The 62,923-nt window shown below is 37.2% G+C and overlaps 1 long non-coding RNA gene and 1 pseudogene across 1 annotated transcript; one reads left to right on the top strand and one right to left on the bottom strand.

The window, feature by feature from the left end:
- Nucleotides 1–20,815: 20,815 nt before the first annotated feature.
- Nucleotides 20,816–36,796, bottom strand: LOC125093357 (uncharacterized). Its single transcript, XR_007125214.1, has 3 exons — nt 36,681–36,796; nt 22,742–22,771; nt 20,816–21,173 (listed from the first exon to the last, which is right to left on the bottom strand). It is a non-coding gene; the product is annotated as an uncharacterized LOC125093357 (long non-coding RNA).
- On the top strand, nt 21,785–21,909 carry LOC125094487 (uncharacterized; annotated as a pseudogene).
- Nucleotides 36,797–62,923: the final 26,127 nt, after the last annotated feature.

The raw sequence follows: 62,923 nt of genomic DNA, 5'->3' as shown, positions 1-62,923 counted from the left end.
TTTCTAGGATGTTAAATAGAAGTATGAAGGGATCGGAGCTTTAAAACCCAGAATATTCTTCCCTGGTCTGGTATATGTTCTCTGACCTCTCTCTCCAAAATGGACAGGTTTTATCTGCATTGAAAATCTGTTAAGATAAATAATCCCTTCCAGATGATCTCTGTAGGTGTCCCAAGAATGCTTAATGCTGCTGTAGGACTCGGTTGAGGTTGCCACTTACTTTGACATAAGTAGACTTGAATAAGCCTGGAACTCTATGTCAAAGAAAGCTGAGTATTCCAAGAGGAAAGGGATAAAATCTAAAAAACAAAACAAAAAAAAGTAACAGTAGTATCCAGAAATTGGGGGAAGAGTTACATGCAGTTAAGTAATTTGTATGCTAATGGCCCATGGATCTCAAAGAACTTCATTACTTGTACAATTAACCCCTTGTTTCCTAGTTCCTTCCAAAACCAGGAAAGGACATTACAGGAAATGGTTAATTCAGCTCTGGGAATCTACTGTCTCCAAGATATATAGTGTTAATTCCAAGAAGACCTCCTTAAGATAGTTGTCTCAAGTTCCCACCCAGCCATCTCCCAACACACACTTGTACACATGAAGAGATAGACACTATTCTTAGATGCAATCAATTTGCTCTTACTGGAACCATGAGTAGTCAAATTACCTACATTCTCAATTTACCCAGCTATAAGGATGAATATAAAAATAAATGTAAGATGGTGGGTACAAAACTCATTATTTTTAAAAACCACTAGGTTCCAGTGATAATTATTCAAAAACTACAAAGGAAAGAGGAATTTCCCTCACAATACCAAGATGAATTACTTTGAAATTAAGAGTTATTCCTATATACAAAGAGTGTCTCCTATATACAAAGATTTAATGAGAGCTTTAAAACAAACAAACAAAAAAACACTCTCAAATGTTCCTGGGTAGAAACATATAGTAAAAAAACCAATGTAAAATTCCTCTCACCATGTTTTAAAAATTTAAACCATACTAGTTTAAATTTTAGCACAATTTTAAAAACTATGCAACAGTATTATAAAATGCATTCAGAGAAATGAACATAGTAGCAAATACTTTTTTTTTTCATTGTAGGGGAAAATGTGAATGACTTTTGAATGGAAGAAAATGATTATTAAATATCTTCCATGGAAAATTAGGCATCATCTAAGTATCTGATTCTACAAGGTCTCTATGTGTTTAATCATCTTTGAGCAACTTTACAACTTTTATAAATTATAGACAACTGTCCTGGACTGAATTGTGTCCTACTCTCCCCCAAATTCCTATGTTGAAGCTCTAACCTCCATTATGACTATATTTGGAGATAGGGCCTTCCTAATCCAATATGACTGATGGGTTTATACAAAGAGGAAAGATGCCAGGAGTGTGCACATAGAGAAAACACCATGTGAGGACAGGAAAAAGGCTGCTGTTTGCAAGACAAGGAAAGAAGCCTCACCAGAAACCAAACCTGCAGAGCCTAAATTTTGGACTTCCAGCCTCCAGAACTATGAGAATATAAAATTTCCACTGTTTAAACCTCCCCAGTCTGTGGCATTATGTTGGGGCACCCTGAGCAGACTAATACAATAACCAATAACAGAGAAATTAAGTATATCTAATGAAGGACATTGAGTTCCCTTGTGTGATGGTTAATTTCACATGTCAACTTGGCTGGGCTAAGGTATGCCTACAGAGCTAGTAAAACATTGTTTTGGGGTATGTCTGTGAGGGTGTTTCCAGAAGAGATTAACATTTGAATCAGTAGACCAAGTAAAGAAGATCCACTCTCACTAATGCATCCATCCGTTGAGGGCTGAATAGAACAAAAAGCTGAAGGAATGGTGAAATATTTCTCTTTTCCTTGAGCTTGGACATCCATCTTCTCCTGCCCTCAAACATTGAAATTCCTGGTTCTCAGGCCTTCAGCCTCAGAAGAAGTTAAACCAGATTTTCTAGTCCTCCAGTTTGGAAATGGCAAACTGAAACTTCTCAGTGTTCATGACTATGTAAGCCAGGTCCTATAAAAATCTCTGATATATATCTGTCATCCCTATCTACATATCTATATATCTTAAATCTATATAGCTCTGGAGAACTCTAATGAATATACCTCTTCTACCTATGGAATAAGCTAGCTCTGCACCTATTTGTAAATTCACTTCAGCATTCCTTCTGCCTCAAGATGTGTGGCTCTGAATTCTCTTTCAAACCTGTTGTCACATCTTACTGGTTTCCTCATGAATTAATGAGAGAATATCAACTCTATATTTTATAAGATATAAATGTTAATATTCACTTTTTGTCTGCATGACAGTTATGATTTTATCTTTTAAAAATGTTATCCTTTAAAATAATAAGAATCATGAGGAGAATTTGCCCTTTACAGATTTCTTCCACTTTCCAAAAGTATTACAGTTTTCCTCCACTCTCCAAAAGTCGACCATTTCTGTGAAACCTTTCATTAAGTCGAAATGATGTAAAGTGAAGAAGCAATTACCATTAATGTATGTGGAAAATTTTTTGAGTATTCCCAGACCAAATAAATAACCCTGTAAAGCCTTTTCTGATACCCTAGGACACATCTTGCTAATACATGCAAAAAATAAATGGACATAAAGTGCAGATGCTCACAGCTCAAAGCTATGGGAGCTCGATGCTGACATACTGTGTACAGTTTCTGGGAAGGAGCTTGGCAGGGCCACTCCCATTGATAGGGGTGTGCACTGCTTCTGTAATGACTTGCTGCAAACCAGCGATGAGTGCAGTGTTCAACGTTCGTACTTTTTTTGTGAAAGTGAAAATCATCTTCAGATTTACTTCAGTAACTAAAACAAGTACTAATGTAGGCCTTTCACAAAAGTGAAGTAGCATGTGAAATTTCAAAAAGTGGGGAATACCAGCTCGCCTGGGTGGCTCAGATGGTTAAGTGACTGCCTTTGGCTCCAGTCATGTGATCCCAGGGTCCTGGCATTGAGTCCCATGTCAGGCTCCCTGCCCAGTGAGAAGCCTCCTTCTCCCCCTGCTCATGCTCGTTCTCGCTCTCTCTCTCTCTCTTTCTCTGACAAATAAGTAAATAAAATCTTGAAGAAAGGGGGGTGGTTATGTGTATAAACCTATTTTATATAAAACATTGAGAACTGATGCATGAAGTGATTGAAAGATCAATGCAAGGATTAAAATTTCAGATGTATCTAAAAGGATTATAAATGAAAACAATATATTTTAAAATGTTAATGTCAATAGTTGATGGGGATTAAGGAGTGTACTTGTGAGGGGTACTGGGTGATGTATGGAAGCGTTGAGTCACTATTACCTGAAACAAATAGAACACTGAATGTTAATTATACTGGAATTAAAATTAAAAAGAAAAACAAAAAAAAGTAACAACCAGAAACAACAGTAAAAATAAAATAAAATTTTAGTGTCATTAGCAACCAAAATTTGCACGTCATATAATAAAACCCCCCACAGAGAAAAGCCCAGGACCAAATGGCTTCATTGGTGAATCTTCCGAATGTTTAAGGAAAAATTAACACCACGCCTTCAGAAATTTTTCCAAAAACAAGAACAAAATAGAAGAGGAGGGAATAGTTTCTAACTCATTCAAGAGGCTACTATTTTACCCACACCAAAACCAGACAAAGACATCACAAAAATACAAAACTATAGACCAATATTCCTTATGATTTTAGATGCAAAAATTCTCAATAAATGATTATCAAACAGGGGCTCCTGGGTGGCTCAGTGGGTTAAAGCCTCTGCCTTCGGCTCAGGTCATGATCCCAGGGTCCTGGGATCGAGCCCCACATCGGGCTCTCTGCTCTGCAGGGAGCCTGCTTCCTCCTCTCTCTCTCTCTCTGCCTGCCTCTCTGCCTACTTGTGATCTCTGTCTGTCAAATAAATAAATAAAATCTTTAAAAAAATGATTATCAAACAGAATCTAGTAACACAGAAAAAAGACTATACATCATGTCCAAGTGGGTTTTATTCCAGAAATTCAAGTTGGTTAAACATAGTAAAATCAGTCAAAGTAAAACACCATTTTAATAGGTGTTTAAAGGTTTAAAATTTCAAAAAACACTATTGTCTCAATGGATACTTTAAAGGTCTTTGACAAAATCTAATACGGTTTCATGATAAAAACAAAACCACACACACAACAAACTAGGAATAGAAAAGAATTTCCTCAACTTGATAAGGTCATTTATGAAAAACTTACAGCTAACACAATATTTAAAATAATAAAAAGAAAAAATAATAAAATAATAAAAAGAAAAAAATGAAAACTTGCCTCCTACAATCAGGAACAAATGAAGGATGTTTTTTCTCACCACTTGTACTTAACATTATAGTAGAAATTCTAACAAGGGCAATTGGGCAAGAAATGGAAATAAAAGGCATCTAGACACAAAGGAAGAAGTAAAATCATATTTGCAGATGATAGAATCTGATAGAAAACCCTAAAGAATTCACCCACATATACACAATCAGAGCCAAAAAATGAGTTCAGCAAGGTTGCAGGTTAGAAAATCAATATATTAAAATCAGTTGTACTTTTTTATACTAGCAAAGAACAATCTAAAAATGAAATTAAGAAAACAATTTCATTTACCATGTCATCAAAAAAGAGTAAAATATTTAGGAATTAATTTAACCAAAGAAGTTCAAGACTTGTATACTGAAAACTAGAAAATGTTGTCTGAAAGAAATTAAAGAAAATGTAAATAAATGTAAAGACATCTGTATTCGTATATTGGAACACTTAATATTGTTAAGATGATTGATCTACAGACTAAAGGCATTCTTTGTCAAAATTTCCAACTTCTTTTTTTTGAGAAATTGGTAAGTTGATCCTAAAATTAATATGGACGTACGAAGGACCCAGAATAGCCCAAACAATCTTAAACAAGAGAGCAGAGTTGAAATACTTGATTTCAAAATTGTCTACAAAGCTACAATGTACAAAATGATATAATGCTAGAATAAAGATAGACATACAGATCAATGGAATAGAATTGACAGGAAATAAACTGATGTTTATGATCAACTGACTTTCAACAATGATGTCAAGACCAGTCAATGAAGAAAGAATAGTCCTTCCAACAGGTAGTGCTGGAACACTGATATTCATGTGAAAAAAAATGAATTTGGACCCCTTATACCATATAGAAAAATTAACAAATATCACAGACTTAAATGTAAGAGCTGAAACTATAAAACTCTTAGAAGAAAACATAGGTGTAAATCTGGGCAACCATGGATTAGGCAATGGTTTCTTAGATGTGACACTAAAGACACAAGCAGCAAAAAAAAAAAAAAAAAAAAAAAAGATAAATTGTACTTCATCCAAATTAAAAACTTTTGTGCATCACACTGTTGAGAAAATGAAAAAGAACCCAGAGAATAAGGGGAAATATTTGCAAATCATGTATATGATGAGAATCTAGTCTCCAAAATATATAAAGAACTCTTAGAACTCAACAATAAAAAGACAACCCACTTTAAAAGTAAAAGTAGGCAAAGTGTTTGAATAGACATTTCTCCAAAGAAGTATAAAAATAGCCAGGGGCGCCTGGGTGGTTCAGTCACTTAAGCATCTGCCTTCAGCTTGGGTCATGATCCCAGGGTCCAGGGATGGAGCCCCGCCTCAGGCTCCCTCAGTCAGGAGTCTGCTTCTCCTTCTCCCTCTGATCCTCCCACCTGCTCATGCTCTTGCTCACTCTTCCTCTCTCTCTCTCTCTTTCTCTCTAATGAATACGTAAGAAATCTTTGCAAAAATAGCCAAAAGTACATGAAAAGATGTTCAACATAATTAGTCATTGTGAAATGCAAATCAAAACCACAATGAGATATTACTTCACACCCACTAAGATCATTATGATTTTGAAAAATAGAAAATAACAGGTGTTGTCACGGGTGTGGAACAGTTGGAACATCTGTACATTCCTGGTGGGAACATAAAACTAATGTAGAAAACAGTCTGGTATGGTAGTTCCTCAAAAAATTAACACAGAGTCACCATAGGACCTAGCAATTCTATTCATATATATAATGAAAACATATGGCCACACAAAAATAAGTCAATGAATGTTTATAGCAGCATCATTCATAATAGCCAAAAAGTAGAAACAACCCAAATGTCTACCTGTCAAATGGTGAATAAGTAAACAAAATGTGGTATGTCCATACGATGGAATATTATTTGGCAATAAAAAGAAGTACTGATACAAGCTAAAACACAGATGAGCCTTAAAATATTATGCTACATCAAAGAAGCCAGATGGAAAAGTCCACATACGCAATGTATACACAATGTCCAAACTAAGCAAATCAATAGAGACTCAGGGTGTCCACTCCTCATCTACATTATGTATGGTGTGGCAGTGACTGTGGAACTCTAAATGTTAACTGTTTTATTAACATTAATCTTATTTCCTTATGAAATCCCTCTAAAATGCAGAAATGACTATCTTCTAAAACTTTGTACATCAAAAATAATTTTGTTGCTTCTCAAGTCATCATTATGAATATCAGCTGTGATATAATAGAGTGAGCCACTCTATTTTATTTCTACAAGGGGTAATAAAAAGTTACTTTTCACCTTTTATGCCCAGTTAGCAGATCCTGATCTCACCAGAATAATGTTCCATGCTTTATGTTGACATTGTATTACTGATTTTGAAAAACAAATAAACAAACAATAAACACCTAAGGGTTCCTGAAATAGTCAAGGCTTAATTATGGTGCATTTGGCAATTTTTATTCACATATTGTATGGTCACCCTAACTAAACAGCCAACCTAGTCATTCACTCTTTTCAGGCATCTGTGTGACTCTATTAATTCAGTAATCAGTCTCCTCTCATTGAATTCTTTGATTTTGCTTTCCCAGTTTCAACCCCTAAGTTAAAAAAATTAAAGCTTCATGATGTCTTTTACTCTTAAACTACCTGTGGGGCTCTCCTGAGGGTAAATGGACAACCACAAAGACTTGTTCTTTTACTTTTTTAAAGAGACGGGTGCTAGGAGGAATAGGTTTATTCATATGGTCTCTATTTTTTAATTAGCTCAACTCTGGAGTAAGAATTATGTGGGAATAGCTAGCAAATCAAAGGAGGAGCTCAGCCATCCTTATATTAATTCCATTCAAAACAATTGTTATTAGTAATAAATATATTACAAAGATGGCCCTTACCTGAAGGCCTTCTTATTCTTTATCTTCTGTGTAATCTGCTCAGATGCTAATTTCATTCATTTTTTTTTTTTTTTTGACGTTTGTTTAAAGGAGCATCCTGACCCTCGATTCAAGGTACTTTTTTTTAATGTGCCAAAACTAAGAGAAAAATATCTGTTATCTTAGATGCTGGGCCTGAATTGGGCTGTGTGATTCGGGAGACACCTGGGAATCCAAGATGGCCTGACTGGCCACTAATCCCACACATGCAGACTTACTGGAAGCAGCATTCAAAGGTACCCATCAAGGGCACAGGGCAGGAAACACTTTCCCAAGATGTCCCAGTGGGCTATGGCACTATCCAACAGTCCCGAGGGCTTGATAGAGGAGGGGATGATCGTAGGAACAAACTGCATGGGGGAACCACTAGGACTCAACATTCTATCAGCCTGGGATGGCTCGCAGTTGGGACTTTAAAATGGACAACAACAAAAAACCCTGTCATCTTAAAGCACTCTTGAAAGAAGTGGGAACCTGAATTTATCTTTGGGACAAACTGCTCCTTGGTTTGGGGAAAGTACTATGAATGAAGCCTTTGATTATGTAGGTTTAGTACAAGTACCCACCACCAGTGTTGCCCCTGTTCTAAACAAATTCAAAAGATAAATGACAAACTGGAAGAATGTGGAGTGTCCAGGACATCAAAGTGAACCTTCTAAATACATAAAGAGGCCTTAAATGTCACTGAGAAAAGACCCATGGGCAAAGGAATATGAACAAGTAGTTCATAGAAAAAGAAATAGAGACCAAATATGTAGATAAGCACATGATCTTTACATAGATAATCTTATAAAATATATAAATGAAATATCAAATATGTGAATAAAAGAAATGCAAATTAAACTAGAATGAAAGATATTTTTCTACCTTTCAGATGGACATAGTCAGAAAGTCTAATATATAGCATCAGAGAACAGGAAGAAACAGGTACTCTGTTACTGCTGGTGGGAGATCAAACTCAAGGGAGCATTCAGTATTTGAAGTAAGTGTGTCTTTTAATCCAGCAATTTCTTTTCTAGGAATTTATCCTACCAACATATTCACACGTGTGTCCAAAGATATGTGAATATATGTGTTTCAGCTTTGCTTATGGCTGCAAAAGCCTGGCATTAAGCAATAAAAAATATTATCAGAGGTACCTGGGGGGCTTAGTTGGTTAAGCATCCAATGCTCAATTTCTTGATCAAGCTCAGGTCTTGATCTCTTGTTGGGCTCCATGCTGGGATAGAAGAAAAAAAGCAGAGAGGAGAGAAGGAGGTATCAGTAGGGGCCTGAAAAAGAAATTATGGTAGAGTCATTCATTTAATAAATATTTTTTTCAGAGCCTATCACTACCAGACGCAATTCTGTAATGAACTATTGTAGTTTTTTTTTTTTTTTTTTAAAGGAAGTTGATCTTTAGGTATGGCGATGGAATGATTTCCAAGATACATTGAAAAAGTGGAAAACAAGTGAAAAATATAAGGCATGCTGCCATGTGTATAGTATGCTTCCATTTTCACAATGGGAAAACATATATGCATCGGCAATATATATGCTTTTATTGGCTTAGAGTATTTCAGGAATTACCTGTCTCTGCGGAGAGCTGGGGACTAGAAACTGCAAAAGACCTCCCAACTATCTTGTTTTGATGCTCCTTTATTTTTTAACCACATGCATGTACTACATGCATTATTTTTCCACTTAAATAACTTAGTTTAGAATACATGTAGTAAGAAAAATATAAGAATTTGATGTGAAATTCCTTTTTAAAAAAACCCAAAAAGTAAAGGCAGACGGTCCAGAAAGTAAAGATGCTATGTGTCAGTCATCTCTATGTCCTGCGGGATTTCAGGGGACAGCTCTCGGATGACTTCCACACCCCCTAGCTCCCTATAAGAACACATAGTTAGTAGAAACCAGTAGGGTAAATAATTGCAAAAAACAAAACAAAACAAAACAAAAAAAGCTACAATAACTGGGCTTTATTAGATATTTAGTGATCAGATGATCAAAGGTTACATGAAACATTCACATCTTAAAGGGACATCGATAAAAGAGATGGTTTTCCAGACGGGCAACTCTTGATTACCATAATCAGGTATTGTGGTAACCATGCAAATTCCCATGTATCATCAGCTTCTTTAAGTCAAAGACTGAATTAGGGTGCATTACAGCAGGAAGTTACAAGAACAGTTTTCCTGCAGTTCTCCAAATATAGTATCCCTTTATAGACTCTTATTTTGTTAGTCTGTCTGGTTACAAAAGAGTAGAATAGACCAAGAGTAGGGTTCTTCTATCTCTTCAGTTATAAGAGTCTTTCTCCTTCCTTGGAGAAATCTATTTGCCCAGATTCTAACTTGCCCAAATACTATTTGCCTAGAAATCTTCCCAAAGTTTAACTTTAACCTGACCACATATGGTCAAACAGCAATGTATACCACATTTAGAAATATTATAAACTCCAACCCACCAAAACTGGCTGATTATAGCCAGGGTTTGTGTTCAGAGAACAGGACTGAATATTTTTTTCTTTCATCAGTGAGGAAGCATCAGCTTTGTCTGTAGTCCAAGTTTACTATAACCTCGGCCAAAACTATGACTTTGTTTGTAACTCTTCGGCCAATGACCTCAAGCCTGACCTACAGCAATCGTCCCCTGGGATGAAAAAGGTCATTTAAACACCTCAGCCCCTAGTCATTAGGAGAATACAAAATCTTATCTCAAATTGGTATTCTTAAGGTTAAGGTCTTCTCACAAAAGAAATAAAGAAAGAATGAGTAATGATTAAAAAAAAAAAGCTGGAACAGGAGTTAACTAGACTTGAAAACTTCAAATGTTTTCTCAATATTCCCTCTATGATAAAAAAATGCATTTCATTATAAGTGAAGGGGATTAACAGTAAGTACACTTACCATGATGAACACTGAGTAATGTATAGAGTTGCTGAATCACTATATTGTATATCTGAAACTAACATAACACTGTATGTTAATTATACTGGAATCAAAATAAAAAATAAATTTTAAAAAATGTATCTTACCAATTCAAATTCTCTAGAACATTACGCTTTCTGAAAAGCTAATGTTTTGGCCAGTAGTTTACTCATTGAAAAATGAAATTATGGGGGCGCCTGGGTGGCTCAGTGGGTTAAGCCGCTGCCTTCGGCTCAGGTCATGATCTCAGGGTCCTGGGATCGAGTCCCGCATCGGGCTCTCTGCTCAGTGGGGAGCCTGCTTCCCTCTCTCTCTGCCTACCTCTCTGTCTACTTGTGATCTCTCTCTGTCAAATAAATAAATAAAATCTTTAAAAAAAAAATGAAATTACGGTGAAGATTCAATTTAGAACCACTGCAATTCAAATAGACTGAGCTAAAGTTAGTGTTTTCACTGTCCATGTAAAAGGCTAAGCAAATCAGGAAAAATATTTTGACTATTACAAGGACAACTATTTTACAACTTTAGCATTCTGCACATATACAAACAGCAAAAGAGTACTGGTTTCTAATTCTACATCTCTCTACTTAGCATGTCTATTTTGAAAAATAATTTGAGGTAATTTGCCTATGAAAAGACAGTTCAAAATTATAAAAATAAGCAGAACTAATTATATCAGGGTTGGACTTTACATTAATCAAACATTGAATTTAGCTCGAGTCTTTTGGCAGATAAGGAAATAACAAAAGCAAGACATTAATCTAAAATCTGTGTTGTTTAACAAAAACTCACTGGAAAGTAGGCTTTCCTAGCATGAATTCTTTACAAACGTGTTAAGCAGCTCCTTATAAAAGAAGCAGTGAGTAACATAAGGGTCAATTTAAGTGGATTGTAATTTTGCCAAAGATTAAGGAAATGTTCTTCAGATTACCTTAATAAAGCTGAATTCAACATTCAGTCATAACTCTGTAAAAGCGTTTCTGTAGGAAATTTAAAAATGTCTTGCGGAAACATTGTATTGTTGATTTTGTTTAAATTAGGACAGATTTTAGAAAATTTGGAAGGGTGGCTGATTAATATGTTCCTTAAGTCTTCTCTTGCAAATATCATTTACCCTGAGTTCAAGTAAATACTTATTGTTTTTGCAAAACTGTAAGAATGTTCATAACAATAAGCACAAAGAAGAAAATACTGTTGCTGCTATTATCATTTGGTAACACTTCTCAGATATACTTTTTAGATAAGTGGATAATGATACAGATTATATAGATAGTTTTGTTTTGTTTTGTTTTTCAAAATTGGGCCATACTGAATACACTTCTATACCATTGTTATCCATTTGTCAGTAATTATGAACATTTTGAAGTGTCATTAAGTAATTTCCTGTAAGTTTGCTCTTCATGCCATCACATTATTCGATTGCGTGGATATACCATGAGGTATTTAATCCACTGTGCACATTTAGGTAGTTCTCACTGTTTCAATTATACTTTATTGCATCATGCTGCCTACATTTTAGGAGTAATTCCTTGCTTTTATTTCCTTTCAATTTCCCTTTCACAAGACTCACTGTACTTGTAATTATTTATGTAATTTATGTAATTCACTGATAGACTGTGATTTCCAGTCTTTGATATAGAAAACACTTAATAGTACTTTTGATGGAATAGATAAAGATGACTGTTTAAAGACACTGGGTATATTTTATCAAGTTGGTTTGAAAAAGTTGTGTCAACTGACACTTTTCCCAAAAGCATGGTGGGAATCTCTCTTTTTCTACATTCTCTTTATCTTAGGTATTGTCTTAAATACAATCATTGAACAACTTTGCATTAAAAAAAATAACAGTTCACTATTGCTTTAATTTGGATTTTAAAGTTATTACAGAAACTGAACACTATTTTCATGAGTTTATTGAACATTTATTTGTTTTGTTTTGATTTTGTTGGTTTTAAGTGTGACAAATCCTAAGGCACAGTCATTTCAGTGTTATCTGAGAAGTACATAAAACACCAATATTCAAAGCAACACTCTCTGATCTAAATTGCCAGATTCACAGGCAATAACTTTATGCTATAAACATCCAAATTTTAACTTTCAGTCTGAAAGGGAAAGAGTCTCATCTCTGCACAAAGATGGACCATAGAGGTCCTTATGAGCTGGACATTTGGGGGAATATAAAGGAAATCCCAGTCAGGTACATTTACTTTTTTTTTTAATAATTTTTTTTTAATTTTTTTTACAGAGTGAGATCACAAGTAGGCAGAGAGGCAGGCAGAGAGAGAGAGAGAGAGAGGAGGAAGCAGGCTCCCTGCCAAGCAGAGAGCCTGATGCGGGACTCAATCCCAGGACCCTGAGATCATGACCTGAGCTGAAGGCAGAGGCTTAACCCACTGAGCCACCTAGGTACCCCCAGGTACATTTACTTTTTAACTGTTCTTTTCTTCTCATTGTGTTCCCCATATAATAGGTATTTTTAAAGGAACAAAAGATAAAATATACACCGACCATTTTTCTGGTCAATTATCTAATCTTAACTTTATTCTCCTTTTAATGTGTTTGTTTTCCCTCTGAGTCCCCTATTCATTTCTCTTCATTTCCTGATCCACTTAGAATAAATTCCAGTGTGCAATGGTATCTGCATCACTGGTATTAAGAACTCTTAATGACATCAGTGCGTAGGCTACAAGAAGTATCTTAACTCTTGAGAGGGGTTAGTCATGCAATTTGTGTGGCCCTGTCTTCACTTAAAGTCGTCAAATTAAAAAAACCAAAACTACATCATTCATATGAAGCAAATAGATACAGACCTCCTTATGTTTTTGCAGTTGCTGAGGGGTATCAATTCTCTGGAGAACTTACAATCTAATTCACACCCATAAATCACAGGTCATGGCTTCTGATGGGTGGTATTGTCAGTGCCTAGGGCCAGCTCATTCTGATGTTTCTAGAGGGTGTTCTTGTAAAATGATCAAACATTCAAAGAGTAAATATAAGCTGAGACCTCAAGACAATGCTCACAGTGTATTTTCAACATCACTGCTCACACATAGGATGAAAAGGGAGTGTAAGAGCAACTTATCATACTGAAACTGAACTCTTTTCGTTAAGAATCATAGGAAAAAGAGAGGAGCCTGGGTGGCTCGGTCAGTTCAACTTCTGACTCTTGATTTCAGCTCCACTTGTGATCTCAGGGTCATAGGACCGCGCCTTGCGTCGGGCTTCACACTCAGTCGGCTTGGGATTCTCTTCTTTTCCCTCTGCCCCTCTCACTGCTCACTCTCTCTCAAATAATTAAATGAATCTTTAAAAAAAAAAAAAAGAGTCATAGAAAAGAGAAAGCCTGTGTGCAAAGCATTGCCATTATATAGTTGAAACAGGTTGTCTTGCCTGGGATATGTCAATAAGACCTATAATTGCCCAAACCTCCAACAGACCCTCGGTTCTCAGAAAATCTGACCATACCGTGTTGATCCGTTAACTCTTTCAGTCTCTAAGACCATTTCACACTTCTTTTTTCTTGAACTTCCAACAACCCTCCCTTTTAGATGACACCTTGCTTGCTTCTTATTTTACTGAAGATAATGGAATCAATCAAAATAGAATTTCCTTACCTTCCCACCATCAAATAACCAACTACCTGCATCTGCTCTCATGTACCCCACCTGCACCCTGACCCGCCCTCTGCCTACTCCCCCCTAAGCCTTGGGTCATAATTCCTCTCCCTTGCTGAAGGAATTTTCTCCAGCATCACTTTTCCTCCTTTTTAGTTGATTATTCCCATCAACATAAAAGCATGTAGATCTTTTTCCTATCTTCAGAAAAGCCCCTGCCTTCCCTTGACCCCACACCACTACATGTCAGATAGCATTTTCTGTTTTCCTCTACAGCAAAATTCCGAAAGAACTATCTAATGACTGCCTCTCGCACTTCCACCCATTTGTTTCTGGTTTAGACCTTTGATTTCATCTATGGCTTAGGCAACTGTATGACAACAAAGAAATGAATACAAAAAAGACTTCACCCACATTCCACTGGTCTCAGACATCAGATATTCTCATTTGATTTGTGTTCCCTTCTTATTTTGCTCATTGGCTAGTGTCCTTTTTTTTTTTTTTTTTTTTTTGCAGTGTTGCAATCATAGTCTAGGAATACTTTTATATTCTATCTTCTTTACTTACCGTTGTAATTTCCTATCTTGCTACATTATTTACAGAATTCATATTTTAAGAATTAAATGTCATCAGGTTGGTATGCGGATACTTCATTTCACTATCCACTAATTCAAGCCATTTAGATGGTGTTTTACCATTGTTACCAAGACTGCTGTGGTAAAGTACTTCATGAACATAATTTACCAATAGTCCTTATGTGAATTGTTTGTTCATGTATGTTGTAGGGGAGTCATTTAAAATGCAGTGTAACTACCCAACAGCATAGTGACTAGTATTCTCTCTGCTATGGAAAAAGTACAAGGCCCTATATAATATCACATCCAGCTAGAGCTGGGATGGGAGGATGGTTGCCTCGCCTTCCTAGTTGTACCTCACCACTGTTCTTCATGGTTTTTTGACACATTCCCATCATCTTTGAATACTTCTTTATTTTCTCTTATATGCATGAAAATGTTAGTCTTACTTTGTACTTTTCTTGCCCCAGCCACTGAATCAAGTATTTCTTCAAAGACCTCTGCTTTTTTGTTTGATTTTGTTTTATTATTATCATCATTATTATGTGTAGAGCACATTATTTAGAAACTGAGATGAACACTAGGTATGCTCAGTGTTATTGCAACAACACAGTTCTCAGTCCTTCTCAGCTGAAAGAGCTAGGAAATATACATCTACATATATGTGTGCACACACATGTATACACACATACCCTATGGGAAACACAAAATCACTGGTATATCCATTCTAATCTTACAACCAGAGGGTTTATTTCAGTTTTATCCCTTTCCATATTTATAATTCTTTATTCTACCAGTAAGAAACCTGACTTCCATTAACCCAATGTACTTGATTGTTGGATCAACCCCCCCCCCCCATGTAATTAATCTCTTCTCACCACCACTGCCCCCTGAGTGGGCACCCTCTTCACCTCATTCTGGCTCCAGTATCCCATGTTGGATGGTTTTTCCCTTTTCTGGATGCTGTCCTTATCTTGCTTGTGCTCTACTTGCCATACCCATGCTACTACCCTACTCCATGGGGATACCCTTCTCATCCCTTTCAGGTTCCACCTCTTTGTGCTGGGCCACTAACACCCATTTTACAGTATGAATGCTTACTTTTGCTCAACTCTACCTATTGGCCTTGAGACCAAATTAGGCAAGAAAGAAAGAAAGAAGACAGGCAGGCAATTAGAAAAAAAAAAAAAGCTCTATATATGTATATGTATGTATGTGTGTGTATATATATATATATATATATATATATATATATATACTGATACTCTTCCCACCACATTCAATGCCTTTTCTTCTTTTATTTATTTATTTTTTCTTTTATTACTACTTTAATTATTTTTTTCTTATTACCATACAAGTAACACATACAAGTATACAAGTAACACAATGCTGACAAGTATATGGGGGGCAGGGGACCTTTCCTCTACCCTTTTAGGTTTAGTTACTGGAAGCCTGCAAATTAAATTGACAGAAGACAGATTAACAGGAGAAAAAACATGTTTCTTCACTAATGTTAATATTCTTATGTGTAAAGGGACTCCACAGAAAAGAGTGGAAAACCCAAAGAGGCAGTTAGACCTGGGTGTTTATGTATCATTTTATTTTATTTTTTTAAAAGATTTTATTTATTTATTTATTTAACAGAGAGAGAAAGAGAGAGAGAGAGAGATTACAAGTAGGCAGAGAGGCAGGCAGAGAGAGGGGGGGAAGCAGGCTCCCTGCTGAGCAGAGAGCCCAATGTGGGGCTCGATTCCAGGACCCTGAGATCATGACCTAAGCCGAAGGCAGAGGCTTAACTCACTGAGCCACCTAGGCACCCCTTTACATATCATTTTAACAAAGGGAAATAAATTGTGAAGCAGTGAACAAACAAAGGAAAAGGGGGGTTAGGCTCCTAATGGTGGTCAATTGGGTGAAGGTAATTAGGAAATTTATAGGAGCCAAGACTTGTTTAGTAAGGGTTGTTATTATTGTTTCTAGCTTTTCAACATTACATGGGCCAGGAATTTGGTTTAATTGGTAGATTTGGGTTAAAAATCCTTCTGCCATCACTTAATAGTTGAACTACTTCAAAACAAATTCATCTGTATCTCAATTTCCTTATCTATAAAATAGGAAAAATAATAGAATCTTATAGCTATTTTAAACCTTTGAAAGATTTTATTTATTTATTTGAGAGAGAGGGAGAAAGAGCACGAGCAGGGGGTAGTGGCAGGTAGAGGGAGAGGGAGAAGCAAACTCCCTACTGAGCAGGGAAGCTGATATAGGGCTTGATTCCAGGACCCTGATGAGGTTATGACCTGAGCCGAAGGTACATGCTTAAGCAACTGAGCCACCCAGCACCCCTCATAGCTATTTTTTAAAGGAGTAAATGAAATAATACAAAGCATGCAGTACCTATATATAGTTTTGCTTTAGTTAATTTTTCCTCATTTTCCTCATCTATTAAATGGCCATACTATGATTTTCATCTCACCAGCTTTTTGTGAGGATTAAATGAGTTATTCCAGGTGAAGCACATATAATAAATATTCAGTAAATGTTAACAATATGATTTTCTACTACAAACCAATTCAGAGCTGAATGACTGATAACTATCAATTAAAAAAGTAAAAGACAAATTCCTATTTATTATAAACAGACAAAAATGCTTTAAAATTTTTGCAAATGTTTCTGTCAGGGCCAAGGGCAGCCAGCCCTAAAATGTGCTGAGGTGCCTGGGTGGCTCAGTCAGTTTAGCATATCATTCTTGATTTCAGCTCAGGTCATGATCTCAGGGTCCTGAGATTAAGCCCTGTGTTAGCTCCAGCTCTGTGCTGGATATAGAACCTGCTTGGGATTCTCTCTCTCCTTCACCCTCTGCCCTTCCCCCACACCCAGTCACTCTCATGCTCTCGAAAGTGAAATGAAATGAAATGAAAAATAAATAAAATAAAATATGCCATTTGGGCATATTGATTACTTTGGAGTAAAAGTTACTTAAGGAAAAGCCAGTACAGGAGGGAACACTCTGACCCCCTTTTGTCTTCAAAAAGCAAGAAGTAAATATCCCACATGAAAGGTACTCTCCTTATACTAGAAGGTCAAGAGCCATCCTTTTCACCAGAGATAGGGAATTTAGAGCTGAAAAGGCTGTATAAACAAAACCTGTTACTTTTACGAATTTACTACCCCAACCCAAATTTTGTTTAGGATTCCTTAATGATTGGAGCTTCCAACGTATATTTTCTTGGTCCTCTTAATTCCTCACTTACTGCTTCTTTGTCTAAAAAGTATAAAAACTGCTTGCCTTAGTCTTTTATTTAGATCTCGATTTCATTATTGGACCTCCATGAGTATGTAATTAAACTTGGGTTTTTTTCCTCCTGTTAATCAATCTCAAGTCAGTTTAATTCTTAGACCAGCTAGAAGAATCCTGAAGGGTAGATAAAATTTTTCCTCTGCCAAATTTCTTTGACCCAACTATCTGAAGCTAAGAAGAATTATGCGGCCACGCTTTAGTTTACACTGGTGAGTTTCTGGAATACACTGGATACTTGTACTTTTTATTTAAATTACTAAGCCCATTTTCAAACATGCCATTAATTTTTTTTTTTTTTTAAAGATTTTATTTATTTATTTGACAGAGAGAAATCACAAGCAAGCAGAGAGGCAGGCAGAGAGAGAGGAGGAAACAGGTTCCCTGCTGAGCAGAAAGCCCGATGTGGGGCTCGAACCCAGGACCTGGGATCATGACCTGAGCCGAAGGCAGTGGCTTAACCCACTGAGCCACCCAGGCGCCCCTTAATTTTGGTTTTTAAACCAAAATAACATCCCATCTTCATCTGTGTTTCCTAGAATGAAGAAAAGTAATATTTTCCTCTGACTGATTCCATATTATTCTCTTTATTTAGCGGTCACATATATTTTGAACTAAACTCTCATGTCTTTTAAATTCTTCTCTAGTAGTAGGCATTAGTAGGCCAAATATTTATTGCTGCCTATTTTAAATATCTTGAACAACTTTAATGGTTTCTCTTCCTATTCTTTTCCATCTTGTTCTCTTCATCAGGGTCCAGATTCTGCAAGTCTGGACATGCCTTCCTGAGGACAGCCCTAGGGGAGGTGAAGTGATCTAGGGATTTCCCCTACTGAGCATGAAACTAAAACTTCTAAAAACTCTCATCTTGACTTCTTTCCACATTCATTTTCCATTTGTCTCTCTGACACACTTCCTCATCTTTAATAAACTTCCCATCCTTCAAGTGTCTCCAAGATGAGACATGCATTTTTCTGTGCCTCTTATGGCTGTGGGAGGGTTGTGCCCTCTCTTCTGAAAACCTTGTTGTTTCCAGAGGGTCTATTAATTTGGTTGGAGGCATCCAGTGCCTGGAGGAGGATTAGAATTCTTAAAGCAGGAATGCAAAAACAAAGAAGCAATTACCATTCAGCTTTTGTGTTTCAAGAATAGATTGTGAAACCCATAGCTGGAACTATAGTTAAGAAAGGAAAAACAATCAGGGCTTTTTAAGAGAGAAAAGATTTTTTTTGTTTTAGTTCCAAAACGCTGACTTTGAGTATTAATAAAAAGAATCTCCCAAATGAAGTTTAACAGAAACAATATCTTAAAGAAAGAGTAGATAAAGAATCACCCAGGCCACAACCTAGAAAAGCATTGCTCCAGCAGAGAAGAGGAAATGGCTTTCATATGGGTCAGAAAAGGGGCATGTCCTACTTCCTGATGGGGTTGAACCCCTGGAGAGTAACTGAAAGGAATCTACCAAAAAGTTTTCAGAATAGCAAGATTGGGGAGCCTCATGTCCTAAGATGTAGTTCTCTGATGGCAATAAGCTTGGTGCAGCCTCATACACCTTGTTCATCCAGTAAGGTACAGAGCACAGTTAGTGCTCTCCAAGCTCTGGGAGGGATGAAAGGATTATGGGGGGAGGGCTCTCAGAGCTGTAGGCCTATGCTGTAGGGCTCTCAGGGCTAGGATGTAGATGTTCTACACTGGCTACATCTAGGAATCAGTTGAATTCTCAGTTATATCTCATTTGATGGCCACTTGAAAACTAAATGTAATAGCACATCTGTGTGGTACAGAGGTGTCAGTAACTGCTGATAAGCGGAGACTACTACATGATAGAGTGGTAAAACAAGTTTGTAGAACACTGGCCTCATGCCTGGACACCTCAGAAGTCCCTTCTAGTAGACACTGTTGGCCTTATCCAATCCCCTTTATTTGACCAGTATACCACCCTTAGCTGTTGTGAGTGTTGGCTGATAATAACTCACTTTTTGGAGGTACCCTTCTCCAGAGAAGTGTCCTCATCAGGGAACTGCCCAAAACTATCTGGGAGGTTATCTCTACCCCATCCCAACCAGGGAGCCAATGACTGACTGACACAGGTACAAAAACCTGTCTCCCTTGCCTCAGAGGTGTCAACTTTGTGGTGTCATTCACACTCCAGGGCTCGATGGCAAGTTGAGGTTAGATTTCAACAGAAATCTCATTGTTCTTAGCTTCTTCCTGAGGAATCCTGCTTAACCTCACTTACTTAAAACTTTCTTCTGAGAGCATTCCCCCAATCAATCACTTACAGAAGAATCCCTGCTTTAGGTTCTGCTTTGAGAAAATCTAAGACACTCCCTCAAAAAGTTGTCACTTTGGGAGAATTGGGGGTGGGGGTGGATTCTTGAATGAATGACCAAGTTTAAATTTGAAATAAGAAAGAAACTAACAGAAATGATTGAATTTACTGGAGCCAACATGATTATGTTTTGAGATATCAGGTGACACATGTAGGGGAGGAAAAACTTTTATTCTACCCTCTTAGGTTTCATAACTGGGGGGCCTGTAAATTAAATTTACAACAAATAGATTAACGAAACATAAAACATACAAATTTATTAATTTTTAATTTTACATGCATGGGAACATCACAGAAAGAAATGAATATCCAAAGAAGTGGTAAGATTTGAGCATATATACCATGTTACTAAGGGATGAAGTGGGGCAGACAGGCATTTCTGGGAGAATAAATGACTTCTTAGAAGGGAAGGCAGAAGGCACTTATGGAAACACAGATGACTTTTTTTTTTTTTTTTTACAAGATGAAAGGACACTTAGGAGAACAGATGGGAGATGTGACAGTTTGTGAAAATGTTTGGATATGTTATCAAATTTTCAGCTTCTCTCTGGGAAGAGATTAGATGTATTTGCTCCTGGGGAAATTTATGAAAATGGAATTCTTCTGAGAGGTTCTGCTTTTAGGTAGATAATGGGGTTGAGGAACTCTAATGCCTCTATCTCAAAGTAATTCTATTTGGGGTGGGGGGGTGGTGAGCAACCATGTGTGGGGTAGAGGGAGAGGGAGAGAGAGAGAGACTCTTAAGCAGGCTCTACCCTTAGTGAGGAGCCTGATGCAGAATTCGATTCCATAACCTTCAGGTCATGACCTAAGCCAAAATCAAGATTCAGACGCTTAACTGACTGAGCCACCCAGGCACCCGAGCTCAAAGTAATTCTTATGTCAAAAGGTAAAGACTAAGTTTAGTTATAAAAAAATTTAAAATGTTACATTCCTTCACACTAGAGGTCATGCTATGAAGTATTGACTCTCTTACACCTAGAAGACGCTAACTTTTCTTCTTCACCCGTCAGAGCTCTTCTTGTCCTTCACAGTCCAGATCAGCTGGCACTTCTTTACAGCATCCATTTTATTGGCATGTTTCCAGTGTCCAATCAAAATACAAAGACCAGGAGAGTTGGCCAAAAAACAATACTGAATGTATTCATTCAGTATTCATTCATTCAAACAGAACTGAATGTACTCCTTTGCCTGGGGAGAAAGATCCATGTCACTCAAGAAATGACTTGAATAGGAATTTAGGATTAGGGGTAGGATAAAGCACAAAGGAGGAAAAGTCATCAATGAAGCCTGAGTTCACATCTCTGGTTGGCTCTGACACCAGATTATAGACACTTCTTTCCAGCCAGACATCACCTTGGCCCCATTATGGAAGGGAGGTCCAGTTATCAGAGCTCCCACAGCTCCTATAGTTCCCAGAGAGGTCCAGGGCTGGGTACATCTGGCTTTCTAGCATGTTCAGGGTTGTGTGGTGACCAGACTGCTTTGGCCAAGGTCTTTCTTTAATTGTAGTTAGCAGGGCCTATGCTTACCTTCTTCACCAGACTGGAAGCTTATCAAATGAGCCCCAAGTTCTCACACAATTTTGCTCCCCCTACAAAGCTATTACAGAGTCTGAGTAGGGTTTAAGCAAGCAGCATAACAACTGTTTAGCTGTTTCTTGCATGACACAGCCTCAACAGTGGCTGCTGCATAGTCCCAGAAGGTTGATGTGAAGTGGGATCTCTGTTCTCTCAGATCAGAGGAAGGCTCACTTATCTTTTCTCAATAGTTTATTAACCCTGAAGAAACTATGGGCATTAAGCTTTGTGCAGTGGCAGTATCATAGCCATTGAGGTTTGTCTGAGGCACAATTATTGCTAATTGAAACTATTGGCATTATACTGCCTAAAACACAGAGTGTGCCCTGAGCAATACATTTCAATGGGGTGAAAAGGGGAATGGTAACAACAAGCTCTAGGGGGTGCGGAGTAAGCTAGGGCCCCAAGTACCGCAGGGGAAGAACATACAGCTCACTGTCTCCCGGTCACTAGTTTGGCATCATTGGCTCTTGATCCACAGTAGGGCTGGAATCATCAGCTCGCAGTGTCTATTGTGATGAACCAGAATTTTAGGAACTTTGGCAACAGCAATAGTGAGGAATAAAAGGGTAATTGAAATCTCTTCATGAAATCTCTTTAGATACTGATGAACTGACATGGAGTACAAACCAGCCAGTGAGGTATAAGACAGCTTTTCAGATCACTGAGAAACATTTTAGCCCTTTGGGATAGAAATCTTTATCAAATGTGTGATATGCCTTTTGTCTTTTTCAAAGAAAGTATGCCAAACATATTTAGCTTTTTATATAGTTGCTCAAGAATGCCATTAAGAGGGCAGAGTGAACTCTAGATTGGCCTACAATCTGCACGTTGTCTGCACGTTTGGTTCTGTTTGCTTGTATGTTTGTTCATCTGCTTTTGAGCTTTCCTTTCACTCTTCTTCTACTAGTCTGTCAACCAACCCTTTATAACTGTTCTCAGTGTCCCCACTTGTAACAAATCTCTCTCTGTTTGGTTTTAAATCTTCTAAGAATTTGGACAGGAGGTGATCATAACTGTGAAAATGTAGAACAAGGATTGCCATTACAACAAGAGCTACTTGTCATCACTACCCATCAAGCACTAAAATCTTGGATGTGGTCTTCAGAATTATTCACCAAAGATGCGCTAAGTAGCTCCTACTAATTGATTAGAATTGGCGTGGGAGCGGAAACCTACCTGCCATGGGATGGTAGTAGAAGTCCAGTCCTGCAAGAAATAAGTAGCAGCTCAAAGTTGGGTGATTTGGGGCACCTGGGTGGCTCAGTGGGTTAAAGCCTCTGCTTTCAGCTCAGGTCATGATCCTGGGATCCTGGGATCCTGGGATCGAGCCCCGCATTGGGCTCTCTGCTCAGCAGGGGGCCTGCTTCCTCCTCTCTCTCTGCCTGCCTCTCTGCCTATCTCTGTCTGTGAAATAAATAAATAGAATCTTAAAAAAAAAAAAAAACTTGGGTGATTTGATGAGAGTATAATATTCTATTTACAGAAGTCAGAGTAGGGTTTAAGGAAGCAGCAATGTCCATATCCCAGAGTTACTAACAGTGGGAATGAATACAAATTCGAGGTCTGAAGGAGAGGGGGCAGTTAGTTTCTAGAACCTAGATCTAAGTGCTGGCAGGAGTTATGGTCTGGGTGGAAGGCTGCCGCTAACTTACAAAGACCCTTCTGGGAGAGAGATGTGAGAATAAGTCCTTGACCTCCCTCATTCTCCTCATATACTCCAGTGTCCTTTCAGTTCTTCCAGTGGCTAAACCCAAGTAGGAGGCAAGATAAATTCCTTTGATGCAGTCCATACCAATCTGCCTCCCAGGGCACACAGGAGGAGGGAGAAGGTATGCAGGGGCACTAGATAACTTCTGGCATAGAGAGGAAATGTACTTTCTAGGATACTGAGAACCAGAAGCAGAGCTGTTATCTGGGGCTCCTGGGCACTGATTGTACACTGATGTGTCCTGTTGATGCTAAGTTTGATGAAGGAACCAGGAAAACCTGGTATTTATGAGTCTTTCATTGAATGTAATGACATACGGTGTTAGTGCAGTTCTAGCATGGCAAGTTCTAGCAGGTATGAAAGGACAGGATTGTAGGGGCTCCTGGATGGCTTGGTCTTAAGCCTCTGCCTTCAGCTCAGGTCATGACTCTGGGGTCCTGGGATCCAGCCCTGCATTGGGCTCCCTGCTCAGAGGGGAGTCTGACTCTCCCTCTCCCTCTGCCCCTTCCCCCAACTTGTGCTCTATCCCTCCCAAATAAATAAAATCTTAAGAAAAAAAAAAAAGAATTATAGCCAGAATGATGCTTCTAGGTGGAAAAACCCTACCTTGCAGGGACAGTGTCAGCTTCATCCCCTTGCTCTTATCCCACCTCTCTTATCCTAGAGATTCTGGCCTCAAAGAAAGCTATGTCGAAATATACTACATCTGTTTCTGCTCTCTGGCAATGTTTAGCTCATTAAATGGGAATTTAATTTATTTGACCTTTTATTAAGTGTATATGTGGGTGTAGTTTCCTGTTGCCAGGCTAGAGCTCAGGAGAAACATTTCTTCACCTCTCTGATCTAGACTAGAATGAGTTTAATTCTATTTTGTAAAAGAATCCATTTTCTTTTATGTAAAATCCAAGAAATTAATTGAATAGGTATAATGACATTGACTTTGACTGTTCAGACTATTTTTGTTCTTAGCTCTTCATCGTATTCCAGATAGAACACGTTGCTGGAGAGCCAGGTTCCAGATAAGCCCTCCGTCTCAGAGCTCTCTACGTGTGTTTCCCCCTTTTCTGTTGGCTCTCTCCCCTGGTCTTACAGCAGACTTTTGGCTCCACTATTATAAAATGTTTTTCCCCATCCCATTTCTTTCCTTTCCTTCACCCCTGACCTTTTCAAAGACTCATCTACACCTGCAAGCCACTTCCTGACCCTCTTCCCTATACCACTATTAATTGGACTATTCCTTCTCACACTTGGCTGAAAAATAGATATCAGTGATTAGATTTTTTTGGCCCTCCTTGGGTATAGGGTAATACACACCATCTTGTAGCGTTCTTGTCTTTGGATTTCCTCTCTCATCCTTTTCCTCTTCTCCCGGCCACTCCTTCTCTGTTTCCCTTATTACTGCCTGTTCCTTTTCCTGTTCTCCAACTACAGCAGTATTTCTCAGGTTCCTTTCCCCAGCTCCTCCACCAAGCATTCACACTCTTTCTTGCATTTTTAGTTCCCTTTCCGTACTTTTTTCCTCAAATAACATCCACTCCCTTTGCTTTGGTTACCACTGCTCTGAGTGTGAGTCCTGGCTTTCTAAACCTAGCTTATCTCTGGATGCAAGCCCTCTCATCCCCACTAACCTGCTAGATATATCCACCTCCATAAGCGTCCAGCACAAACTAAACCAGTCCAAGGCACACTCATTGTGCCTCCTTGCGGATGATTACTTCTTGACGATCCTGGCCCAACACATCAGATTTTTCTTTGTTTCACGGCTCTCTAGAAGCTTGTTTGTCTGCCACCCCTGCTTCTTCAAGTACTGTCCCATCCTAGCTTCACAGCCATGGTCTTCTAGGATTCTACTTTCTCTGGCCTCAGTGGATTGGCTGCAGGGTAGATGCACAGTGTGCTTCCAATGAGCAATAGCACACAATGGTAAATGCTCAACTCTGGTGTCAAATGTCAGAGTTTCCATCACGGGGATACTGTACTCTAGCTAGGTTGCATGGGTTTTTCTAATTCTAAAGTTAGTACGGTAAGAGTACCTACTTCACTGAACTTTTATGAATATTAAATGAGATAATACATGCAAATTGCTTAGCAAGTGCCTGGTATACAGGAAGCATCTAAAAATTTTACAGTTATATCCTGGGACGTTTGGATTCGATAAGACAGCAATGTCTGTCAGTTCTTCTCAGTGTCGTCTCAGACATAAACCTCTGGGGATATTAGTGCCACATTTGCCATGTGGAAAAAGCTCTTCTGGAAAAGGAAAGATTGGTGTTAGCCTGCAGGGTAGACAGGAAATGAGAGACATGGTGGCATTTGGCCCCTTGCCTCTACTTGGCTCTCATTGCTCCCAGGGCTGGATTTTGTGAACTCTGCCTAAGCTAGTTCAATTTAACCTTCTGTTACCTGACTGTCACAAGAGTAACTAACACCTTTAGCTCCCAAGTTGTTCTGATTACCATGTCCTAAAGATTTTGCTTCTGAAGTATCTCTGGCTTTGTGTTTTCTCATTCACTTCCACCGCCTCCTTTGTTTTTCTGGGCAATGCAAGTACCTGCTCGTCAATCTCTGTAGCTACAGTCTAACCTAGAGTCTCGTTTAAAAATAATTTTTTTGAACTGCTACTTGAACATGTCATGTTCTTCCTCCAGAACCTCCACGGAATCCGCACTGTGTTCTAAATAAAGGACCATTTTCTACCGGTGGTTTCATTTCCGTTCTCAGCCTTCTCCCCACCCGCCTGCCACGCCAGCTACTCTCCACTTTACACACTGCAGTGAGACAGAATGACTGGTTCCTAATTCCTCTACATGGGGCTGTCTCTGTGCCCTTACTGATGCTGCTGGTTTTACATCATTCCTCTCAGCTTTTCTGCCATCATTTCTGTAAAAATCTCACCATCCTGCAAAGCCCATACTTTTACTTCAAGTAAGACTTCTGGTTTCCTCAAGCAAAATGAACTCCTTGATCTCCTATACCATCGAGTTCTCATGAATGGTGCTTATTTGACTCCATTTTCTATTATAAGTGTATGTGTGCTTAATTCATTTCTTCCACTGGACAGTAAGTTCTCAAAGGACCAGTGTCTTAGTTAACTTGATAGCCCCCAAAGTGACTACTACTACACAGAGGGCTTTCAAAATACATTTGTTGGAGATAACTGAATTGAGAGAAAAAACATTCTCATGCTGCTTCTCCAGCACATATGCTAAAACTGGAACATTAAGTTGTAGCTACACTTGTGGTGAGCTCAGCACTGAATATGTGTGTGTGAGCGTGTGTGTGTGTATGTGTGTAAAGAAGGAAAGAGAGAGAGGAGGAGAGACATATTTAAAGAACTGAATTAATTTCCGCACCACAAATGAATTCAAGATGCATTTCATTTAGCCAGTGATGCCCATTTTGCCTTGTATTGCTATTTTTGTTTGTCACTATGACAAACTGATTTAGTACATTTTTATTTTTGTTCATATTCTATTTAATTTTCCTCAGTGTTTCTATGTGTTTTACTTTTATGAAGTGTTATATTATAATTCAATTCAAATATTATAATTTCAATTATTTAAAGAAATAATCCCAAACATACTTTTTATCTTATTACATATAGTTCTTAATAATGTAAGTAAAGAAAGGCAAATTGTGTTTTAGTCAAAATCAATAAAAAGCTTCAAACCAAATGTTTCCTATTAGCTTAAATGATAGCATACTTAATTTAATGCAGCAAGTAATAACTAGAAATGTAGGGGTTTTAATGTAATATATGCAATACTTATTTTTTTTTTAAAGATTTTATTTATTCATTTGACAGAGAGAAATCACAAGTAGGCAGAGAGGCAGGCAGAGAGAGAGGAGGAAGCAGGCTCCCTGCTGAGCAGAAAGCCCGACGTGGGGCTCGAACCCAGGACCTGGGATCATGACCTGAGCCGAAGGCAGCGGCTTAACCCACTGAGCCACCCAGGCGCCCCAATACTTATTTTTTTTAATATTTTATTTTTTTAAAAAATCCTTCCATTTCTCCTCTGTAACATATTTCAGAATAAACTGATCTCTTAAATGAGAAATTAAAAATGTAAGAAAGCATTCTTTATTCTGGAGAAATCTATAATATTATTAAAAATTAATTACCCACATTTTGCCTTGGTGGCTCAGGCAGTTAAATATCCTACTCTTGGTTTGGCTCAGGTCATGATCCGAATCGTGAGATAGAGCCCGCATCAGGCTCCACACTGAGGTGAAGCCAGCTTGAGTCTCTCTCTCTTTCTCCCTCTCCTCTGTCCCTCCCCTCCTGCGCATGTACTCTCTCAAGAAAAAAAAAATTGCCCACAAAAATAAAATATTTTGCTTAAAATATATAGGTAATATGAACTTTTCATCTTTATTCAAACATTAATGGTGATTTTCAAGAGGAAAAACTTTTGCCTAACAGAAGTATTAAGGAGATTGGCGTGAGTTACTACCAGAAATTTTGACTATCAAAATACACAATATTAACCTGTGAAAATGTGTGCATATTTTATTTTATTGAAGTTTGTCATCTGAAAGTTTTTACCACATTTCTCCTTAAGTACCTCCCTCTTTAATGCCCACCCAAGGCAGGGGATAGAGTAAAAAGCAAGGAACTGGAAAGTAAGTAGAATCATTTGGAAGATGGGCTCTATGATTACCACAATTTCAATTTTAGGTATACTCATTCCAGATGGATTAGAGAACCAGCAAGCAATAAAGAAAAAGTAGTTTAAAAGAATCTGAGCCATTAAATAATGTCTATACTTGAGGGAACAAAACTTTTCTCCTGCTCTCTTAGGGTCTCCAGCTGGGCCTGAGAAGTAAGTTGAAATAAAAAAGATTAAGAGGAGAAAAGCATACAAATTTTATTTTTCATGTACATAGGAGACTTCACAAGAAAATGACGACCCAAGGAAGTGGCTAGACCTAACTGTTATATACTAGGTTGGACAAAAAGAGACGATTGTGGAAAAGTAACTAAAACCTATGGAGAGACTAAAGGAAGATTAGAGCTTTTTTAAAATAAGGTTCATTTGTACAGTTTTCTCTTAGCCTCCACTCCCCATCTCTGATGATGAGAATGTTCCTTTCCTCCTGGTCCTGGAAGGGCACCTTTCATGGGGGAGTATTATCTCCTGCTCTCAGGAAAGAATGGGGGGAATCAGAGTGCCCTTCTTGCATATGCTGCATTTCAAGTGCCTTTAGCTAGAAATAATCCTATGCCCAAGTAGCATATTTTGGCAAGGCATATTCTACCATTCTTCAACTCAACGTGGATTCTAAGGTAAGTTCATTCTGATGGATTTTTAAAGATGAAGAGAACAAGATGACCAAGCTGTAGGAAAAAAGGACCTTCAGAAGAAGGGATATGGTAAAGAACATAGAACATTTTTAAAAAGATTTTTTTTTAAGATTTTTAAAAAGATTTTATTTATTTATTTATATATTTGAAAGACAGAGAGACTGAGAGAGAGAGAGAGAGAACGCAAGCAGGGCAGAGGGAAAGGGAAAAGCAGACTCCCCGCTGAGCAGAGCCCAATACTGGGCTCAATCCCAGGATCCTGGGATCATGACCTGAGCTGAAGCCAGACACTTAACTTACTGAGACACCCAGGGCCCCTGTAGAACATTCTTTTATTGGCATTGGTTCTTCCATGCTTATGTCATCCAGATGAGCAAAAACTGAATGAAGACAAACTAAGGGCTAGTAACTAACAGTGAAGCAGGTCTGTTTTCTGCACATGTCTCTGTTCTGGTTAGTATACTCTGACCTGAGAGCTCCTCATAATTATCCATCCTAGAGACATGAACCATACGAACTCCCAAATTCTATTTTTTCTTTGTAATGCATTGATTTTTTAAAGAATGGGTTTATTTCTCTCTCTCTCTTATTTTTACTTAGGCTAATTATAAAAATTTAGATTATGACATAATAATAAACACTAATCATTAGGGGAAGCAGCATGGGAGCAAGCTAGAGCCCCCATCTCTTATGAAATTCCTTTTTTTTGGTAAGCTAGAAAAAAAATTAATAAGCAGGGCCTCCTGAATGGCTCAGTTGGTTAAATGTTTGCCTTCAGCTCAGGTCATGATTCCAAGGTCCTGGGATCGAGTCCTGTGTCAGGCTCCCTTCTTCTTTCTCTCCTGCTGCTTGTTCTCTCTGTCTCTCTCTGTCAAAAAATAAATAAATAAAATCTTTAAAAAAATAATAAGTATGTAGATAACTGGAAGTGGGCTACATTTTAGGTTTTAGTTTTTCCTTTTTGCATGTTTAATATACAAAATATATGCTCACTATAGTACTGGTCTGAGCAGAACTCCCTAGGAATGGGATACAGGCCAAACACAGACCGTACTCCCTGTGTCTATAGGCACCTGACAATTTTTTCTTGTTTTCTCTGTCTTCTTTTGTACACATTTGGTTTCCCAAAGGAGATCATTGTTTATAAAGACCAGGAAAAGAAATAACTTATTATAACCATTGATTTCTTTACCCTAAATACCTTTGGAACAATTTGAATTACCCTAAAGTATAAGATGAGATTTCTGAGGGATGCATACCATGATGTGAAATTTTACTTCCATGAAAATTTTAATCAGAACAAAAGCAGCTGGTTAATCACTGAAAACTGAGGAGAAAAACTAATATTTAGAAAATGAGCTCTTTACTGACCCAAACAAATGGAAAGACATTCCATGTTCATGGATTGGAAGAAAAAATATTGTTAAAATGTTAACAAATATTATTGAAATATACTACCCAAAGCAATCTACAGATTCAATGCAATCCCTATCAAAATAACAATAGCATTTTTCACAGAGCTAAAATAATCCTAAAATTTGTATAGAGCCACAAAAAACCCCAAATAGCCAAAGCAGTTTTGAAAAAGAAAAAAACAAAAAAACAAAACAAAAAAAAACTGAAAATATCAGAATTCCAGACTTTAAGTTGTATTACCAAGCTATAGTATTTGGGTGTCTGGGTGCTCAGTTGGTCAAGCGTCTACCTTTGGCTCAGATCATGATCTCAGGGTCCTGGGATAGATCCCCACATTGGGCTCCCTGATCAGCAGGGAGCCTGCTTCTCTTTCTCCCTCTGCCTGCCACGCCTCCTGTTTGTGTTCTCTCTCTCTTTCTGTCAAATAAGTAAATAAAAATCTTTAAAAAACAAAACCCCCGAAAAACAAAGCTATAGTATTCAAAACAGTATGGTACTGGCACAAAAATAGATGCATAGATCAAGGGAACAGAATAGAAACCCAGAAATGAACCCACAGTTATATAGTCAATTAATCTTCAACAAAGCAGAAAAGAATATCCAATGGGAAAAAGACAGTCTCTTCAATAAATGATGTTGGGAAACTGGAGAGCTATGTGCAAAGGAATGAAACTGGACCATTTTCTTAAACCATGCACAAAAATAATCTCAAAAGGGATTAAGGACCTCAATGTGAGACCTGAAACCCTAAAGATCCTGGAAGAGAGCACAGGCAGTAATTTCTCTGACATCAACCATAGCAACTAACTAACTTTCTTTCTTTCTTTCTTCTTTCTTTCCTTCTGTCTTTCTTTTTCTTTCCTTTTCCCTTTCTTTCTTTCTTTTTCTCTTTCTTTCTTTCAAGATTTTGTTTATTTATTTGACAGAGAAAGCAAGCAAGCAAGCAAGCAAGCACAAGCAGGGGGAGAGGGAAGAGGAATAGGCTCCCAGCTGAGCAGGAGCCTGATGTGGGGCTCAATCCCAGGACCTTGTGATCACAACCTGAACCCAAGGCAGACATTTAACCAAGTGAGCTGCTCAGATACCCTGCAACTTCTTTCTTGATATGTCTCCTGAGGCAAGGGACACAAACATAAAAATAAACTATTGGGACCATATCAAAATATCTTCTATATAGCAAGTGATTCATCAACAAAACTAAAAGACAACCTACTTAATAGAAGATATTTGCAAATGACATATCTGATAAAGGGTTAGTATCCAAAATATATAAAGAACGTATACAAATCAACACAAAATCCACAATTAACCCAATTAAAAATGGGCAGAAGACATGAAGAGACATTTCTCCAAAGGAGACATACAGCTGGCAAACAGACACATGAAAAGATGCTCAATCAACATCACTCATCATCAGGGAAATGCAAATGAAAACTACAATGAAATATCACCTTACACCTTTCAAAATGGCTAAAATCAAGAAGACAAGAAACAAAAAGTTGTTGGCAAGGATGTGGAGAAAAAGAAACCTTCTTGCACTGTTGGGGGGAAAAAATTAAAAATGGAACTGATCTATGATCTAGTAATTGCATTTCTGGGTATTTACCCAAAGAATACAAAAACACTAATTTGAAGGGATATATGCAGTATGTTTAGTGCAGCATTATTTACAATAGCCAAACGATGGAAGCAGCCCAAGTGTTCCCCGATAACGAATGGATAAAGAAGATGTAGTGTGTGTGTGTGTGTGTGTGTGTGTGTGTGTGAGATTTCACTTATATTCACTTATATGTGGGACTTTAAGAAACAAAGCAAATGAACAAAGAAAAAAAGAGACTTTTTTTTTGAGGGTCTTAGCTATAGAAAACAAACTGATGGTTACCAGAGGGGAGGTGGGTGAGAGGATGAGTGAAATAGGTGAAGGGAATCAAGAGTACATTTAGGATCATTGAGTAATCTATGGAATTGTTGAATTGCTATATTGTAAACCTGAAACTAATATAACATTGTATCTAAACCTCACTAGAATTGAAATAAATTTAAAAACTAAAATTAAAAAAAGAAAATGAGATCTTTAGATCATGTTTTCTGATCTTTTTAAATATACCAGCCTTGACTGGAAGTAAAAATTTGCAGTGGAGTACTTTTGTTAATTTCCAAGAAAGACAAAACCAAAGGTTTAAATATTTTCAACCTAACTGAATAACATTATAATTCCAATATAATAGTTTTGATTTTTGATTATTCAGAAAGTAATAATGGGATAAAAGAGAAAAATAAAAACAAAAGGAGAAAATGTACATATCACAAAGTGATTTGGTACGATGTTTATGTTTGTAGGATTCCTTTTATATTTTAAAGCACTTTCATATATAGTGTCTTTCTGATCTTTACAACAATCCTATCACTAGAAAGAGTTTCAGACACGGAGCCCAGAAGAATAACCTGTTTATCCTTGTACTTGAGCAACAGGAAACAAAATTAGCTGGAAAACAATATATTTAATAAGATGCTCATTTAGTGACAGGGTTTTGTTGTATTTTGTTTTGTCTTTTACTTGGGAAAATGTACACTACAAAACTTAAGCTGGAACAGAACAGGTTGGCTAAGGGACTGGTAATGGAAGACTTCGTTTGCTCTAAAAGCAGGAGCTGGCATTGGTGTATGTTCCAATAGTAGCCTCATAAAAATGCTGCTTGTTTTCCAACATATAAAACTGCTTTTAAATCCCATGTTCCCTTAAGCTGTTTATATTATAACTTCATCAAAGTCAAGAAACTTCTGAGCTTGAAAAGAATCTATTTCTTTTTTTAAAACTTTACTTCCTTTTTTCTTCTTTAAACACCTTGAGAAACTTCTCACAATATTTGCTATAGATGTGGAGAAAAGAAAAATGCAGGTTTCTCCTTTTTTTTTTTTAAGAATTTATTTATTTGAGAGAGAGAACGAGAGAGAGCATGAGAGGAGAGAAGGTCAGAGGGAGAAGCAGACTCCCCATGGAGCTGGGAGCTCAATGTAGGACTCGATCCTGGGACTCTGGGATCATGACCTGAGCTGAAGGCAGTCGCTTAACCAACTGAGCCACCCAGGCACCGCAGGCTTCTCCTTTTTAAAAAATTCATAATGAGTACTGAATATTAATTTTCTTCGAATTCCCTGTGCATACATGAAAGTCTTAATGAAATTGGAAATTATCATATGGTAATTTTTGGACAGAGTATATAAGATTAATGTGCCCCTTAGAGGGGAAAAAAAAAAACCCAAAACACTGAAATTCCAAGTATTGTTACTGCTATTAAGAAATCAGATGTCTCTGCTGCACAAGCAGAAATACCATAGAAAGAAGGAGCATTCAACACCTTGAGGTTAGCAAGAAAAATTGATGACAGATTGTTGTTGGTGACTTTCTTGCATATTTATTTTCAAAAAATGGTAGGAAAAAAGAACAGAGAATTGAATTGAAGTTGAAGTTGAAGAGATACTGAATAGTCTTGATAGACAATTTGACAGCATAATATCTTGTCAATTAAGAAATTCAGAATCCCTCCAGTCAGAACGGCTAAGATTAACAACTCAGAAAACAACAGATGCTGGTGAGGATGCAGAGAAAGGGAAACCCTCTTACACTGCTAGTGGGAATGCAAACTGGTACAACCACTCTGGAAAACAGATGGAGGTCCCTCAAAAAATTAAAAATAGAGCTACCCTATGACCCAGCAAGTGCACTGCTAGGTATTTATCCAAAGGATACAAACATAGTGATTCAAAGGGACCCCTGCACCCCAGTGTTTATAGCAGCAATGTCCACAATAGCCAAACTATGGAAAGAGCCCAGGTGTGTATCAACAGATGAATGGATAAAGAAGATGAGATACATATATATATAACAGAATACTACTCACTACGATAGACTACATAACTTCAAAAAGAACAAAATCTTGTCATTTGCAATAATATGGATGGAACTAGGGGGTAGTATGCTAAGTGAAATAAGTCAGAGAAAGAAAAACACCATATGATTTCACTCATATGTGGAATTCAAGAAACAAAACTGATGAACATAGGGGAAGGGAAGGAAAAATAAAATAAGATGGAAACAGGGAAGGAGGCAAACCATAAGAGACTCTACTATAGGAAACTGAGGGTTGCTGGGGAGGAGGTGGTGGTGGGAAGGGTAACTGGTGATGGGCATTAAGGAGGGCACTTGATGGAATGAGCACTGGGTGTTCTATGCAACTGATGAATCTCTAAATTCTATCTCTAAAGCTAGCAATAGACTATATGTTAACTAAACTGAATTTAAATAAAAAATAAAAAAAGAAGAAATTCAACATGCCAGCATTATATTTTGGGTGAAATCTTTTTAATGAAGTGCTAAACACTGCCACTTGTTTCCCAGTAGACACCACATTTGGATCTGTCTGTCATCAGGTCGGATTTCTTCTCTTGTGTACACGAATGCACCAGAATGTTTTACTCTGAGTCAGACATTAGAGCAAGCCATCCAGCCCGTTTGTATAGAAATATGTGGTGGGTACATTGTTTAGATATATTCTATTTTCCTCCATTATTTACTTAATTAAAGTCTTAAAATATTTTGCAAATCTATAAACAGGAAATCCGATGTGTAATGCCTTCTTCTAGCCTCTGTCTTCTTGTAATAGTATACTTCAAAAGTAATTCCTGTTAATCGGATGGCTAAATAAGAACCAGATTCCAGAATTGAAAAAATGAAACACAAGATTAACTCATTAGGTTGAAATACTAAGGAAACTAGGCCAAGTAGAGGATAATTTCCTGTCCATGGCCTTTTGTAAATTTCTGATCTTTAGGCAATACACAGAGGCAGACATGCATGTAAAGAACCTACTGGAAAAAGTTAAAAAGAAAAACCTTTCTCTTTTATACCTACATTATATAGAAGACCCATAACATTACTTGCACTAAATTATAAGCAGTGGAATCTTCCATTTTTTCAACATGTCTGGCCATGTTTGGTGATTGGATTTGTTTCAAACCAAGCTCCCTGTGGGCTCCTGATAATCTAATGGTGGGAGAAGGTGGGTGGAGATTGTTGATAAAACTGTAGGCACACTTTTAAGTTATAGCTGGGATCTCCATTCCACACAGATACGTACAAGCTCTTATTACACCTACATTTATTACAACTACATCTTGTCATATCTGTATTCTTAGTGTATGCCCACATATAGGAGTTATTGTATCTGACTGAACAAGCCGAATTTGTTAATTCTCCTACCATCTTTTTTTTTTTTAAGATTTTATTTATTTATTTGAGAGAGAATGAGTGAGAGAGAGCATGAGAGAGGAGAAGGTCAGAGGGAGAAGCAGACTCCCCAAGATGCTGGGAGCCTGATGTGGGACTCGATCCTGGAAGTCTGGGATCATGACCTGAGCCAAAGGCAGTCCCTCAACCAACTGAGCCACCAAGGCTCCCTCTCCTATCATCTTAACTCTTTTTTTTTTTTAAGATTTATTTTTTTATTTAACAGAGAGAGAGAGAGAGATCACAAGTAGGCAGAGAGGCAGGCAGAGAGAGGGGGGAAGGCAGGCTCCCGCCGAGCAGAGAGCCGGATGTGGGGCTTGATCCCCGGACCCTGAGATCATGACCTGAGCCAAAGGCAGAGGCTTTAACCACTGAGCCACTCAGGCACCCCTACCATCTTAACTCTTAAGGTGATCTAGGCTCTTGATCGAGATCTAGACTCTTGAGAGGAAATGATGCTCTTAAGATTTTTTATAACTGCTTATTCTTTATTTTTAAGATTTTATTTCTTTGAGAGAGAGAGAGAGCATAACTGCTTATTCTTAATAATTTTAAATGTTGTATATAAGCCTTAATGTCTTACTAAGTGGTAACCCATTGTCATGAAAAGAGTAAATGTCACTAGAAGACTTAAGATATGAGGAATATATAAATAAAATCTTAAAAAAAAAAAAAAAAAGGGACGCCTGGGTGGCTCAGTTGGTTAAGCAGCTGCCTTCGGCTCAGGTCATGATCCCAGCGTCCTGGGATCGAGTCCCGCATCGGGCTCCTTGCTCGTCAGGGAACCTGCTTCTCCCTCTGTCTCTGCCTGCCATTCTGTCTGCCTGTGCTCGCTCTCTCTCCCTCTCTCTCTGACAAATAAATAAATAAAATCTTAAAAAAAAAAAAAGATATGAGGAATATAGCTATTCAAACCATGCTCTGGTGAAAAGCTTAAGTTTCAAACAGACCTCAATTATCTTTGTCCCTCATCATTAACATGGTAAATATTTAGTGTGTGTGTGTGTGTATAATAGTACAAATATTATAAATGTATTGATAAATAGTATACTATACCACTATATAAATTATATTAAAGTATTATAAAAATTGCATTATAGTATAGGAATTGCAAGCAGGGAAAGGTTATTTATTGAATTGCTTTGGGTCTGAAATATCTCTGAAATTTGGGGGTTTGGAAATGCTGCAATTGCTATCATAAGGCCCACCTTCATAAATTTGCTATATTGCTTGCTATAGACTAAATGTTTGTCTCCCCACAATTCATATGAGAAACCCTAATCCCCGGTGTGATGGTAATAGGAGCTGAGGCCTTTAGGATGTGGTAAGGTCTATGAGGATGAAGTCCCCAAGAATGAATGGCATTAATGACCTTTGAAGAAAAACCCCAGAGACATACCTTGCCACTTCTGCTGGGTGAGGACACAGGGAGAAGACGGCAGTCTAAGAACCAGGAAGCAAGCTCTCACCAGACACTGAATCTGCTGGCTCCTTGATCTTGGCCTTCCCAGCCTCCAGAACGGTGAGAAATATATTTCTGTCATTTATATGGCCACCTAGTTTATAGTATTCCATTATAGTAGCCTGAACTAAGACATGCTGGTATTGTTTAACTGAAAGATGAAGATAAGAACAATAATCCTTGCCGAGAGGACTGGGATGTCCAGGCAAGAGTTTTCATGCTGACATGACAATTAGAAGAGCAGCAACAAGGTTTAACTATACACAAAAATGTAGGAGCCAGAACCCAATGGCTTAGGTGTCTGACAGCAGGTTGGAGAGACAAGGAATCCTGACCACAGTGAAGCCCAAACACTGCACTTGGAGGGAATGATATTATAGGCCCTATAGATTTCTCACAAAAACAAGGTTTCTTACAAAACTTGTTAATAAGAATGAGTTAGGGTGAATGGTTTCAGACATTTGCTTAGTGTTTTATACCCCTTCTTTAATTTATAGCTACCTTTTTGTAAATTACAAAAGCACTACTTTATTATAAAAATCCAAATGATTCAGACATGTTAATATAGAAAATAAAAATAAAAATTTCCAATAGTCTCTTTCTCCAGATATTAACTGACTGCTGCTTATCTTCCCATGAGATTGCAGATTGGGGAGCCAAACTACTTGGGTGCAAATTTTAGCTGTGTCACTCACTGGCTGTGTGACTGTGAGGCAAGGACCTCTCAGTATCTTGGAGTCCCATCTGTACAGGGATGGGATTCCATCCCTCATAGAGTTGTGAGGATTAACAACAGCATACACAGAGCACTTAGAATAGTGCCTGGTACATAGCAAGTGTGGTTTTTGTTGATGATGATGATTATACAATTACATATAAGTAGATATTTATACATAAAAATACAAGGTAATTCATATTTATAGCTCCATCTTTATAATATTAGAATCATAGTATATATACTTAAGCGATACTGATCGTAGGTTGAAACTTTGTGATAAGGCCTCCATATCTCTTTGGACAATTCCCCTGACTTTTTTCTCTGCATTCTGCATGATTTTTCTCAAGCTTGTCCTTCACATCATAGATTGCACCTTGTCAATTTTGCTACTTGCTGTTTCAGATAAATTATTTCCTTAATCATACTATTTTTAATGAATTTGAATGCATATGACATCAACTTTAAAAGGAACTCAAAGGTATAGATTGAAAAACTCCCTCCATCCCTGTCCACCTGATGCCCAGGTCCTGCCTAGAAGCTTGTTCTTTTGCCATTTTCTTGTGGATCCTTCCAGAGGGTATGTATGTGTCAGCAAATAAATGCAAATAAATATTTTTACATGAATGTTAGTGTTGTATAGAATATTAACTAGCCTCTCTCCCAAACCTTCCTTACAACACATCTTGGAAAGTTTGCATTATTATTTCATAAAGATCTGCCTCATTCTTGTTACTGACTGCATATTCCAATGTATGAATTGTCATAATTTATTTAGCTGGTCTCCAATTAATGGGCATTTATCTCATTTCCAATATCTTACTCTCACAAACAATGTTGCAGTAAATAACATCATGTATATATCATTTTAACAGATTTGATTTTACATACATTACACACATATGACACAGGATAAAGTCCTACTGGCATTTGTCCTTTATAAATACTTTATAGACATTACTTCTCATAAAAGCTGCCTAATATTAATTAAAAAACCAACTATCTGTATTTAATTTAACTATAATTTAATTTAATGTAGATATTAAGTAGTCTACATTTTAATATCTAATTTTAGTTACTTTAACTTTTTCCCTACACTCTTTTCATAGAGATATAAAGTATTTATAGACTCCTCACTATAAATATACTCTTTAATTTACTTTAAAGTATAAAGTCTTCCTAATTTATTACCTGAAATTATATCCTGGATTGTCTTCTTCTAGTTTGGATTTTTCATATGTCTTTTACATATTATGTTCTATTCTTTTCTTTTTTTTTTTTTTTAAAGATTTTATTTATTTGACAGAGAGAAATCACAAGCAAGCAGAGAGGCAGGCAGAGAGAGGAGGAAGCAGGCTCCCCGCTGAGCAGAAAGCCCGATGCGGGGCTCAAACCCAGGACCTGGGATCATGACCTGAACCGAAGGCAGCAGCTTAACCCACTGAGCCACCCAGGTGCCCTATTCTTTTCTTTTAAAAAATGTTTAATTCAGCTCCTGTTCTTTAATCAAAGTCTGTTCTTTTGAATAACAGAGTTAACCTCAAATTGGTTGGGAAATTTTTCCTTGATTTTTTGCTCCTTGATTCCAGGAAACTGTCTGAGCTTTTCCTTCTGGTCAAGAGTTTGAGGGATGGGAGTTGAAAGTTTGTGTTCTTTGTTTTGTCCATTGGCTGTGGGCAAAACAGTTGTTTTCTTTCTCTGTGTTGTTAGACTGTGGATACTAAACCAAGGCAAGGGTGCATAAAACTTGATAGGAACAACCCTGGAGCTTTGGTTTGTTGCTCCTACAGCACCCTTGTGAGAGTAGTGAGTAGTGTTTTTATTAGTGAGATTATCAATCTTAACTGATTTTGGATTCAGTTCCAAATATCCTCTTTTCCACTCTATCCTTTATTTCTCTGAGCCACAGTACAAGGGAAGAAAGTGGTATTTTACTGGCCCAGTAGGGGGCCAAACCTAGCTATTCTCAAAAAGAGAGTTCCCTATTGGACCTCTTACCCTCCCCAAACCCCCATCCCACCAAACCATTAGAGAGAGTTTCAATCTTTTGTCCATCCTTTAATAATATTTACTCCAGTCTTTACTAAAGCTTTCACTTATTTCATTCTAAGTGTCTTGGCAAGAAGTGGAAATCTTTTTTGGCCCTAATGATACAAACTTAAACTTAATCAGTAAAACATTAGTTAAGTGGAAAGAGAATAAAATATTCCCATCCAGTACTTGGCCTGTTTATTTATTAGATAATCTGATTACAAAAGTCTTGAAAAGCAACAGATGAATTCAGCTCTTTTTATTCCAAAATGAAATAGAGGTCAGAAAATAGGAAAACATTCTCTTATTTTGTTGAATTTTATTTATAGCCAACTAACCCCATTATTACCAATAAAAATAATAAAATAATAAAAATGGTTTTTTTTATAGGTAACTTTTGGTTTCTCTCTTGCTGCTTTAAGATTCTGTCTTTATCTTTAACCTTTGACATTTTAATTATTATGTACCAGGGGATGGACCTCTTTGGGTATCTTCTTTGAAACTCTCTGTGCTTCTTGGTAACAACAAAGTTGGTAACAAAAAGTTACTTACAAGGAAAAACCTATAGGCCTATCAGCCAATTTTTCAGCAGAAACTTCACAAGCCAGAGAGGAGTGGCATGATATATTCAAAGTGCTAAAGAGGAAGAACCTGCAACTTATTTCACCTGGCAAGGTTATCATCCAGATTTGAAGGAGAGATAAAGAGTTCCCCAGACAAACAAAAGATAAAGGAGTTTATCATCACTAAACTAGCCTTATAAAGGGACTTCTATTATAGAAAAGAAATGGCCATAATTAGACGTAAGAAAAATACTAATAGAAAGACGTGAAATACAACAACATATACATAAAACGTGAAAGGAGTAAGAAGGGAAATAAGAAGAAAAAGAAAAAGGAAGATTTTTTTGTTTTGTTTTTGTTTTGTTTTGTTTTCATAAGAATGTGTCTGAACTTAAATGACCATCAAATTAATAGGGACTGCTATTTACTGTTATTTATTTATATATGAAACTCTTGGTAACCACAAACCCCAAGTCTATGATAGATATACAAAAAATAAAGGGAAAGAAAGCCAAACAAAACACTATAGATACTCATCACGCAAAGAAAGAGAGTAAGAGAAGAAGAAAACAATGAACTATAAAAACAACTAGAAAACAAAGTTTTAAAGTGGCAATAAGTACATATCTTTTAATAATTACTTTAATGTAAATGGCCTAAATGCTCCAATCAAAAGACAAACAGTGGGAGAATGGATTAAAAAACAAGACTAATCTGTATATTGCATACAAGAGACCCACCTCAGACCTAAAGATACATACAGACTGAAAGTGAAGGGATGGAAAACATTCACTATGCAAAGGGAAGAAAGAAAGAAAGAAAGGAAAGAAAGAAGAGAAACAAAAGAAAAGGGAAAAAGAAAAAAGAGAAAGAAAAGAAAAGGGAAGAACCTGGGGTAGCAATATCAGACAAAATAGGCTTCAAAAAAAGACTATAACAGAAGTCTAAGAAGGGCATTACAGATGATAGAGGGATCAATCCAATAAAAGGATATAACAATTGTAAATCTCTACACATGCAACACTGGAACATCTAAATACATAAAGAAAATACTAATGACCATATAGAGAGAAATTGATGGTAATATAATAATAGTAGGGAACTTTAACATTTCATTTACATCAATGGAGAGAGCATCTGGATAGAAAATCAAAAAAGAAACAATGTCTTTGAATGACACATTGGACCAGATGGATATAACAGATATATACAGAACATTCCATCCAAAAACAACAAACATACATTCTTTTCAAATGCAAATGGATCGTTCTCCAGAACAGATCACATGGTGGGCCACAAGACAAGCCTTAATAAATTTAAGATTGAAATCAGACCCTGCATATTTTCTGACCACAATGATATGAAACTGAAATAAATCACAAGAAAAAACTAGAAAAACACAAACACATGGAGACTAAATAACATGATGTGAAACAACAAATGGGTCAATGAAGCAGTCATAGAAGAAATTAAAAAATACATGGAAACAAATGAAAATGAAAATACAATGGTCCAAAATCTCTAGGACATAGTAAAAGCAGTTCTAAGAAGGAAGTATAGAGCAATACAGGCTTATCTCAAAACAAAACAAAACAAAACAAAAACAAAAACAAAAACAAAAAAAAACAAGAAAAAACTCAGATAAATAATCCAATATTATGCCTACTAGAACCTAGAAAAAGAAGAAAAAGCAAAGCCCAATGTGAATGGAAAAAAGGAAATAGTAATGATAAGAACAGAAATAAATGGTGTGGAGACTAAAAAATCAGGAGAAAATTTCATTGAAACCAAGAGTTGGTTTTTTGAAGATAAACAAAATCAACAAACCTTTGGCCAGATTCACCAAGAAAAAAAAAAGAAAGGAACCAAATAAATAAAATCAGAAATAAGAGAGAATTAACAACTGACATCACATAAATACAAAGGACTATAAAAGAACACTATGAAAAATTATATATGCAACAAACAGCACAACCTAGAAGAAATGGATAAATTCCTAGAAACATACAATCTTCCAAAAGTGAACCAGGCAGAAATAGAAAATCTGAACAGTTCAATTACAAATAGTGAAAGTGAATTGGTAATCAAGAAACTAACAAAAAATAAAAGTCCAAGACCAGATAGATTCACATGTAAATTCTACCAGACATTTAAAGAAGAGTTAATACTCTATTCTCATTAAACTATTCTAAAAAGTAGAAGAGGAAGGAAAGCATCCACACATATTCTACGAGGCCAAGATTACCCTGATACCAAAACAAGACAAAGACACCACAAAAAAAGGGAAAACTATAGGTCAATATCCATGATGAATATAAATGCAAAAATCCTCAACAAAATATTAGCAAACTGCATACAACAATATATTAAAAAGATCATTCACCACAATTAGGTGTGATTTATTCCCAAGATGCAAGGACGGATCAATATTCACAAATGAATCAATGTCATATGCCACACCGACAAAACAGAGAATAAAAATCATATGGTCATTTCAATAGGTGCAAAAAAAGCACTTGACATGATTCAACATCCATTCATGAGAAAAAACCCCTCAAATGGAGTTAGAGAGAACATACCTCAACATAGTGAAGGTCATATATGAAAAACCCCCAGCTAATATCATTCTCAATGGTGAAAAACAGAGAGCTTTCCTTCTAAGGTTAGGAACAAGACAAAGATGTCCACTCTTGTCACTTTTATTCAAAGTAGAACTGGAAATCCTAGCCACAGCAGTCAGACAAGACAAAGGAAATAAGAGACATCCATATTGGTAAAGAAGTTAAATTGTCACTATTTGCAGATGACATGATATGTACTTAGAGAATCCAAAAAACCTCACCAAAAAACTACTAAAAGTAATAAATGTCTTCAGGAAGTGGAAGGATAAAAAATTAATACCCAGAAATCAGTAGCATTTTTATATACTAATAATGAAGTCATGGAAAGAGAAATTTAAAAAAATATATATGTATATATGTATACATATATACATGTCATTTACAATTGCACCAAAAATAATGAAATACCCAGAATAAACTTAACCAAAGAAGTGAAAGACTTGTAGTTTGAAAACTACAAAACACTGTTGAGAAAAAATGAAGATTACACAAACAAATAGAAAGACCATGCTCATGGAGTGTAAGAATTAATATTGTGAAAATGTCTATATTACCCAAAGCAATCTACAGATTCAAAGCAATCTCTATGAAAATACCAACAGCATTTTTCACAAAACTAAAACAAATAATACTAAAATTTGTATAGAACCACAAAAGACCCCAAATAGCCAAAGCAAGAGAAAGAACAAAGCTGGGGGTATTACCATTCCAGATTTCAAGATGTTCTACAAATTTGTAGTAATTAAAACAGTATGGTATTGGCACAAAAATAGGTATGCAGATCAATGGAACCAAATAAAGACCCCAGAAATAAACTCAGGTTTATATGGCCAACTAATCTATGACAAAGGAGGCAAGAATATTCAAAGGGGAAAAGAGTCTTTTAAATAAATGGTGCTCAGAAAACTGGACAGTTACATACAAAAGAATAAAACTGGACTACTTTCTAACACCATATACAAAAATAAACTCAAAATGGATTGAAGAACTAAATATGAGACCTAAAAACATAAATATCCTAGAAAAGAATACAGGCAGTAATATCTCTGACATCTGCCATAGCAACATTTTTCTAGATATGTTTCCCAAGGCAAAAGAAACAAAAGCAAAAATTAACTATTGGGACTACATCAAAACATAAAGCTTTTACACTGTAAATGAATCCATCAAAACAAACAACAAACAAACAACCCAGAAACTTAAAGACAACCTACTAAGTGCAAGAAGTTATTTGCAAATGAAATATGGGATAAAGGGCTAGTATGCAAAATCTATAAAGAAATTTTACAACTGAGCATCAAAAGACCAAATAATCCAACTAAAATATGGGAAACATGAACAGATAATTCTCTATAGAAGACATACAGATGCCCAAAAGACACATGAAAAGATGCTCAACATCATTAGTTATCAGGGAAATACAAATCAAAACCACAATGAACTATCACCTCATACCTGTTAAAATCAAGAAGACAAGAAACAAAATATCAAAATGGCAAAATATCAAAATGGCAAATGTCTACTGCATTTACTCTTTGTCAAGCAACTTCTAAGAACTTAATATGTATTAACTCACTTAAAGCTTGACACATAATGACTATACTAAGCTTGAAGCTCTGCTCCAGCTGAGATGGCTTGTAAATATGTATCAGACCTTCCTAATGGCCAATTTAAGAACAGAATAATGGAAAGTTACATCACAGTGACTGTAAGTTAAAAATCAGCCAGTAGGTCAGGAAGAGCCCAGAAAATTCTTGTTTTTGTGAGCCAAGAAAAAATTCTTCCATGGATCTTAAAAAACTGGAATGTGTAAGGCACACCAATGTCTACCTTGCTTTTAATAATTAGAACCATAAACTAACTTCCTTATAATTTTCTCCAATGTAGGCAGAGAGCTTAACACCTAAGCATAGTTGAAGAAAAGCAGTTTTACAAGAGGCCAACATGATATGCTGTACATAGAAATTCTTCTGTAACCTGGTTTGATCCAAGTATGAAATTTAGACTATTTTGAGAAAGAGATGACCCATTAGGAAATCGTCCATAAATGTGATTTTCCAAACTGAGATTTTATAATTAAGAGGCAGCATAATTCAGAATGCAAAGATATATTGTGTTAGATAACTAATATGAAGACATCCCATGTTATTATATGAGGATGCAATCATAAGATTCGACAGTCAACCAGACAAAGGATTTATGTCCTATTGAGAAAGTATGAGAAACCTAACCAGGATGCATGTCTCTTTACTGAGGTTGGAGTAGGATGTGTCTTGCAACAGGCCAAGATTCTTTAATACTACTGTGGTAGTTTGCATTATTGGCTCTAACTCCTCATACCTTATTATAACTTGGAGCTTGCCCTGTTACTTAATATTTCCTCCTACTAAAGGTGATGTTGGCTATTCCAGTGTCTTGGACAGAAATGACAGTATGCCAGTTCTGAACCTAGACCTTAAGAGACCTTGTATATTTTTGCTTGTTCTCTTGAGCCTATGTAGTTACCATGAGATGAACTTTCTTTGGATAGTTGCTGTCCCTTTCGTCTGGGCCTAAAAATAAACAGGCATTGAGAAGAGATGTTCTAACCTGTTTGTAGACCTTTACTTTAGCATGAGGCAGAGCCAGGTGCTGCAGGTGAAGGCACACCTTCTCTAACTACTTCACAGATCTATGAGCAAAATAAAAGCTTTTGTTAAATGGCCCTGGGATGTGTGTGTGTGGTTATTTGTTACACACAAATAGCTGACTACTGCAATTGTGCTAGGTCAATTTCTAACACATGAAGAGCTAGAAAATGGAGGTTCTACACTTTTACCCCATAGAACATGGCAATGATAATTTTAGCTTGGAGAGTTTTTAAAGCAAGTTTATCAAGCATCCACATTGACTATAAGATATATTAAGAAAGTACCTAACTCAGGGTCTGTCACTAAACATCTTGAAGCCTTCAATAAAATAACAATAACAACTGTATCTTTTTAGAGACAAAGGTAAGCCAGGTATTACAATAGTCACATTAATTATCTCATTTCACTTTCATTATTTACACAAAATAGATGGTAAAAATGCAAACTTCTGTCAGTGAGTATTGGCCAACCAAGTTACTTAAGAGAGTTAATTTGCAAATTCCCTATAAGTAACAAAATCTTTGGTAGGTGTTCTCCATTCTATTATGGAGGTTTGGAGTAACTTTCTGAGGTTCGGAAACCACACTTTTGTCACTTTGCCTACAGAAATAAGACTTACTACCTCCACTTCCTCTGACAAATATTTTCTGGGTCTATGAAAATTTCCTTAATTTTCTACCCTTGTGACTCATTAGTGTCATAGTGATTTTATTGCTATGATCAGAATTAAAGATGTTTAGTCAATTGGCATTCTTACTTACTGATTAGAAGGAAAGTCATATTTTGTTTGGGCTTCCCTGAACCTATTCTCCTGAATACACTTAGTCAAGTCTTTTTACATTGTCCATTGAAAAGCACAAGAACACTCTTTTTGCAACTCATCTTATAAAGAGTCTATTCCTTAACCTTCAAATCTAGACTGTTTTCATCACTTGCTTTGACCAAAAGAATATAGTGGAACTGAAGTTATGACTTCCAAACTAGACCTTAAGCTTCCGCCTTGGTTCTGAGTATGCTGCCCTGAGACTGACCTGTGAGGCAGCCAGTCCAGCTTACTGAGGATGAGAGGCCACAGGAGAACCAAGTTCTCCTACTGATAGCCTCGCACCAGCTGCCAGATATGTGCCTGAGGCCATCTTGAATCTCCAGGTATAAACCCAGGAAAAACCAGTGGCACCCAGCAAACACAAAATAATTCGCGAAATAGCAAATTGTTGTTGGTTTAATTGTTGGTTTAACACTAAGTTTTAGTGTGGTTTACAGAAATACATAGCTCATACTTTTTCATCTTACTCCTGGTAGCATAGTTGAAAATATTAATTTGGGAAAAGGTAGTGAACTAAGGAGAACAGATAGAGGGTAAGTTCTATAAGAATGGATCATACAGCTTTATTTCAGCAACAGGAAAGGGAAAAAAATGAAGGAAGTGTCATTGCAGATGAGAAGAGATGAGTGAATTTGCAGATAAGGGAGGTAACCAGTAAATTGTGTGTGTGTGGGGGGGGTGGCTCTGCCATTGCACGTTGGTGACCCTGCATGTATCCAATAGGCCACTTTGGGTCTGCAGCCTGCCCTAATTCTGGTGGAGCCTCCTTATGTTCTTCTTGGAATATGAGAACCTGAAGGTTTGTGGACGTTTCTCACTTGCTTTCCTATCAGGGAAACTGATATGAGACAGTTTCTCATTATCTCCTGGTTCTGATGTGGTGTGAGGTGTTTTGCCTCATTCCCCCTTAGAAGGAAGCACAAGCTATAAAATTGTTTAGCTGCGGGCACCTGGGTGGCTCAGTTGGTTGGGCAACTGCCTTCGGCTCAGGTCATGATCCCGGACTTCCAGGATCAAATCCCGGATCAGGCTCCCAGCTCTTCGGGGAGTCTGCTTCTCCCTCTGACCTTCTCCTCTCTCATGCTCTCTCTCACTCATTCTCTCTCAAATAAATAAATAAAATCTTAAAAAAAATTGTTTAGCTGCAATCTAGAATCCCCTCCTTGGCAACAGAGAGTATTTTGAGTTGCTTTGCAATCATCTGGCCCTTTTGTTTCAGCGCCATCCTTTTTGGTCTGTGAAACAACCACCTTTGGCTACTCTTCCATGTTTGTGTAAGTAATAAACCCTCCAAACCTAAAGAGGGCTCATTGTCTTTACTGGCCAATTCTTGCAGGCTTTGGCCATGGCCTTGCCTGCTGACACGGTTGAGTAATGAAAAAAAATTCCAATAAAGAATTAAAAACAAACAAACTATAATTTTGTAGTTGAAGTAGGATGAAAATTTGACCCATTTTCTGTTCCCTACCCTATCCCAAATCTCATATTCAGTAATAAATACAGGGATTATCAACATTTCAGTTATTTGTCATTCATGCCCCTAACTAAACTTTACAATAATGTATACAGTAATGAGATGAATAAATGTATCTCAGTAAATGAAAAACCTACCTATGCCTTGGAAAGATAGTCCAGATTGGCTTGGAAGCAATGGTAAAGCAAACATTTAAAATGTTAACTTATATCTCAGGGAAAGTGTATACATTTGGCATAAATGTTCAAGCTATTGAAATACTTAAGACAAAACTCATGAATTCTTTTTTTTTTGTCATTGTTAACTGTCCATAAAGAAAAACAAGTCAGAGAAATAAATCAGTAATACTGGGAATTTAATTTTACAGCTATGTAAATAATTTTCCAAATATACAAAATTTGGGGGAATAGATATTTTCTGTACAAAAATCCTGACTCTCGAAATGCATAAATATGCCTCTGATATTAAAGTTTTTAGGGAAGCATGTAGAATTTAGGGAAAACTTCCATGAGAATTCCTATTCCAAAAATGTTTATTAAAATGAACTTATTTTGTTCTTTCATTCTCCCCACTAACTGTGAAGGTGAAGAGTCCTTAAATGTGAATGTGAGACATTGGACACCAGAAGGAATAAGAAGAAAAGCACTGGACTTGGATTAAAAATAGAGGCAGAGGCTCTGAGTAATCAAAACGTACCTGTGAACACATCCTGTGAAAACCTAAGCAAGGGTCCTGCCCACTCTGGTCAGATAGAGAGCTACTTTTGCTCTAGGTAAATAACAAGCTAAATGAGCCCATTTTTATTAAGAGGATATTTGAGCCATGTGGAATGTAAACAATGAAAGTGGTCTAGCCAAACTAGTTCTACTTTATGCAGACACCATTTATTCTTCTACACTTAAAAAATTTTAAATGTGTGCAGGCCATACCCATCCATGAATAAAAAAGTAACAACTCAGCTGACATCCACTGAGTGCTAACTACGAGTTGGGCATTATAATTATCCCATGTGTCTCCTTGGCTCTAGCTTTCCCTACTGTAATCCACTTCTCCACTTAAAATTATTCCAAGGCTGGCTGCCCAGTGCTTCCAGAATGAAACACAAACACTTGAGTCTAGGGCAAACAGCCCAGCCCTTGCCAGCCTCTCTGGGATCCGCCCTGCCAGGCTTCCTTCCCATCTTAGATCCCTGGCCCCAGATAGATAGCAGTTTCCCAGAGGTACCCTGAATTCCATGCCTTTGCACATGCTGTAGCCTCTTCTGAACCCTACCCTTTCTATCTCCAAAAGAGTAAATGCTCCTGATTCTGTAGTATAATCTGCCTATAACTGTGCCAGCCCTGATATCACAGTGAACATGCTCATCCTTGTGATTCTAGTGCTTAGTCAAGAATAGTAATAAAAAAATGAGTATTGGATGAGTAGTGAATCTTAAGAAACATGTGTAAGTATGAGTTGAGTGTGATCTTGGTGTGAGCTGAGAGAGTGGAAATGTTTGTTATAGTGAAGATGAGAAGAATTCTTCGGAGATAGCATATGCTTTTAAAAATGGCACAGAGGAGGAGGAGTCAAGATGGTGGAGAAGTAGCAGGCTGAGACGACATCAGGTAGCAAGAGATCAGCTAGATAGTTTATCAAACCATTCCAAACACCTACAAATCCAACAGGAGATAGAAGAGAAGAAGAGCAACAATTCTAGAAAATCTACAGAAAATCAACCACTCTCTGAAAGGTAGGACTGGTGGAGAAGTGAATCCAAAGCGACGGGAAGATAGACTGCAGGGGGAGGGGCCGGCTCCCAGCAAGAGGCGGAGCATCAGAGCACAAAATCAGGACTTTTAAAAATCTGCTCCACTGAGGGACATTGCTCTAGAGGCTAAACCATGGTGAAGCCCCCATGGGGACAATGTGGCCCCAGGTCCCATGGGGTCACAGAAGGATCGGGGGTGTCTGAGTGTCGCAGAGCTCAAAGGTATTAGAGTGGGGAAACCAGCTACAGAGACAGAGCCAAGGAATGAGCTCTCAACTCGAGGTTACCGTGAACCATAATCTGTGGCACAGGCCACTGCTCAGTGAGTGGGTTCCCCACAAGATCTGGGGAGGCCCCCCTCCAGATGAGCTCAGGGATATGTGGGGTTTGGAGACTCCAGGCTGAGCTGTGTGCCAGAGACAGAGATGCTTGGTCACAGGCTGCTGTGAGCGCAGCCAGAGGCCAGGGACACAGGAGTGATTGAGCATTTTTCTCTGAGGGCACACTGAGGAGTGGGGCCCAGAGCTCTCAGCTCCTCCGTGCCGGAGATTGGGAGGCCGCCATCTTCATTCCCATCCTCCGTAACGCTACAGAAAGCAGTCAGGGAACAAAAGCTCCCTGGCCCCTGGTAAGGGCGGTGTAATTCCGCCTGGGGCAAAGACACTTGAGAATCACCACAACAGGCCACTCCCCCAGAAGATCAACAAGAAATCCAGCCAAGACCAAGTTCACTTACCAGGGAGAACAGTGGAATTCCATGCAAAGCATGGAATTCATGGCTTTCTCCCCATGAATCTTTAGTCTTACAAAGTTAATTAATTTTTTAATATTTTTTCTTCTGCTAAATTTTTTTTAAAAATTTTACCCTTTCCTCTTTTAACATATTTTAACTAGTTCATCTTAACAATACCTTTCATTAAAAAGAGGGGCCCCTGGGTGGCTCAGTGGGTTAAAGCCTCTGCCTTCAGCTCGGGTCGTGATCCCAGGGTCCTAGGATTGAGCCCCATGTCGGGCTCTCTGCTCAGCGGGGAGCCTGCTTCCTCCTCTCTCTCTGCCTGCCTCTCTGCCTACTTGTGATCTCTCTGTCAAATAAATAAAAATCTTAAAGAAAAAAAAATCTTTTTTGAACCTTCATTATTATAGTTATATTTTGTCCTTCATTGTATCTAACTTTATTTTTTGTATACACAGAGGGGTTTTTCTTTGAAAAAATTTGGGATACAACTTCTTCTAATAGATCAAAATACACCCTGAATCTAGCACCAGGGTTGTTCTAGTCTCCAGCCCCGGAAAATTCTCTCCACTTTCTTTTTCTTTATTCTCCCAACCAACTTACCTTACCAGCCCTTTTTTAGAAATTAAGAAAAAATTTTTTCATCTTTATAGTCATATTTCATCCCTTCATTGTGTTTACCCTTATATATGTTTTTCATTATTTAAAATTTTGGGAGGTAGTTTCTTCTAAGAAACCAAAATACTCCCAAAATTAAGTGGGTGACCCGGTTCTAGTCACTAGTCTAATATATACATATTATATACATATACATATGCATATGCATACATGTATATGTATATAATATGTATATATATATATATATAAATATATACACATATATATATTCTTTTTATATTTTTTCTTTGTTTTCTTTTTTTAATTTTTTTTCTGAACTTCTTTTTACCTCCTTTCTCCCCCCCATGATTTGGGGTCTCTTCTGATTTGGTTAAAGCACATTTTCTTGGGGTCTTTGCCACCCTTTTAGTATTTTATTTGCTCCTTCATATACTCTTATCTGGACAAAATGACAAGGCAGAAAAACTCACCACAAAAAAAAAAGAACAAGAGGCAGTACCGAAGACTAGGGACCTAATCAATACAGACATTGGTAATATGTCAGATCTAGAGTTCAGAATGACGATTCTCAAGGTTCTAGCCGGGCTCAAAAAAGGCATGGAAGATATTAGAGAAACACTCTCTGAAGAAATAAAAGCTCTTTCTGGGGAAATAAAAGAACTAAAATCTAACCAAGTTGAAATAAAAAAAGCTATTAATGAGGTGCAATCAAAAATGGAGGCTCTTACTGCTAGGATAAATGAGGCAGAAGAAAGAATTAGTGATATAGAAGACCAAATGACAGAGAATAAAGAAGCTGAGCAAAAGAGGGACAAACAGCTACTGGATCACGAGGGGAGAATTCAAGAGATAAGTGATACCATAAGATGAAACAACATTAGAATAATTGGGATTCCAGAAGAAGAAGAAAGAGAGAGGGGAGCCAAAGGTATATTGGAGAGAATTATTGTAGAGAATTTCCCGAATATGGCAAAGGGAACAAGCATCAAAATCCAGGAGGCACAGAGAACCCTCCTCAAAATCAGTAAGAATAGGTCCACACCCTGTCATCTAATAGTAAAACTTACAAGTCTTAGTGACAAAGAGAAAACCCTGAAAGCAGCCCAGGAAAAGAAGTCTGTAACATACAATAGTAAAAATATTCGATTGGCAGCAGACTTATCCACAGAGACCTGGCAGGCCAGAAAGAGCTGGCATGATATATTCAGAGTACTAAACGAGAAAAACATGCAGCCAAGAATACTATATCCAGCTAGGCTATCGTTGAAAATAGAAGGAGAGATAAAAACCTTCCAGGACATGGGGCGCCTGGGTGGCTCAGTGGGTTAAGCCGCTGACTTCGGCTCAGGTCATGATCCCAGGTCCTGGGTTCGAGCCCCGCATCAGGCTTTCTGCTCAGCAGGGAGCCTGCTTCCTCCTCTCTCTCTCTGCCTGCCTCTCTGCCTACTTGTGATTTCTTTCTGTCAAATAAATAAATAAAAATCTTTAAAAAAAAAAAAAACAAACCTTCCAGGACAAACAAAAACTGAAAGAATTTGCAAACACCAAACCAGCTCTATAGGAAATATTGAAAGGGGTCCTCTAAGCAAAGAGAGGCCCTAAAAGTAGTAGATCAGAAAGGAACAGAGACAATATACAGTAATAGTCACCTTACAGGCAATACAATGGCACTAAATTCATATCTTTCAATAGTTACCCTGAATGTAAATGGGCTAAATGCCCCCATCAAAAGACACAGGGTATCATAGTGGATAAAAAAACAAAACCCATCAATATGCTGCCTACAAGAAACTCATTTTAGACCTGAAGATACCTTCAGTTTTACAGTGAGGGGGTGGAAAACAATTTACCATGCTAATGGACATCAGAAGAAAGCTGGGGTGGCAATACTTATATCAGATCAATTAGATTTTAAGCCAAAGACTATAATAAGAGATGAGGAAGGACACTATATCATACTCAAAGGGTCTGTCCAACAAGAAGATCTAACAATTTTAAGTATCTATGCCCCTAACATGGAGTGGTCAACTATATAAACCAATTAATAACAAAATCTAAGAAACACATCGACAATAATACAATAATAGTAGGGGACTTTAACACTACGCTCACTGAAATGGACAGATTATCCAAGCAAAAGATCAACAAGGAAATAAAGGCCTTAAATGACACACTGGATAGATGAACATTACAGATATATTCAGAACATTCCATCCCAAAGCAACAGAATACACATTCTTCTCTAGTGCACATCGAACATGCTCCAGAATAGATCACACCCTGGGTCACAAATCAGGTTTCAACCAGTACCAAAAGACTGGGACCATTCCCTGCGTATTTTCACACCACAATGCTCTGAAGCTAGAACTCAATCACAAGAGGAAAGTTGGAAAGAACCCAAATACATGGAGACTAAACAGCATCCTTCTAAAGAATGAATGGGTCAACCAGGAAATTAAAGAAGAATTGAAAAAATTCATGGAAACAAATGATAATGAAGACACAACAGTTCAAAATCTGTGGGACACAGCAAAGGCAGTCCTGAGAGGAAAATATATAGTGATACAAGCCTTTCTTAAGAAACAAGAAAGGTCTCAAATACACAACCTAACCCTACACTTAAGGAGCTGGAGAAAGAACAACAAAGAAAGCCTTAAACCCAGCACGAGAAGAGAAATCATAAACATCAGAGCAGAAATCAATGACATAGAAACCAAAAAAAAAAAAAAAACACCCAAAAAACCAATAGAACAAATCAACGAAACTAGGAGCTGGTTCTTTGAAAGAATTAGTAAGATTGATAAACCTCTGGCCAGACTTATCAAAAAGAAAAGGGAAAGGATCCAAACTAATAAAATCATGAATGAAAGAGGAGAGATCACAACCAACACCAAAGAAATACAAACAATTATAAGAACATATTATGAACAACTCTAGGCCATCAAATTTGACAATCTGGAAGAAATGGATGCATTCCTAGAGACATATATACTACCACAACTGAACCAGGAAGAAATAGAAAACCTGAACAGACCCATAACCAGTAAGGAGATTGAAACAGTCATCAAAAATCTCCAAACAAACAAAAGCCCAGGGCCAGATGGCTTCCCAAGGGAATTCTACCAAACATTTAAAGAAGAATTAATTCCTATTCTCCTGAAACTGTTCCAAAAAACAGAAATGGAAGGAAAACTTCCAAACTCATTTTATGAGGCCAGCATCACCTTGATCCCCAAGCAGACAAAGACCCCACCAAAAAGGAGAATTACAGACCAATATCCTTGATGAACACAGATGCAAAAATTCTCACCAAAATACTAGCCAATAGGATCCAACAGTACATTAAAAGGATTATTCACTATGACCAAGTGGGATTTAATCCTGGGCTGCAAGGTTCAACATCTGCAAATCAATCAATGTGATACAACACATTAATAAAAGAAAGAACAAGAACCACATGATACTCTCCATAGATGCTGAAAAAGCATTTGACAAAGTACAGCATCCCTTCCTGATCAAAACTCTTCAAAGTGTAGGGATAGAGGGCACATACCTCAATATAGTCAAAGCCATCTATGAAAAACCCACTGCAAATATCATTGTCAATGGAGGAAATACTGAGAGCTTTTCTGCTAAGGTCAGGAACATGGCAGGGATGTCCATTATCACTACTGCTATTCAACATAGTACTAGAAGTACTAGCCTCAGCAATCAGACAATAAAAGGAAATTAAAGGCATCCAAATTGGCAAAGAAAAAGTCAAACTATCACACTTTACAGATGATATGATACTATATGTGGAAAACCCAAAAGACTCCACTCCAAAACTGCTAGAACTTGTATAGGAATTCAGTAAAGTGTCAGGATATAAAATCAATGCACAGAAATCAGTTGCATTTCTTTACACCAACAATAAGACAGAAGAAAGAGAAGTTAAGGAGTCGATCTCATTTATAATTGCACCCCAAACCATAAGATACCTGGGAATAAACCTAACCAAAGAGGCAAAGAATCTATACTCAGAAAACTATAAAGTACTCATGAAAGAAATTGAGGAAGACACAAAGAAATGGAAAAATGTTCCATGCTCATGGATTGGAAGAACAAATATTGTGAAAGTGTCTATGCTACCTAAAGCAATCTACACATTTAATGCAATCCCTATCAAAATACCATCCATTTTTTTCAAAGATATGGAACAAATAATCCTAAAATTTATATGGAACCAGAAAAGAACTCGAATAGCCAAAGGAATATTGAAAAAGAATGCCAAAGTTGGTGGCATCATGATTCCGGACTTCAAGCTCTATTACAAAGCTGTCATCATCAAGACAGCATGGTACTGGCACAAAAACAGACACATAGATTAGTGGAACAGAATAGAGAGCCCAGAAATAGACCCTCAACTCTATGGTCAACTAATATTAGACAAAGGAAAGAACGTCCAGTGGAAAAAAGACAGTCTCTTCAACAAATGGTGTTGGGAAAATTGGACAGTCACATGCAGAAAAATGAAATTGGACCATTTCCTTACACCACACATGAAAATAGACTCAAAATGGATGAAGGACCTCAATGTGAGAAAGGAATCCATCAAAATTCTTGAGGAGAACACAGGCAGCAACCTCTTCGACCTCAACCACAGCAACTTCTTCCTAGGAACACTGCCAAAGGCAAGGGAAGCAAGGGCAAAAATGAACTATTGGGATTTCATCAAGATCAAAAGCTTTTGCACAACAAAGGAAACAGTTAACAAAACCAAAAGACAACTGACAGATTGGGAAAAGATATTTGCAAATGACATATCAGATAAAGGGCTAGTATTCAAAATCTATAAAGAGCTTATCAAACTCAACACCCAAAGAACAAGTAATCCAATCAAGAAATGGGCAGAGGACATTTCTGCAAAGAAGACATCCAGATGGGCAACAGACACATGAAAAATTGCTCCACATCACTCGGCATCAGGGAAATACAAATCAAAACCACAATGAGATACCACCTCACACCAATCAGAATGGCTAAAATTAACAAGTCAGTAAATGACAGATGCTGGCGAGGATGTGGAGAAAGGGGAACCCTCCTACACTGTTGGTGGGAATGCAAGCTGGTGCAACCACTCTGGAAAACAGCATGGAGGTTCCTCAAAAATTTGAAAATAGAGCTACCCTATGACCTAGCAATTGCACTACTGGGTATTTACCCTAAAGATACAAATGTAATGATCCGAAGGGGCACGTGCACCCGAATGTTTATAGCAGCAATGTCCAGAATAGCCAAACTATGGAAAGAACCTATATGTCTATCAACAGGGGAATGGATAAAGAAGATGTGGTATACATATACAATGGAATGCTATGCAGCCATCAAAAGAAATGAAATTTTGCCATTTGCGATGATGTGGATGGAAATAGAGGGTATTATGCTTAGAGAAATAAGTCAATCGGAGAAAGACAACTATGATATGATCTCCCTGATATGCGGAAGTGGAGATGCAACATGGGGGGTTTGAAGGGTAGGAAAAGAATAAATGAAACAAGATGGGATTGGGAGGGAGACAAACCATAAGAGACTCTTAATGTCACAAAACAAACTGAGGGGGGTTGGGGGGCAGGGGGGTAGGGAGAGGGTGGTGGGGTTATGGACATTGGGGAGGGTATAAAAAATGCAAAGGTGATTTAATAATGGGAAAATTTTAAGGTGACACTATTTTGGTTTTATTTAATAAAACAAATACTAATCTATGTAAACAAATGGCACAGAGGTGTAATTTTTCAAAAGCTGATGGCTATTGATGGCTATTGATGCAATAATAAATACTAAATACTGATGGCTATTGATGCAAAGTCTCTCATGCATGGTTCACAGGACTCCAGAGACTACTAGTTCTTATTTGTGAGGGTAAAAGACAGGTGTGGACTCATGAATAAGGCAGACACATTCACATGGCTTTGTATCAGGTCATGACAGGTAAAAGACAGAGGAGTAAAGTAAACCTGAGTTTTCATGATTCATCTAAAATCTTTTTTTTTTTTTTAAAGATTTTATTTATTTATTTGACAGACAGAGATTACAAGTAGGCAGAGAGGCAGTCAGAGAGAGGAGGAAGCAGGCTTTCCGCTGAGCAGAGAGCCTGATGCAGGGCTCGATCCCAGGACCCTGGGATCATGACCTGAGCTGAAGGCAGAGGCTTTAACCCACTGAGCCACCCAGGCGCCTGATTCATCTAAAATCTTAGCAATATGTTTTTTTTCCCCGATCCTGGACTTGGAAAAACATGTTTAACATGGTTTTAAAAAATTATACTGGCAAAAATGGGACTAAAGTTTCTGGGACCATAATGAATGCACAGGACTTTCTTTGGAAGGGTGAAATTTGACTGGTGTTCTGTGAGTCAATAGGAATCCAAGAAAAACTTTACAGGATAAGTAAGGAGGAAGGGAAAAAGGATGCATCTAATTATTATGGAAATAGTACTGGATTTGGAATTATAAGATCTGAAATAAAGTCTGCTTATTCTTTTTCAATACTGGCATGGACTAGTCATAAGTTCTCTATGCTTGCTTCCATATCTGTAAAGTTAATAAGGTATCTTTGAGATTTCCAGTTAATATGGTACATTAAACCAACATCAGAGATCTGTTCATTCCACAGAGTTTTAAAAGTTTCAAAATAGGTTTGAAAGTAAGAAAGGAAGATCTCCAAATAATGAAATAAAGAGAAAATAAGAAATCAGAATTTGGAGGGAGAGCTAGCAGTAAGAACAGTCACGGGGCATTAGAATAAGACATATAGCTAAAGAGCTAGAGATTATAATCATGGGAGGAAAGAAGTCAAGTTATGTATACCCACGCATGTGAGGTGCTAGAACAGAGGTCCTTTCAATAAACCTAGGGGTCTGAGGGGCCCAGAAATGGCCCTTCAGCCATAAAATAGGGCCCAGAAAACCACAACATCTGATCCAGGAAGAGGTATGGAAAAAAGTCAATTGCATATTAAGGATCATTGTTTGGTAGGAGGATTATATATCATCCAACCGCCTTAAGTTAAATATACATATTAAAATTTAAGAGTAACCACTTAAAGGACAGAAATAGAACATTAGTATTCCTCTTGTCTAGTAGATCAGTAATAGACAGTAAAGAAAATATATGGTAAATAAATATAGAATAAGATGGTGAGTGTCAGTTCAAACATTAATAATCACAATAAAAATAAATGCATTAAACTTATTAGTGAATTAATAGTGACAATAATAAAAATGGAATGGGAAGAAATCAGAGAGGGAGACAAACCAAGAGAAACTCTTAACTCTAGGAAACAAACTTAGGGTTGTTGGAGGGGAGGTGGGTGAGGGATGGGGTAACTGGGTGGTAGGCATTAAGGAGGGCACATGATGTGATGAGCACTGGGTGGTATATGCAACTGATGAATTACTCAATTCTACATCTGAAACTAGTGATGTACTATATGTTGGCTAATTGAATTTAAATAAAAAATAGTGATAATAATAGTAATATATTAATATTCAGCTCATAAAGTTGTAAGATTTAAATGAAATAAATGCTACGTAAATGCTTATTGTTAGATACAGTGTAAAATGTTGTTCACTCTCAATCCAAGTTCAGGTTTTGTCAATAACCTTTAAAACTAACTGGAAGACTATTCCCAAATCATTTAAAAAGTTCAGGACTCAACTTGTGTACCCATCTCTCAGCTAATCATTTCCCATTCTCACAGCAGACAGGAATGGCAGCCTCCTGACAAGATGAAGCACCCACGTCACTGAAGATTTCTGGGCTTAACTTCTCACCGTTTGTTTAGTGTTCCTGGGCTTAGGTTCGAAAAAAAAGGGAAAATGATCGATTTGGTTTCCCATTTACTTTGTCCTTTGTTCCATTTCTTAAGGAATTCAATTTGACTTTGTTTTACAAGGTAAATATTGTATTAAACATTGTATTAAAAATACAAAGCAAAATTGGATCAAATGAAATTGGGGGGGGTCATTAAATAACATTTGAGGTGATAATACTATTAAAAAAATACTTTGGTACTGCTTCCAGAACACAGCATCTTAAAGCCTGACAGGACTGTCAAAACTGTTTGGGTCAGTGGGTTTCTGGTGCTGCCCTAGTTATTATTATCACTATTTTTTATTTAAATTCAAATTAGCCAGATCAAATGATTCTGCAGGGCCTTTGAGGTCATGGGAGGGAGTGGGGAGGATTCTGAGCAGGAGACGCTTCAGGTGCCCTCTCATTGCTTCTTCAACTTGCTTGGGCTTCCACTGGGCTTCTGTGTAGAGATTTCATTTGAAAATAGTGCCAAAGCTATAAAAAGAAAAGAGAAGGAAAGAAGAAAAGAGAAGAAAAGTTAAGAAACACTGCGCCCACATTATTTGTTTTACAGATGATGAAACAGAAGTTTGGAGAAGGTAAGTGGCTTGTTTACTGCTGACAGAGCAAATAAACACCAGGGACTAGAAATCAGTCTTTTTCTGTAATACTATCTCTCATATATTAGAGCAATGATTTTATTTTTTTCTCCTGACTAAAGGAACTGAGACATTGTGTTAAGTTCTAGGACTAAAAATGTACATAAATCGTGGTCTCAGCCCTTAGGGTTCTTTGATTCTATGAGATCAGCTAGGAGAGAAAGTTTTAGGAGGGATGGAGCCAGTAACAATTTTTAATGGAGTCATTAGAACCAAGAAGATAAGAACAAAATAAATTAAAAAAGAAAAAGAAAAAAAAAAAGGAAAGCAAGGGGAAAGGACTCACGCTTTTAGAGCAGGTGAAATTTGACTTTATTATTGCCATGATTTTACATTTATACCATCATGGTAAAATAGATCACTATTTTTTTTAAAGATTTTATTTATTTATTTATTTGACAGACAGAGATCACAAGTAGGCAGAGAGGCAGGCAGAGAGAGAGGAGGAAGCAGGCTTCCCGTTGAGCAGAGAGCCTGATGCGGGGCTCCATCCCAGGACCCTGGGATCATGACCTGAGCCGAAGGCAGAAGGCTTAACCCACTGAGCCACCCAGGTGCCCCTAGATCACTATATTTATATCTCACTAATATATATCTCCATATATCTTTAAGAAGAAACTAGATAAACATTTGCTAACACGGTTTAGACTAATGGCTCCAAAGTTTTCTGACCGCATGTTTCAGAGTTCCCAAGACCATACTCACTTCTGACAACAACTGCAAGTTCAGGTGGTCCCCAAGACTACTCTGAGCTTTGATAATTCATGAGAAGAATTCACAGAAGTCACTGAAAGCTTGTTCTATTCAGTTATGGTTTATTACAGTGAAAGGATACAGATTAAAATCAGCCAAGGGAAGAGGCATATAGAGCAATGTCCAGGAGAATTCCAACTATTTTCTCCTTGTGGAGTCATAAAAGGCACTAACTTCTGGCAATGTGTGACATTACACCTATAATATTGCTAAGTAGGGAAGTTCACCTGAGCCTCAGTGTCCAGAGTTTTTATTGGGGTTTGGTCATACCTTTTGTGTCCAATACTTCCAAAGTTTAAGTTGATACTACTGGGCCCAAAGCCCTACCGTGTTTCACATTGTTAAATCATCTAGTGTAGCCCAAGGTTCTCAGGTAAGGTAAGACAGGACATTCCATTCCAGGAATGGACATTCCAAAAGGACAGGACATTCCAAAAGATCATTTCCTGGAAGATCATTTCTTGCGAGCTGAGGGCAAAGGCTAGATCTCTCTTTAGATTAGGCTAATTCTTTATCTTTTAAGTTAATAAATTTTATACAAGAACTATATACAAGTACATAATGTACATTATGAAACACATAAAAATAAAACTTATTAAAAGAATATATAAAAAGTTAAATACCAAATCCAGAATAAAGAAGCCTAGGTCTCATCTCACTCTGCCATAAAAAAAATCCCTGTCTCAGTTATCTTGTCAGTAAAACGGGAACAATTATCATGGAGCTCAATATCTGTCAGTTGTTATTATTATCCAGTGTTTATGTAAAAAAGGAAATAGAGTTTGAGAGTGTGAAGGGATAGATCTTTTCTAGGAGTGCTGGACTGGGAAAATTCAGTAAGGGTGGGGAAAAATATAATACATTAAAAACCACCAACCACAAAGAAAAATGCTTTGCTCTGAGGAAGTTTTTAAAATTGTGTTAATATAATAGTGTATTAAATGGTGCTGAAATAGTTAGCTTAAATGTCTGGTACTAAAAAAGAGTCAACTAATTTATGAAAAAGACTTAAGGAAATTAAGCTAGAGGGAAAAAAAGCTAAAAATGATGTACTATGCTTACATGTTAAAAATATTGCATAGAGGGTCTCCTGGGTGGCTCAGTTGGTTAAATGTTCAACTCTTGATTTTGGCTCGGGTCATGATCCCAAGGTGGTGAAAATGAGCCCGGTGTGTGGCTCTGCACTCAGTAAGGAGTCTGCTTGAGATTCTCTCTCTCTCTCTCCTTCTGTCCCTCCCTCAGTTATCTCTCTCTGTCCCTGTCTCTCTCTGTAAATAAATAAATAAATAAATAAATAAAATCTTAAAAAAATATATTGCATAGAAAAAAGATGTAAATTAAGTATAATGAAACAGTAAAGAATGTAGAAGAAAATGGCTTTCTCAGTAATTAACCATATGGATTTCTCTGGGTCTCAGTTTCCTCACCTGTAGTTATGGAAATTAGAAAAGAGGAATCTATAAAATTTCTTCTAGCTACAAAATTATCTATGGCTACCACAAGATTTGATCCTCAATAAAGGAGAATACATACAGAATATGTATGTGCTTTAGTTGCTAAGAAACAAGATATATTCTTTTTTCTGTAGTTTTATTTTCCTTAAGTGAAACCAAATAGCATCATTGATAAAATAATTGGTAAAAGATCTGTCAACTAATGAAGAAACAATTGGGAAAATTAAGAACTAGAAAAAAAATTGCTCATTATCTCTGAATCTGGCTAATATATGCTTATATTATCGGTGAGGTCATCAGAAAAATTAGAACAATTAAAAACAAAGCAAATGTAAAATAATGTTTGTTTTCTTTGTTAAGAAAAAACCAAACATTAGATATAAGAATATGAAAGTATAGTCTACAACAGGCTAATAGAATTAAGAGTTCTGGAAATTCATGAAAAGATTTCAAGGTAACAGATTGCATGTAAAATAAAGCTTATGAAATCAGTGGCAATATTAAATTGACTCAATTCTAAAGATGTAATCCTGGACCCAGAGGAGTCAACATTGAACATATTGTAGCTTACAAACATTGTTGCAAAAGGAAGGAGACATTTTCCAGAACCTCAAATATGGAAACCAAAGATCTTAGAAATGTGAGTAGAGCTAAAGAAATACAAAAGAGCCAATAAAGTAATGAAACCCTGGAACATGTGAAGAAAGAAAGTGGGAACAACCAAATTCATAGAGCCTGGAAAAGCAAGAAGGAAAGAAAGGAGGGAGAATCTATGATTGCTAGCATATTAACGGCAATTAAGAAAAAATTATTGGTGATAATATAAAAGAAAAGAAATTAAATTGAGCTTAGAAAGAGTCAGTTTGAGGACTGGTGAAATAGACTACAAGTTTTGCTGAAACTAAAAAATATTTTATGAATTAGCCAATTCTCTATGGGAATTCAAAGTTCTCTTAGTTTTTCTTTATTTTGTCTATTTGTTTCCCAGAGTAAAAGTAAGTATAAATTAAAGGTAGACTCAAAGAACTAGATCAAGTCTCAAATATTATCTGGCCAATTACTACAGATGCCTTCCCAAAATAGAACTGAGTTTACTGTAAGGTTATTTTTCAGAGAGTTCTGAAGACAGAGATTCTGTAGCCATCTCTGGAAAGCAAGTCCAATATTAGATGGCCTGTGCTGTCAAACATTATCTTTGTCTCATCGGACTTGCTTTTATTATAGATTTAGATTACTTAGCTAATTTTCCCTGTATTTTTAAGCGGAGGAGTTCAAATATCTTTTGAGGTTTTCTTGGTGACTCGCTTTTCTGGGAGCACAAATCATAAATATACAGCCCCAAAATGGATGTTCACAAAGTGAATTCACCCCAGTAACCACAACTCAGGTCATGAAATAAGAACCCTGCCAGTACTTTCCAAGCCCTCCAGTTCTCCTTGTCAGGCACGACCCACCCTGTCTCCTCAAAGATAACCACGACCCTGATTTCAAACGCTTTGGTTTAGATATGCTTATTTT

The sequence above is a fragment of the Lutra lutra genome, chromosome 2, assembly GCF_902655055.1.
Source record: "Lutra lutra chromosome 2, mLutLut1.2, whole genome shotgun sequence".
Classification (NCBI taxonomy): Eukaryota; Metazoa; Chordata; class Mammalia; order Carnivora; family Mustelidae; genus Lutra; species Lutra lutra.
The sequence above is the reverse complement of the archived record's forward strand: the minus strand, read 5'-3'. Positions and strand labels throughout refer to the sequence as shown.